The sequence below is a fragment of the Leptodactylus fuscus genome, chromosome 4 (assembly GCF_031893055.1).
Source record: "Leptodactylus fuscus isolate aLepFus1 chromosome 4, aLepFus1.hap2, whole genome shotgun sequence".
Taxonomy (NCBI): domain Eukaryota; kingdom Metazoa; phylum Chordata; class Amphibia; order Anura; family Leptodactylidae; genus Leptodactylus; species Leptodactylus fuscus.
Window position 1 is genome coordinate 203651734 of NC_134268.1, and position 72089 is coordinate 203723822.

At 44.9% G+C, this 72089-nt stretch overlaps 2 protein-coding genes across 2 annotated transcripts in view; both read left to right on the forward strand.

Annotated features, from left to right (window-relative positions):
- ENKUR (enkurin, TRPC channel interacting protein) overlaps positions 1-10042 on the forward strand; it is an 11895-nt gene extending 1853 nt beyond the window's left edge. The window contains exons 2-5 of the mRNA XM_075271756.1: positions 5791-5936; positions 7294-7544; positions 9313-9459; positions 9817-10042. Of these exons, the coding sequence (XP_075127857.1) occupies positions 5791-5936; positions 7294-7544; positions 9313-9459; positions 9817-9990 (718 nt within the window). The 3' untranslated portion in view covers positions 9991-10042. The remainder of the gene's footprint in view (positions 1-5790; positions 5937-7293; positions 7545-9312; positions 9460-9816) is intronic.
- Positions 10043-13021: 2979 nt separating this feature from the next.
- On the forward strand, positions 13022-41646 carry PRTFDC1 (phosphoribosyl transferase domain containing 1). The gene is made up of 10 exons (XM_075269861.1): positions 13022-13118; positions 16125-16191; positions 19866-19972; positions 30586-30769; positions 32812-32877; positions 33738-33755; positions 35634-35716; positions 36299-36342; positions 38378-38454; positions 41575-41646. Exons 2-10 carry the CDS (start codon positions 16141-16143, stop codon positions 41620-41622), a joined length of 678 nt encoding a protein of 225 aa, XP_075125962.1. The 5' UTR covers positions 13022-13118; positions 16125-16140; the 3' UTR covers positions 41623-41646.
- The last annotated feature ends 30443 nt before the right edge of the window (positions 41647-72089 follow it).

The following is a 72089-nucleotide window of genomic DNA, read 5'->3' on the forward strand; positions in this document are numbered from 1 at the left end:
ACAGACATGGAGGAGATAAGAACCATGATCAGCACCCTGTGCAACACACTGCTCCAGACTGGGATCCACAACATAGCCACCAATCAGGAACCCAGCCCGTCCTCTGCAGGACAGCTCATTACAAGGTATACCCACCAAAGATGACACCACTGACTATCAGTAGCTGGAATATCCAAGGGCTGAACGCCTCAGCCTTTGGATCCAAACCAAACGATCCAGAATTTATAGACAGACTAAAAAACATAGACATCCAAATCCTCCTAGAGACATGGACCCGGGCAGAAGATGAATCCCTAACACCCATGGGCTACAAGGAATTCTCTGTCGCTGCCCGGAAAAGCAAGACTACCAAACTAGGCCGCCACTCAGGAGGCATACTAATATGGTTCAAGGAGGAACTTAAAGAACATGTGAAAGCCATCAAACGCGGTGACAACCACATGTGGATAAAAATAAGCAACTCCATCCTCAACGGCCAACACGACATTTATCTCTGTGCAGTATACATCCCCCCATCAGAGTCCACCTACCACAACCCAGACATCTATGAGGTCCTACAAAGGGAATCTGCCCAGTTCCAGTCCCAAGGCAGAGTGCTGATCTGCGGCGACCTAAATGCCAGGACTGGCACAGAGAAAGACTTCCTGTCCTCTGATGGAAACCTGCACATCCCGGTAGGCGAGGTCCACCACCTGGAGTCTGCACAGAGAAGAAGAAATAGCTATGACATAGTCGTCAACAAGAGCGGGAGACAGCTGCTGAACCTGTGCCGGAGTCTGGGACTGTACATAATAAACGGGCGTACCAGAGGGGACACTCAGGGACGCTTCACACTAAACTCCCATGTGGGCAACTGCGTGGTGGACTATGTCATCACAGACGCATGACCCAGCAGACATAGATGCTCTCATAGTCACCCCTGAGACACACCTGTCAGACCACAATCAGATCCTGCTGTACATGAGATCCACTGACAAGCCCCTCACACAGCAGCCCACCAGATTGGTCTCTACAACCTGCCACCATTCTTCAAATGGGCCAGTCACCGGGCCACCGAATACACCAATGCAGCTAACCGACCCGAAATCAAGGAACTGCTCACAAACTTCTATATGAGTTCCTACCAGCCAGACCAACAAGGGGTCACCCGAGCAGTGAAGGACTTCAGTAACATCCTGTACACCACAGCAGTACTAGCAGGCCTGAAACAGACAAAGCCCAAGAGACCGACTAACAAACAGTCTCACAAATGGTTTGACAGCGACTGCAAGGCTCTACGCCGTTCTCTAAGGGCAGCCTCCAACCAGAAACACAGGGACCCCAACAACAGAGAGTCGAGGGAAGCCTACAACAATCTATGCAAGCAATACAAGGGCACCCTCAGAGAGAAGAAACAGAGGTACCTCTCCCACAAAATAGAGCAACTAGAGGACTCCCTCCAGGATAGCTCATTCTGGGAGACCTGGCACCACATGGGCACAAAGCCCAAGAAAAACTCTCTCCACATCCAAAATGGCAATATCTGGCTCAACTACTTCAGAGGTCTCTACAAAAACATCCCAGAAGAAGAACTAACTCCAGAACAGCAACAGATAATCACCAAACTGAGGGACATGGAGAAAGCCATCAAAGACTTCCAGAACCCTCTGGACTCACCAATCACCATAAAAGATATACAGGAAAGAATTGCCCTGCTGAAAGGCAAAAAGGCCAGTGGCCCTGACGGCATCCTACCAGAGATGATCAAATACAGCCCTCTGGCAATACACGCGGCACTGGCAAAGCTATTCACCCTCGTGCTCAATGCTGGACACTTCCCCGAAGACTGGAACAAAGGCCTCATAACCCCCATCTACAAGAATAGGGACCAATATGACCCCAACAACTACAGAGGGATCTGCGTCAGCAGCACGCTGGGGAAACTGTTCAACAGCATCATCAATAACAGAATCCTCACCTTCCTCACACAACACGGGGTCCTCAGCAAGAGCCAAGCAGGGTTCATGCCAAACCACCGCACCACAGACCATATCTACACCCTGCACAGCCTCATCAAGACGCACGTCCACAACACCAGAAGAGGCAAGATATTCGCCTGCTTCGTAGACTTTAAGAAGACGTTTGATTCAGTATGGCACCCAGGCCTGCTCCTAAAACTCCTAGAGAGTGGAATAGGAGGAAGAACGTACGACGTCATCAAGAGCTCCTACACCGGAAACCAGTGCAGTGTGAAGGTGAATGGGAAAAGGACAGCATACTTCCAACAGGCCCGAGGGGTCAGACAAGGCTGTAGCCTGAGTCCAACGCTCTTCAACATCTATATCAATGAACTGGCTACAGCACTGGAGGCCTCCCCAACCCCAGGCCTCACCCTGAACGACTGGGAGGTGAAGTTCCTGCTATACGCCGACGACCTCCTACTCCTGGCCCCCACCGAGAAAGACCTCCAAGAAAGCCTGTCAGTGCTGGAAAAATTCAGCACCACATGGGCCCTACCCATCAACCAGAAGAAGACCAAAGTCATGGTATTTCAGAAGAAGGGCCACAATAAAGCCTCCACCACCCCACAATTCACACTGAACGGCTCCACACTGGAGAAAACCAACAGCTACACCTACCTGGGGCTGGAGCTCAGCCAATCAGGAAGCTTCAAAGCAGCAATAGAAACCGTGAAAGCAAAAGCCTGCAGAACCTTCTACGCCATCAGAAGACAACTGTACCACTTCAAACCACCGGTGAGGGTCTGGATGAAGATATTTGACGCTGTCATCTCCCCGATCCTTCTCTATGGCAGTGAGGTATGGGGCCCAGCCACCTACCCAGACCAGTCAAGGTGGGATTCCAGCCCAACAGAGAACTTCCACCTGGAGTTCTGCAAACACCTGCTCCATGTCCATCGCAACACCACCAACATGGCCTGCAGGGCAGACCTAGGCAGACTCCCCCTATGGCTCACCATACAGAAGAGGGCGCTAGCTTTCCAGGCACACATCCAGGGGAGCAAGCCCGACTCCTACCACCACCAAGCATGGCTAAGCCACCTGAGCAAACCAGACACTCACCAACCAAACAACAGCCAACCACCAAACCAAAAACACCGACAGATGATAACCAAGGCCGAAATAAAGGCGACCACAGAGGCAAACAGAGAGCGGTACATTGAAGAATGGAGAAACGAAATAACTCCAAGAAACTCACCGTGTACCAATCCCTACAAAAGGACTACACCATGGCCACCTACCTGGAGAGAATACGCCACCCCAAACACAGGCAGACCCTGAGCCGGTACAGACTGAGCGCCCACAACCTAGAGATAGAGACGGGGCGATACAGGCAGACGTACAAGCCACAGGAGAACAGACTGTGCCAGCACTGTGACCAGGGGGTCCTAGAAGACGAGACCCACTTCCTGCTACACTGCACCAAATACTCAGCTGTGAGGGCCGTCTACTACCAAAGACTCTCTGCCCACATCCCAGACTTCATATCTGCAGACGAGAAGAGGAAACTCTACATCCTACTGGGAGAAGAAGAGGCCACTGTGGAGATCGCTGCCCAATACGTGTCCAGCTGTCACCAAATAAGAGGAAGATGAGACTCCACGGACTGTTATATTTATCTCAAAACACCCGCCCCACCCCACCTCCCCATATAGCGGTCACCAAACAAGAGGAAGATGAGACTCCACGGACTGTTATATTTATCCCAATACACCCACCCCACCCACCCCCACCTCCCCATATAGCAGTCACCAACGAAGAGGAAGATGAAACTCCATGGACTGTTATACCCCAAACCACCCACCCCACCCCCACTACTCACCCACCCGAGTCCAACTCCCCCCCACACACACACTTTACTAGCTTTGGCATTGCCAAATATCTATTCGGACGTGCCAATAAAGCTTTTTTTGATTTGATTTGATAGATAGATAGGAGATAGATAGATAGATAGATAGATAGATAGATAGATAGATAGATAGATAGATAGATAGGAGATAGATAGATAGATAGATGATAGGAGATAGATAGATAGATAGATAGATAGATAGATAGATAGATGATAGATGGATAGATAGATAGATAGATAGATAGATAGATAGATAGATAGATAGATCATGTATTCTTTGTCTGATTATGCTGTAATCTTTCTTATGTTCTATTCTGCCATCAGAAATGTTGGGCTCCTATACCAGCATCATTTGTATGCACTCCCTCCCCGACATAGTATATATAATGTTCCCCAGTGCTCCCCACACAGTATAAAATGCTCCACACTGTATATTACACCACAGTGGCCCCTCACCATATATTGCACCACAGTGGTTCCCACACAGTATAATTCACTACAGTGGTCTCCACACAGTATATAGTGCTCCACAGTGGCCCCACATAGTATAACGCTGCCCAGTGGCCAGTCTCCAGAGCAGCGCCCCTACTATCTGTCATCTATATAATATATCTATCTATCTATGAGGAAAGATACAATGAAACCTCTCCAAGAGACCAACACCCTACCCATACCACATTATCCGTGATGGATTTTTGGTTTTCCGTATTAACCAACTTCTCAGTTGAGAAGACCCTCCCCCCAGAAAAATACTTTTTCATGCTATTTTGGGTAGTTGTCTCAAAAAGGTTTTGCTGTACAGTGTTACAAAAATTAGATTAGACAAGAATTTGATTAGATTTTCTGAGACGCAAATATCCACAGACCATGTGACATTGCCTTTATCCTCTATTTGACCAACTGAAGGGTCTGAGCTGCAATACCAAGCACAACCACTATACAATGAATACACTTATGGACTACTGTTAGTTGTTGAGCTGCACCTATACCTGCATGTACAAGTGCAGCCCATTCAGTTACCCCAGCTTGACCGCACCATGTATGGACACTCTATGGCCGTGATGGTGAACCTATGGCACGGGTGCCAAAGGTGGCACTCAGAGCCCTCTCTTTGGGCACCCATCCGTGGAACAGATTATACTGTGTGGGGACCACTGTGCTGCAGATTATACTGGGGGGGGGGCTGCTGTGGAACAGATTATACTGTGTGGGGGCCACCGTGGAACAAATTATACTATGTGGGGATCACTGTGCAGCAGATTATACTGTGTGGGGGCTGCTGTGGAGCAGATTATACTGTGTGGGGATCACTGTGTAGCAGATTATACTGTGTGGGGGTCACTGTGGAGCTGATTGTACTGTGTGGGGGTCACTGTGGAGCTGATAGTACTGTGTGGGGACTACTGTGCAGCAGATTATACTGTGTGGGGGTCACTGTGCAGCAGATTATACTGTGTGGGGGCCACTGTGCAGCAGATTATACTGTGTGGGGGCCACTGTGCAGCAGATTGGACTGTGTGGGGGTCACAGTGCAGCAGAAAGCTCTATAAAGCCCCATTTGTATGACTATATTTTGCAGGTCTGTAATTGTAGATCCACACATTATTAAGGTTAAATTGCCGTGTTGGCACTTTGTAATAAATTACTAGGTTTTGGGTTGCAGTTTGGGCACTCGCTCTCTAAAAGGTTCGCCATCACTGCTCTAAGGCTCAGGCCTGACGTGACATCCTGCAGCAAAAAAGCACTGCAGGAAAAAGCGCAGCAGCATCACTTTTTGCCAGAAACTTCAGAGTTTTCCACAGCGTTTACGCCACATGGGGTCCTGGCTAAACCAGTAATGATTATTTCCTTCTCTTTCTCTGTTTCCTCTTTTTTTGTCCTATCTCCTAGAAATCAATGCAATGGTTTTATCTTATCCTACGTATTTGTCTTTGTGTTCAGATATATTTCAACATTCAGCGATTCTGTGAAGCTTGAAGAGAAGAAAAATAAAACAGAGCGCAAAACCATGGGTCCGGCCAAAGTAGAAGTGCCCTCCCCTAAAGACTATCTACACAAGCACACCAAGGAAGCCACTCTGGCACAAAGTAAGTGGTGTTATCTGTCAGCAGTCAGAGGGCTCCTTGCCTTGGGTTCCATAATAGTCCACTGTCCCCTTACTGAGAGGTTACAGTGAAGATTTAGGGGTTGTCTAGGATAAGAAAGTATGGTTCATGGGCTGATAATGCAACTCAGCAATTGAAATGATTGGGGCTCTGCTGCCATACTAGACACTGTGGTGTGGGCTTATAGGAGAGAAAAAGAGTGCCTCGTTCACACGGGGCAAGAGGGGGCGGATTATGATGCCGAATCCACCTCAGAATCCGCCACACACAATACGCGACAATAGAGATCTATGTAGACCTTCTAGCTTCCTTTTTACCGTGAGCGGTATGTTCCAGCACACGGAAAAAAGAAGCGAGCTGTCCTTTCTTCAGGCGGATTCCGCGTCTGAGTCAGCCACGGCATCCGCCTCGCGGCAGCACCCTTTATACTAGGCCCATTCATTTGGGCCTTCTCCGAAGTGGGAAGCCGCGACTGTCAGAAGCCACGACTGGCGCATTTTAGTCCTATTCTGACACGGCTTCCCATAACAGAATCAGGTCCAAAATACACAGTCCCGTGCCCCGTGTGAACGAGTCCTTATAACGTTTGAGATAAATACTTATCAGTGACCCACAAAATCGCTGTGTATAGGTACTCACCTATTGTAAGATAAAATAAGGCGAAATGAATCACATAGATTCCCATGTCCATGGGATGCTGCCTTGTCTCAGTTCCTCCAGGTGCGATGCCCTTCACACTGGATGGTGTAATTCCAGATTTCTACTAGCAGTAAATGACATTTTCAGGGTTCACAGACCCCTTTCTCAAATAAACAAAACAGATATACCGTACCTCATACTCGGATTTACTTATACCCCCAAAAAAAGGAATATTTGCCTCTTAATAAAAAGGGGTATTTGGGTAACAAAAATGTAAAGGGAGTTTGCACCAGAGCCTTCCTGGAAAGATTCTTCCATTACTCCATCTATACTAGACACTGCCCATGGACATGTAAATTAAAATTTTTTATCAAAGACTCTTTAGACTTGGCTGGGACTACATGGTACCATTGGCTGCAGCTCTCGTTGTGTGACCAAAGATCGTCCTGTGACTCCTTTACTATTGTAGGTGAATGGAGTCACATTGTCACTACAACTTCTAGACACAAAAAGATTGAACACTGCTGGATTTTTTGCGACTAGAAGTTACAGTCACAGCATCCATTAGGGTTTCAGTGTGACTCCACTCACTTAGGCTAGTGAAGAAGGCGTAGGTCAGGCCATGGTCGCTGTGTAGCCCTAGACTAGAACAAAAGAAGCCATCATAACCCGTACGCTGTACTCTCTTGTTAACAACAAGAGAGTGCTTTCTATGATTCCACAAGTAGGGCCCCCCGATGCTTGGCAGAAGAAAAGCGCCCCCCGGTGCCACACAGAACAGAGCAGCCGATCATGGGAGTGCAAACTAACAAAAGCTTCATCACAACCAACGTAGCCGAAGCTGTTATGGCCGTGCCTAAGAAACCACAACCCATCTATGTGGACACCAAAAAGGGGGATAAGCATCTTCTGGAAACCTCTGGACTTGTTCCTAAATACATCAAAAAGAAGGTAAGATTGCTGTGTACACCATTCCGGCTCTTAACATCTCAGGAAACACTACATAATTTATAGACCACATAATAACAGGCTGGTATCAATCATCCCAAGTGACAGCTACCTGACAGCTACTGAGCACTCCCACTGATATATACCTTATACAAGCGCCACATGAAGTCAGGATTAATGCATAGGGTATAGTATGCTCTAAACATGTCCATTACCTATCCTCAGTAGATGTAACCTTAGTAAATGTGTTGTCTTCTGGTTGGTCTATTAGATGGTCTGTGAACAAGTCATTCAGAATGAGCCAAAGATCCAAGTCATTATCATAGACACTGCTAGTTGCATGAAGAATATATTAAAGGGGTATTTTCATGATACTGGTAGTATATTCCAATAATATACCACCTATGTATGACCTACAGCACTCCCACAAGGGACGGATTGAGAGCAGTGCTATGTAGGACTAAATGTATAGCACAGGCAATCGTAAGAAGCTTATCAGAAAGAACCTCATCTTTGTTATCAGAGCTCCCCTCCCTCTGCTAAACTAACTTTCATTTTGAAAATCCCTGCTATATGCATCCCGATATGGACTGTATGACATACATCATCTCTATAGAAGTCTATGGAGAGCAGAGGGGAGAGGAACGAGCAGGAAGTGCAGAAGATAAGAGAAGATAGATGCTGGTTCTCTACCACAACCAAAGCACATTACTCACAACCATCCCGGATTAAGCAGGATTTGGATGGATTTCGACATGTCTTCAGTTCTCAAGATCCAATCTTCGAAACATTGCCATTAGATCTCAGGCAGAGTACATATGAAAGGGTTTAACCACTTCCAGACTGCCCATAGACTATATACGTCCGGAAGTGGTTGCCTTGTTCTGCAAGGACGTACCAACACATCGTTGTAGTTTTCAGCAGTTGCACAAAATCATGCAGCTGCTGAAACAAGGAGCTCCCCTAGAAAAGGTAAGGATGGTTTATTACCATCCCTGCCTTCCCTGATCGGAAGGAATGACACTAATCTGTGAAGAACGTCCCCCAGTACTAGTCTATTGATGAGTACAGTCAGGGGGATGTTCCTCACAGGATAGCTTCATCGATGAGCGGTAAGAAATGCTCCCTCTGACAGTACAGGACTATGGACGATTACTGTCGGGGGTGATCCTCGCAGGTTAGCGTAATCACTGGGCGGTAAGGAACGCTTCCTCTGACAGTACAGAGCTATGGACAAGTACTGTCAGGGAAAAGGGGCGATGCTCACAGGATAGCATCATCACTGGGCGGTAAGGAACACTCCCTCAGCCAGTATAGGGCTATGAACGAGTACTGTCAGGGGGGTGATCCTCCCAGGATAGGGTCATCGCTGGGCGGTAAGGAACACTCCCTCTCAGACAGTACAGAGCTATGGACAAGTACTGTCAGGGGAGGGGCGATCCTCACAAGATAGTGTCATCGCTGGGCACTAAGAAACGCTCCCTCTGACAGTACAGAGTTATGGACGAGTACTGTCAGGGGGAACGATCCTCACAGCCCAGCTAGACTGTCAGGAAAGCCCTTCTGAAAGTGGGCAAACATTGGTAACGGCACCGCTATCAGCCCGGGGCACATAACAGGAAAGTCGACTTTCTAGCGGTATATAAAACCGCATGTGCCTGAGGACATGAAAGTTCCTCTTTAAGCACATAACAGAAGATAGAAACAAGTACAATAAAGCTGTACACTCACTACATTATTGTTATTCATGAGGTTATTTTTGACCCTGAAGGATTACGGTTCTACTCCTGAGTATTTAGCAAAGAGAAACGAGGAAGTGCGGCGAGCTCAAGAGGAATACGACGCCTATGTGAGGGAGCGACTTAGGATGGGAGCCATGAAGCAGCTCTCTGAAGAAGAGAGGCACAGTGTGCTGGAGGTAATGCTTACTATGTTGTGCTGTTCTGTAACCTCCGCGGACACTAAAACTAGCTGTATGTGACACTCTAGGTCACAGCATTAAAGGTCCCAGTAATTGATACTGCTGATCTATCCACAGGATTGGTTATCAGTATGTTACCATGGGGGCTGACACCGGGACCCCACACCGATCAGCTCCCTCCAGGTGCTGGAACCCACTGGGTTTATAGCTGACCCTCTATCATAATGTACAATTGCTCAGGTATATACGGTCATATGGTTATGGTTTGACCTGTTTTCTACATGGAGCACATCCTTAAAGTTTTTTGTGGTTATTTATGACTTATTGCGTAATTCAATTTTCTTCTTTTTTTAGGGAATGAAGAAAAATTGGGATCAGCTCCACCATGAGTACCAGGGCTTATCAGTGGTGATTGATACACCGCCCAAAAAAGCACATAAAGAGCGGCTGGAGGCAGAAATGAGACAGCTGGAGCGAGATATTGATATGATCGAAAGACACAAGATCATCTACATTGCTAATAACTAAATGCCCCCCTTATGTACAGTCTGCCCAGTAAACATAGCAGAGACAAGACCGTCTAGTGCAAAATAATAAATTATATCTATATATGTCATGTGGTGGTTGTTTTTATTTTTTCGCTTGTTATTGCGCTTACCTAAGGGGTATTCTCATCTAAGGGCTAGTTCACACGTAGTTTATTGGCCCGGATTTTGAAGTCGCGTCAGAATCCAGACAAAAATGCGCCTGCCGTGGCTAACCGCAACTGTCGCGGCTTACAACAGTCGTGGCGTCCCGCTCCGGATTAGGCCCAAACGAATGGGCCTAGTTCGGAGGAATTGTCTTGACGCAGGCGCTGCGGCGGGCTTCGCCATGGAATCCGTGTCAAGATAGGTCGTGTCGCTTCTTTTTTCCGCATCAAAATCCAGCCCAAATAACCCCATGTGAACTAGCCCTAAGGAGATGCCGTTCTTTATGATCAGTGGCAGACTAACTCCTGAGAATAAAGAGGCCCATATTTCTTATTAACAGACAGTGGCGTAACTACCGCCATAGCAGCAGAGGCAGCTGCCACAGGGCCCGGGACATTAGGGGCCTGGTGACAGCCGCTACCGCTGCTATCATTATACTCAGGGGTCTTTTTTGACCCCTGAGTATAATGATTGGCGGCCCGGGAGAGGTAAGAAACATAAAAAACACTGTTACTTACCTTTCCACGATCCTGCCAGGCCTCCTTCCTAGTTGTCTGACGTCACATGAACCCGGCCTGCGTCCCGGGTCATGTGACGTCCGACGTCATTGAACAAGGACGGCAGCGGAGGCCGACAGCGTAGGAGCCGGGGGACAGGTAAGAAACAGTAGTTTTTTATGTTTTTATTCCCCCGGGTCTGAAAAGACCCCAGAGTATAATAGTTGTTTATGGGTGTCCACAGTGGGGTATAATACTATGTGCAGGGGCCACTATGAGACATAATACTGTGTGCAGGGGCCACTAAGGGACATAATACTGTGTGCAGGGGCCACTATGGGGCATAATACTGTGTGCAGGGGCCACTATGGGGGATAATACTGTGTGCAGGGGCCACTATGGGGCATAATACTGTGTGCAGGGGCCACTATGGGGGATAATACTGTGTGCAGGGGCCACTATGGGGGATAACACTGTGTGCAGGGGCCACTATGGGGGATAATACTGTGTGAAGGGGCCACTATGGGGCATAATAGAATGCGTAGGAGGGGGTCGGTTGGGGGGGACCCATGTCAAAAGTTCGCCACGGGGCCCCGCCATTCCTAGTTACGCCACTGTTAACAGAGGTGCACCCATTTTTCGTAATGTCCAGTTAAATGCAACCAACTAGTGGTGTGATTCTTCTTCTTCACAGGGTCAGTGGGGATCCTAGAGGTAGGACTACCCCATCATATAGTGATGGCATCACTTAGAGATATGTCATAACTGTATTTGATGGGATAACCCCTTATAATAGTGTGATAACCTGCTTAGACTGAGTAGGACATTGGTCAGTTCTTGTTAACCTATAAAGAGGGTCTAGCCTTTCACAATGAAGCATTCCTTCTATACACAGTAGTTGCCATGGCTCTTACCATGGTATGCTAACCCTTGAAATCTTGTTAACCCTTAGGCCTCCTGGGAACAAGGAGCTGGATAATCCAGTCTGGACATCAACTGGTCTTCCTGGTTCAAACCCAGTAGACTGGGATCTATGATGCAAGGAGTCCCTGCATCCCACCTGTATATAGTATAGGACAGGGGAGCTGGTAGGGACTCCTAACATCATAGATGATTATAATGCAAGGAGTCCAATCCCTATAGTAAACCAGATGACCATTCATATTTTGTAAACCACTTGGCTCCAAAGATCTCTGATAAATCTACAGCAGTTCCACACTTACCTACATAGTATATTCTGACAGGAGGTGTAATGCTGTAGTCATCTCAGTAGAAAGGGGCCACCCCGAGGGACAGTAGCAGACTCAGGTCATTGCTGCAGTTTTACACACCAGGAGAACAAGTTTTAAGACCTTGAAACCTGACACGGTGATCACCTTCCTATCATTACGCTACGTAAAACCGGCCCTGCAATCCGGGGGCTTCACGAGATGCAAGACCGTCCTAAAGAAGGAACGAATTAAGCAAAAAGGATAATAAATATAGTCAAAATTTCAGAGGCAGGTGTGGGGTCAATGACCTTAATTTACTAAATAGGAGATTCAATATCGGGAAATGGGTCATATATCGTGGGGGTCGGTATTCTGAAGAAGGCAGCTTAGAAGGATAGGACCATTAGATATCTGCAGGAAGCCCATGTGACTGTCAGACATGGATGATTCCCATTAGTCACCATTCAATGCTATCATTGAGGCTGTCATGCATCACCAGTTATATCCTCCATCCCCCTTCGCCCTAAGTCTTGTCCTATGGCCATCATACACTCATACACGGTATATTTTGAGGACATCTCATTGAGCTTGTAACCTTATTTGCAAACCTAAAACCAATGTCATTGCCCTTTGCTATCTATAACTAACATCTTGCTCGTGAATAAATTCACATGTGGCAGATTGCACAGCAGTAATGTCCCGTTCATCGGCCATATGTGAATATACCCTTTGCATGAACATGACAATGATCTTGCAATAGTTGCGACGGATTTTAGAAACCATTGATTTCAATGGGTTTATTCACATGTCCTATTTGTATCTGTTTTTGATCAGTAGACTCAAGTCTATATGAAACCGGGCCGGCTATCCTACATAGGCATAATATCCATTGTATAAGTTTTTAGAAAATCCACACATGACATACAATATTACATTACAACTCTAATAACAAGTCTCCTATAACCAAATCTGATATTCCTGCAAGGATCACGTGAAGTTCTGATTTTCCTAGACTTCTCCACCAAATAGGATTCACGCTTCGCAGCCTCACATGGCTCAGATTACTCAGTAATACGTTCTGCATTCCTCTCTGGGAATGAAAGGGTTATCATTCACTCCTCGAGTCTCTGAATGCCAAAAAATTGCAGAGAAACAAGAAGTGTCTTTGAGCCGAGCCCTCCTTCCCCCAGCTCAGATCTCAGCCTTCCCCATATACTTCCTTTAGTGATCCTCTACAGCCAGGAAGGGAAGTTGAGGTGAGTTGAGGTTTGGGGGTCTGCACGTGGTTGGACATAGTACTATGTGGAGTCAGGGTAACTAGACTTTTTGGGTGGAGAGTTGTGTTTGTGAGAAGTTGTGCTGGTCCTATCAGTCTGAGCACATGGATCTGCGTGGCCATGATTTATAGTGTGATCTCCAGGATGACTGAGTGCTGTAGTAAGTCATATCAATAATGGATGTGCACTGGGACCGTGAGCGAGTGCTTGGAGAATACTGATGAAATATTCATGCCTGTTATTAGTGTTATTATAGGGTAAAAGTTCATAATAAGGCGACAGGCGGGTTACTAAAATACGGGGATATCAATAGTTATGTGGACAATGTGCGGTATTATATTTACTAGTATTCTCAGACTGTTGCTTTATGGCAATTCTATGTGTTGTGGTTATGATTAGGGTACACAACAGTGGCTATGATGTCATCACCATTAGGGTCATGTGCATACAACTCGGGATCTATATGCTTACAGTGCTACAAGATTCTGGAATATATATATATATATATATATATATATATATATATCCCCTAATCCTAGATTTTTTGTTTTCTTTTTACAGCAAAATACAGTTTATAATGCCTGTTATGGCCCCCACATAGTATAATGCCCCTTTAGTGGCCCAGCAGAATAATGCCCCCTTAGTGGCCCAGCACAGTATACTGGTTCTTTGCTGTCCCCCACTCAGTATAATGCTCAGTATAATTTAATGCCCCCTTGCTGGTGGTGACACAGTATAATGCCTCTTTACTGGCCTAGCAGTATACTGCCCCCTTAGTGTCCCAACACAGTATAATGCCCCTTTAGTTCCCCAGCAGTATACTTCCCTCTTAGTGTCCCAACACAGTATAATGCCCCTTTAGTGGCCCAGCAGTATACTTCCCCCTTAGTGTCCCAACACAGTATAATGCCCCTTTAGTGGCCTAGCAGTATACTTCCCACTTAGTGGCCCAACACAGTATAATGCCCCTTTAGTGGCCCAGCAGTATAATACCCCCTTAGTGGCCCAACACAGTATAATGCCTCCTTACTGGCCTAGCAGTATACTGCCCCCTTAGTGTCCCAACACAGTATAATGCCCCTTTAGTGGCCCAGCAGTATACTTCCTCCTTAGTGGCCAACACAGTATAATGCCCCTTTAGTGGCCTAGCAGTATTATACCCCCTTAGTGGCCCAACACAGTATAATGCCTCTTTAGTGGCCTAGCAGTATAATACCCCCTTAGTGGCCCAACACAGTATAATGCCCCTTTAGTGGCCCAGCAGTATAATACCCCCTTAGTGGCCCAACACAGTATAATGCCTCTTTGCTGTCCCCCACTCAATATAATTCTCTGTATAATATAATGTTCCCTTGCTGATACCGACACAGTATAATGCCCCTTTAGTGGCCCAGCATTATAATGCCATTTAGTGACCAAGCAGTATAATGCCCCCTTAGTGGCCAGTATAATGCCTCTTTGCTGTCTCCCCTCAATATAATGCTCAGTATAATGCTCAGTATAATATAATGTTCCCTTACTAGTATCGACACAGTATAATGCCCCTTTAGTGGCCCAGCAGTATACTGCCCCCTTAGTGGCCCAACACAGTATAATGCCCCTTTAGTGGCCCAGCAGTATAATACCCCCTTAGTGGCCCAACACAGTATAATGCCTCCTTACTGGCCTAGCAGTATACTGCCCCCTTAGTGTCCCAACACAGTATAATGCCCCTTTAGTGGCCCAGCAGTATACTTCCTCCTTAGTGGCCAACACAGTATAATGCCCCTTTAGTGGCCTAGCAGTATTATACCCCCTTAGTGGCCCAACACAGTATAATGCCTCCTTAGTGGCCTAGCAGTATAATACCCCCTTAGTGGCCCAACACAGTATAATGCCTCTTTGCTGTCCCCCACTCAATATAATTCTCTGTATAATATAATGTTCCCTTGCTGATACCGACACAGTATAATGCCCCTTTAGTGGCCCAGCAGTATAATGCCCCCTTAGTGGCCCAACACAGTATAATGCCCCTTTAGTGGCCCAGCAGTATAATTCCCCCTTAGTGGCCCAGCAGTATAATGCCTCTTTTCTGTCCCCCACTCAGTATAATGCTCAGTATAATTTAATGCCCCCTTGTTGTTGCTGACAGTATAAAAACCCTTTGAATTGTGGTGGCCTACACCCCCCCCCTGCAAATACAATAAAGACAATAGCCCAGATATACTAATAGTCAGAGAGCATAAACAGGCATCTGGTGAACTTTGTCATATGTAAGCCATGCATCTGTCCCCATAAAGCCATAATACTTTTTTGAGCATGATGGAAAAACTTTATCTCAAAGTGGGTTTGCCAAAATGCACCAAATTTGGCACACGTAAAACCATTCCAAATGCCCCCCTTACCCCCAGATCATCTATTTATTCAGACCAATTTACTTGACTGATTAGGCTTTAGGACCGATACAAATGGCTGAGTCAGGTCTCAGATCTTGGAACCAAACTTACTGCGGCCAGGGTCAGGCTAAGGCTCCTTGGGTCGTCCAACAATCCCTAGGAAGTAGAACATAGTACCCTTCAAATTTGGGTGTTTTTGCTGAACCATTATTGAGTTCAAGTCTGGGCCCACTCCAGTTTCCTTTGGTTTTCTGTTGGGCCAGTCCAACGCTGCTTTGGCTCCATGATACTGATCTCACAGCATAGTTTGAGTACGGGACAGTAAACCCCCAATGCCCCAAATGATGTTGCGAGTTAGGACAAGCCGCGGTTGGTCCGGAATGAGTTGTCGTCAAACTGACCACATTTCTTGGACCAAACAAAGCCACTGAATGGGTCTTAAGGTGTCCAAAATGTTGTGTTGCCTTCTGGAATGAAGAAATCTCTTTTTTGCCTGTCCCAACAGCCTGTATTGTAACAAAGCAAACAAGGAACTTACAGGTTCTATTTGTTCTAACCTGCCAAACATTTCCTGCAATAAAGCAAATCACTCTGTTCCTTCCACCTGCAGCGTTCACATTGTATAAATGGACAACAACTTTCCCCAGCTTTCACATCCCCCAGGCCGTGGTTTGGTGGTAAGTATAAGATGCTTCTTAGTATTATACCATAGGTATGGGGTCCAGTGTCATAAACTATTATATCATTATAGAAAATTATGCAAAAACAAACAAAAAGTTTGAGACTGTCTTATACAGAGTCCTTTTTACCTCCTCTTCTCTACATAGGGCCCCCTACCATTCTTCAATATTAGGCTCCCCCTACATTTTGTCTCCTTTCTGTGAAATCCTGTGCTTCTTTATTCTTCCCCTTGCTTATCCATTGAGACCTGAGATCTGTATACGGCTTCTCACTGGAATACGGGTGTATAGCATGTGTGTAATGCAGGGAAGCTGAGGTTGGAGGAGGGTCACTTCAGTTACATATTGAGCATTATAAAACGTAGAACAGTGGTTTGGGAGTCATATGAATGATGAGAAATAAGAAAACAATACAAAGGGACAGTAAGTGGATTTTAGTGCAGGATTTCAAGGAAAGGAGTCAAAATTATTTTATAGAGTATATGAAAATAGTTATTACAGTCACAAATGATACCAGAAAATCAAGTTGTTCAAAAGTTTAGGTAAATTTAAAATAAACGCTATACGATAGCGCTGCTAGTAGCCTAAAGTCCCTCTGTGGGGGTCTGTATGGGGAGTATTATATTGTGGGGGGGGCCTGCATTGGGAGTATTATATTGTGTGGGGGTCTGTATAGGGAGTATTATATTGTGTGGGGGTCTGTATGGGGAGTATTATAATGTGTGGGGGCCTGCATGGGGAGTATTATATTGTGTGGGGGTCTGTATAGGGAGTATTATATTGTGTGGGGGTCTGTATGGGGAGTATTATATTGTATGGGGGCCTGTATGGGGAGTATTATATTGTGTGGGGGCCTGTATGAAGAGTATTATATTGTGTGGGGGCCTGTATGGGGAGTATTATATTGTGTAGGGGCCTGTATGAGGGGTAATACATTGTGTGGGGGCCTGTATGGGGAGTATTATATTGTGTGGGGGCCTGTATGAGGAGTATTATATTATGTAGGGGCCTGTATGGGGAGTATTATATTGTGTGGGGCCTGTATGAGGAGTATTATATTATGTGGGGGCCTGTATGAGGAGTATTATATTGTGTAGGGGCCTGTATGGGGAGTATTATATTGTGTGGGGGCCTGTATGAGGAGTATTACATTGTGTGGGGGCCTGTACGGGGAGTATTATATTGTGTGGGGGCCTGTATGGGGAGTATTATATTGTGTGGGGGCCTGTATGGGGAGTATTATATTGTGTGAGGGCCTGTATGGGGAGTATTATATTGTGTGGGGGCCTGTATGGGGAGTATTATATTGTGTGGGGTCTGTATCAGGAGTATTATATTGTGTGGGGGTTTATATGGGGAGTATTATATTGTTTGGGGGCCTGTATGGGGAGTATTATATTGTGCGGGGGTCTGTATGGGGAGTATTATATTATGTGGGGTCCTGTATGAGGAGTATTATATTGTGTGGGGGCCTGTATGGGGAGTATTATATTGTGTGGGGGCCTGTATGGGGAGTATTATATTGTGTGGGGGCCTGTATGGGGAGTATTATATTGTGTGGGGGTCTGTATGGGGAGTATTATATTGTGTGGGGTCCTGTATGGGGAGTATTATATTGTGTGGGGGCCTGTATGGGGAGTATTATATTGTGTGGGGGTCTGTATGGGGAGTATTATATTGTGTGGGGTCCTGTATGAGGAGTATTATATTGTGTGGGGGTCTGTATAGGGAGTATTATATTGTGTGGGGGTCTGTATGGGGAGTATTATATTGTATGGGGGCCTGTATGGGGAGTATTATATTGTGTGGGGGCCTGTATGAAGAGTATTATATTGTGTGGGGGCCTGTATGGGGAGTATTATATTGTGTGGGGGCCTGTATGAGGGGTAATACATTGTGTGGGGGCCTGTATGGTGAGTATTATATTGTGTGGGGGACTGTATGAGGAGTATTATATTATGTAGGGGCCTGTATGGGGAGTATTATATTGTGTGGGGCCTGTATGAGGAGTATTATATTATGTGGGGGCCTGTATGAGGAGTATTATATTGTGTAGGGGCCTGTATGGGGAGTATTATATTGTGTGGGGGCCTGTATGAGGAGTATTACATTGTGTGGGGGCCTGTACGGGGAGTATTATATTGTGTGGGGGCCTGTATGGGAAGTATTATATTGTGTGGGGGCCTGTATGGGGAGTATTATATTGTGTGAGGGCCTGTATGGGGAGTATTATATTGTGTGGGGGCCTGTATGGGGAGTATTATATTGTGTGGGGTCTGTATCAGGAGTATTATATTGTGTGGGGGTTTATATGGGGAGTATTATATTGTTTGGGGGCCTGTATGGGGAGTATTATATTGTGCGGGGGTCTGTATGGGGAGTATTATATTGTGTGGGGTCCTGTATGAGGAGTATTATATTGTGTGGGGGCCTGTATGGGGAGTATTATATTGTGTGGGGGCCTGTATGGGGAGTATTATATTGTGTGGGGGCCTGTATGGGGAGTATTATATTGTGTGGGGGTCTGTATGGGGAGTATTATATTGTGTGGGGTCCTGTATGGGGAGTATTATATTGTGTGGGGGCCTGTATGGGGAGTATTATATTGTGTGGGGGTCTGTATGGGGAGTATTATATTGTGTGGGGTCCTGTATGAGGAGTATTATATTGTGTGGGGACCTGTATGGGGAGTATTATATTTTGTGGGGGCCTGTATGGGGAGTATTATATTGTGTGGGGGTCTGTATGAGGAGTATTATATTGTGTGGGGGTCTGTATGGGGAGTATTATATTGTTTGGGGGTCTGTATGGGGAGTATTATATTGTGTGGGGGCCTGTAACATGGGCACTTACTGTATGGAGTCCTGTAATGGGGATAGTATGCTGTATGAGGGCCTGTAATAGAGACGGTATACTGTAGGGGGCCTATAATGGGGCAGTATACTGTGTGTGGGTATTGTAATGCATTGTAATGTGCTGCATAATATATTTATTACTTTACATTTAATAATTCATAGCTGAAACCAAATCCTCCTACCTTGCAATTCCTTTAGGACATGCTTGGACCTGTAGTACCTAGTAGTTATAGAGTCTGTATAAACAGTGCGAGCTCTGGGATTTACAGACAAATCTCAGAGTTTTTCACCTTCAGTCTACCAGCCATGACCTCCCAATTACAGTTTTTTTCTTCTCAATAAGTAATGATATATTGCTAGGACTTCACCACCAATTCTGAGAATCAAGGGCCACAAGACTGTTGTAGTGCGGTGTCCCCTTCTAGAACGGGAAACAAAACTCTCCCATTTTCCTAATCAGTGAGGGTCTGCTATCCCATGGAAATTTCCTTTAAGGTCTGATGTATAGTCTTTGATATGATAACTAGATATTCGCTTTATGGCTACAGTATAGACTTTGTAGTGTCATCTACTGTATGTCCATAAGTATTTACTAAGGCCTCCATGTACATGACCAAGTGTGCAGGTCAAAGTTCTTCTAATGGGGATCTGATGCTCCATTCTGTTATACATCCTATCCTACTCCGTGACATCAGAACAGAAGCCCCCATTGAAATTAATGTGGGACGGAAGGCACTCAGGTGACATTAGGATATCGTCTATGTATCACTCATTTTATTATTTTTACGTTTATTTATTTTTACTTACATTTTACAGATTTCTGACAACTGGACTGGATATAACTTGAATGTCTTCTCCTTGCCCAGCCACTACTGTGAAGATCTAGAATGTGTCTTCATACCACATGGAGTCATAGTTGACAGGTATTTACACTACAGAGTTTCATTCAGACAAATAAGCAAACAACAGAATCTTACAGGAACTTTCTATGGTCTGGGACGTCAGAAACCCAACTATGATGTTCTTATTGTGTCCGGGTTATCTTCTCATACATGTAGTGTCCTCCTGATAACCAGCCATGATGTCCTTATTGTGTCCGGGTTAGCTTCTCATACATGTAGTGTCCTCCTGATAACCAGCCATGATGTCCTTAATGTGTCCGGGTTATCTGCTCATACATGTAGTGTCCTCCTGATAACCAGCCATGATGTCCTTATTGTGTCCGGGTTAGCTTCTCATATATGTAGTGTCCCCTCCTGATAACCAGCCATGATGTCCTTATTGTGTCCGGGTTATCTGCTCATACATGTAGTGTCCTCCTGATAACCAGCCATGATGTCCTTATTGTGTCCGGGTTAGCTTCTCATACGTGTAGTGTCCCCTCCTTATAACCTGTCCACAATAAGGACATCATGGCTGAGTTTCAGACAACTCCCAGACCATAGAAAGTTCCTGCATTCTTGGTCATATCTATTGGCAACTGACCAAGACAAAAGATGTCACCACTAAGATGGATAGAGAGAATCTTTAAAATGATACAAAATTTTTAAAAATGCCAGCGGCTTTCTTGTAGATATAGTTGTAACAGAAAGGGCTAGTTCACACGTGAACTGCCCGCGCGGGTTTTGACACCGAGAGAGAAGCGGCGAGCCGCGTCTCTCTCTGGTCAAAACCCGCCTGCTGCGACCATCGCGGTCGCGGCTTTCCCCTCTGCTGTCGGCTCAAATGAATGAGCCATCATAGGAGGGTGCTGCCGGGGGCGGAAGGGGACGTATACTAGTGATGTCCCAGTTTCTAGGTCAATAGTATCCAAACCAAAACCCGGGAGCAGCAGGACCGGACCGTGGTGGGTGACACCAGAGCACCGGGGACAGGTGAGTATGTTTTTAAATTTTCTTTTTTAACTTTCTCCAGCCCCCTAGCAAAAAAAAACAGTTAATCTTGGACAACCTCTTTAAGATACTTGCAAGATGAAGTAATATGCATTCATTGTAGTTCGCATTGCTATTTACTTATTCATGAGACCTGCTCAGTAGAAACAATTGCGCCATAAATACTAGTACTAATGGGGTCATTTAAGCCGAACCACATACCCATAGAGATAGCATGCCAGTAGTATTTTATGCTCCATCAGAAACCTGCCAAGACTATTGAAATCCATGAAAAAGATCTAAAGCCTGAGGTTTGTCTATAAAGAGATTCTATTGATCATATCCGTATCCATATCGGCGCCTCTGAATCCTATGCTAATGTAATAATACATGGCAGCCATTGTAATACAAGCACTGCTCAAGTCTACCAGATCTGGATCTGCTCATATAGAGTGGATCTCCATTCTAAGTCATACATGGAGGTCCAAAGCAGAAGAGCCGCCTATGCAGTCCATGCATCTGGGCAGACATTGCCTTGGAGACATCCTTTATTAAAGGGGACCTTTCATTACCTCCGTCAACTCTAACTGTTTGCATCCTTCCATAGGCTCTACTCCACTGATTCTGGCAAAGTTGGATTTTTTTCTTTAGCCCCAATCATTGCCAATTAACCAATTTTTTTAGTTTCAGCACATTTATGTTCTCTACTGTCAAGTGGGCGGTCCTAGGCTGGAGCAGAAAGGTAGGGACCGCCCATCTGACAACAGAAAGCACAACTGTGCTGATACTAACTGCGCTTATTGCTCCAAAATGGTCGGAGCTAGAGAAAAAAATTGCAACTGCACCGGAATCAGTGAACAGACATTAGAGCTGGCGGAGGTTATATAAGGTCCTCTTTAAAGGGGTTGTCCCATCACAAGGATCCTATCTATACTGCTAGTTAATGTGAATGTAAGACTTTTCCTAAATACACTGCTTCAGCAAAACTGCTTTGTTTGTCCACTATCTTACTTTATTCATTTTTTTTTTGACACATCCCTTGACTTATCTGGTCATAAGTCAAGTGATGTATCTGCTGCTCTGAGGGGGGAGGGAGGAGGGGCTAAGTGCTCGGGAGCGAGGGGGGGTAGTTTACCCTTTGGGGGGAAGGGGCCGCCAATACAGACCCGGCATCCGCTGTAATAGAGAGGTGGATGTCGGGGACGGTTAGACGCCGGCACAGATGCCTGCAACATCGCTGCTGGCTTCATGCAGGGCAGGAGCGTAGCAATGTTGCAGGCATCTGTGCCGGCGTCTAACCGTCCCCGGCATCCGCCTCTCTATTACAGCGGATGCCGGGTCTGTATTCACATATGCAAAGCCAGCGGCGAGATGCCGCTGGCCCTGCGTGCACGCTCATAGATGGTGAGACCAGTCTAGCCTTCACAATGCGAAACCTGGCATCCGCTGTAATAGAGAGAGGCGGATGCCGGGTGTGTATTGGCATTGTGAAGGCTAGACTGGTCTCACCATCTATGAGCGTGCACGCAGGGCCAGCAGCATCTCGCCGCTTGGCTTTGCATATATAACCCCGCCCACCAATGACGCAACAAAGCAGGAAGACAGAAGATTTTACAGCAACGAAGACTGGTGAGTATGCGACATGGGAATACCCCTTTAAGTCCTGTAGAGCCCCATAAAGATAACAATCCTATAATCTTATTGACCACAACTGTCTTATGAAGGGCACAAGTTGCCTCCCAGTGCCGGCCCAGCAATGAGGTGGCATCGATGAAGAAACTTGATAATAAGTGTTCGATCTCTGCAGTGCCACCACAGGTGAAACTAAGCATTACATAGTGTCCATTAAATTCAACACGTTGTCTGTGTACTGCAGAACAGGACAGGTCCTCCAGATGAACAAATACTCTCCATACTGGCCAAGAGATAAGGATCCTGAACAGAGCACCACCTTTATTAAAGGGGTTTCCCCAGCTACAAAATATTGATGCCTTACAGATCAACATCAGATTAGTGGGGGACTGACACCCATCACCCCCCTTGAACACTTGAATGTGACAAGACAGGGCTGTTCTCTGTGTAGTGGACAGACCAGCTACTGCAGATCAGCTCCTGTTTATCTAAATAGGAACTACGATGCAATTACTCATTTCCACCACTACACAGAGAACAGCGCTGTCTGCTTCCTGCTCCATTCTCTATGTGTCAATAGGTGTTAGACTGCTATAGATCTGATATTAGTGACTTATCTTTAGCATAGGTCATCAATATGTACAGCACAGAAAACCCATTTAATTCAGAATTCCATGGTTGGGTATAGGAATATTGGTTTTCAAAATGGACAATCCCTTTAAGGTTTTTTTTTTATAACTCAAATTTTTATTGAAAATTTTTTTAAACAATAAGAAAAGAAAAAACAATTACAAGTTACAAGGCGAACACCCGCCCTGCGAACAGAAAAAGCACACAGTGCAACACAAAATACAATCAGAAGAATAAAATTAAAAAAAAAAAAAAAAAAAAAAAATTAAAGACAAAGAAAGCAACATAGAAAAAAAAGAAAAAGGAAAAAAAGGGGGGGGGGGGAGGGAGGGGTTAGTGGGACAGATGAGTGGGGGAGAGGACTAAATGTGGGGGGTGAAAGGGTAGGTAGGGGTGAGTGTGAGCAGTCAGGAAACCAGTGAGAGCGCTCGCCAGGTCATCCATACCACAGCCAGTTGGGAAGGGCTCGGGAGCAACCACTGGTCAAATACCTGAGACGAACAACAAGAGTATCAATCAGAGGAGGGGTCAGAGCCCAGGAGCGTCCGGTACTCTGCAGACTGTTGAAACCTGAACCAGTAGAACCAGGTTTTGATGTACGCCTCAGTCGTGCCATGCAGGAAAGACGTGAGATTTTCCATGCGCATTATCTCGTTGACCTTCGAAATCCAGAGGGAGAGAGGAGGAGGATCCACTCGTTTCCAAAAAAGGGGGATACAAGCCCGGGCAGCGAGGATCAGGAATCTAAGTAGGGAACGCTTAAAGACCTTTACAGAAGACTCACAATGATTAAGGAGGAACAGGGCAGGGCCCAAATGGTGAGAAGTTTCAGTAAGCTGGAGGGTTATCCGCTTGACCCCCTCCCAGAAGGACGAAAGGGCAGGACAGGACCAAAAAATGTGTAGCAGCGTGCCTTCCTCGTCGCCACAGCGCCAACATAATGGGGAGACCTGAGGAAACATAGCATGGAGTCTCGTAGGAACCCTATACCATCGGGACAAGATTTTGTAGCTGGCCTCCTGGTGGCGAGAGCTGATGGAAGCAGTATGAGAAAGGCGAAAAATGCGCCTACGCTGTTCCTGAGAGAGGGAAAGGGATAAGTCAGATTCCCATTTCAACAAGAACGGCGGAACAAAGTCCTCCGGAGGTTCAACCAGGATCCGGTAAGTGAGCGAGAGGGAGTGGCGAAGGGGGCCAGCACCAACAAAAATCTTCTCCAAGGGGGTAGGTTCAACGCGGAACTCTGCAGGAGCAGGGAGAGAATGTAAAAAGTGACGAAGTTGCATCCCCCGCCAAGCGTCCAAAGGGGGCAGCTCAGGAGGGGCCTGGGAATTCAGAAGTGTAGTCCATCCCCCAGCGTCCTGGAAGTGACAGGCACGGAAAATCCCATGACGGCGCCAATTACGAAAAACTCGGTCAAACATTCCAGGTGGAAAGGCAGGATTGCCCAGCACTGGGAAAAGAGCGGAATCCTTAGGGAGGAGAGTGGAGCGAACAAGGCCCCTGGAGCAAATCCGAAGCGTGGGACCAAGGGTAGGGTGAGAAAAGAGAGATGACAATGAGGAGGAGTCCAACCATGGGGCAACCTGCAAAGGGATCGGAGAGAATGCCTGTTCGATGTAGACCCAAGGTTTAGAAACAGCATGCCTACACCAGTCCACGACACGAGTCAGGTGGGTAGCCAAGTAATAGGACTTCAGGTCCGGAAGCGATAAACCACCGCAACTCTTGGGACGAAAGAGAAAAGCCTTGCTCACTCGGGCGGGTCTGCCCGACCAGATGAACTTCAGTTGGACGGAAGTGAGGGATCTAAGAAAAGACAGAGGGATGTGAATGGGAAGCGCCTGCATCAAGTAGAGAAGACGAGGGAGAATGTTCATTTTAAAAATCGCGCATCTCCCGAACCAAGTAAAGGCTCCAGCGGACCATCGAGTACAATCAGCCCTGATAGACGCCAGAAGTGGGGGGAAGTTGCAACGAAAGAGATCTTTCGGGTCCGGAGTAAGATAAACCCCCAAATATTTGAGAGAAGTGGGGGCCCAATGAAAAGGGAAAGATTGACTCAAGGAGGTGGCCGCCGAGGAGGAAAGGGTCACATTAAGGGCTTCTGATTTCGAAAAGTTGATTTTAAAATTCGAAAGGGTCGAGTAAACCTGAAAGGCAGACATCAGAGCTGGAAGAGAAACATGAGGGGAGGAAAGAAAAAATAGCAAGTCGTCTGCATAAGCCGCCACTTTGTATAAACAGGAAGAATGAGCAGCGCCTGAGATGTTCGGGTCGGCTCGAACCTGGCGGAGGAAGGGTTCAAGAGTCAGGACGAAAATGAGAGGCGAGAGGGGGCATCCTTGCCTAGTGCCATTTCGGATAGGGAAGGACTGGGACAATAAACCGTTCACCCTAACCATCGCTGTAGGGAGAGAGTATAGAGCCATGATCCAACTCATCATGCGATTTCCAAGGCCAATATGTAACAGGGTCTCTTCCATGAACCGCCAGTTGACCCTGTCGAAGGCTTTCTCAGCGTCAGTTGAAAGAAGCATGAGAGGAGAGCCCGATTGTTTAGCCCCATACATGAGGTTGATAGCTTTGGTAGTATTATCTCGAGCCTCACGGCCGGGTAAAAATCCAGCTTGATCCGCGTGAACAATATTTCCTAACAAGGGCGATAAACGCGTCGCAAGGATCTTGGCTAAAATTTTTAGGTCAACATTGATTAGCGAAATGGGGCGGTAGTTAGAGCACAGAAGAGGGTCCTTTCCGGGTTTGGGGATAACCGCTATGTGAGCACACAGGGAGTCACGACAAAGGGCCGAGCCATCGGTGAGAGAATTGAAAACTTTCAACAGTCTGGGGCGGAGTTCAGGGCCAAGTTTCTTATAGTATACCAAGGTAAGGCCGTCTGGGCCTGGGGCCTTACCCGTTGCCATACTGGAGATAGCTAAAGAAATTTCCTCTTCAACAATAGGAGATTCCAAGGCCGTCAATTCCTCTAGAGACAACGACGGGAGACCAGAGGAGGAGAGATAAGAACGAATGCGATCTCGGAACTCCGCTTCAGGGAGAGGAGAAGGGCCAGAGTTTACAGAATACAAAGAGGCATAGTAGTCCCGAAAGGCAGCTGCAATATCAAGGGGCATGTGTAATCGAGTACCCTGGGTGGAATTGATGCATGGAACGTAGGTGGAGGACTGCTGAACCCGAAGGGCCCTAGCTAGTGAACGCCCGCTCTTATTTCCAAACTCATAAAAATGACGTCTGCATTTAGCTAGAGTACCCTTCACCCTATCAGTGACGAGCGTACGCAATTCCTCTCGGGCGCTGGCAAGCTGGGAATAAACATCAGGAGTGATTTGGCGTTTATGAAGAAGTTCCAATGAGCGGATCCGCTGCAGCAGAGATTCAATACAAGCCCGGCGTTCCTTGTTTAAGCGGGAACCATGTTGCAACAGGATACCCCGGATAAAACATTTGTGAGCCTCCCACACCATTGGAGGAGCAATCCCCGACAATTCCTCCCTCTCAAAGTATTCCCCCAAACGAGTCTTAATGTCATCCAGGATGGTTACGTCATCAAGAAGTGATGCGTTAAGTTTCCACTGACGCTGGAAGGGAATAGGAGAGGACAAGGAAACAGACAAAGTAACCAAAGCATGGTCGGAGAAAGTAATGTTATCGACTTCCGCAGCCAACAAAGAGTGGAGATGTTGGTGACGGATAAAGAGGTAGTCGATACGAGAATATCGGTGATGGACCGGAGAGTAATAGGAGTAATCCCTATCCAATGGGTGGAGTAACCTCCAGGAGTCCACAAGCTGGTGGGAATGAAGGTCCCTCTTAATCCTCCTGATGAGCGAGTAAGGGTGAGAAGAGACGCCAGCAGAAGAGTCCAATGAAGGGTCTAGGACCAGATTAAGATCACCCCCCGCCACCAGGAAGCCCTCCACAAAGCCGTCCAACAGCCCTAAGTAAGAACTAAGGGCACGACCCTGTCCCGAGTTAGGCAAATACAAAGAGGCAAAAGTAAAAAGCTGAGAGGAGATACGACCCTTGACCATAACAAGTCTCCCCTCAGAATCAGTGCGAGTCTCCAAATGTTCCCAAGGCAGGGAGCGAGAAATCAAGATACTAGTCCCTCTGGATTTCGGATCAGGAGAGGAGCTATGATATGCATGAGGAAACCAAGCATTAGTCAACTTGTATGGCTTGGTAGAGCAATGGTGAGTTTCCTGCAAAAACACAACATGAAGGCGCTTACCTTTGAGCAGATTGAAGAGTACGGAGCGCTTCTCTGGACTATGAAGGCCTCTCACATTGAGGGAGCCCACAGCGATGGAGGAAAGGCGATCAAGCGGAGGCATGGAGGGAGACGGGCTTTCCCAGCTCACACCCTAGGAGCAGAGGGGAAAAAAAAAAAAAAAAAAAAAAAGGGGGGAGAGGGGGGAGGGAGGGGAGAGGGCGAAGAATTGAAGAGGGTAAAGGGGAGGGAAAGAAAAAAAAAAGAGAGAAAAGTAACAGAGTAGAGGAAGGAGAGCAGTAAAGAATGAGGGGGGGGGGGAGAAAGGAAAGGGAAAAAGAACCAAGAGTAGAACAAATCTAACTACCCCTAGACAAATGGGCCAGGGGCACAACAACAGACAGGAAGGAGTGAGGGAGTAAGAAAAGATGGGGGGAGAAGTGGGCCCGCAAGCACCACGAGTGTACCTGGTAAGGAAGACCCTATGCCCCCACCCCCAACAAAGTGTAAAGGGATAGGAAGCACAGGGCTACAAACTGACTCTAAGGTCCAAATAACAACATTGTATAAAAACACAGCAATACCAACAACAAGGGCCATCTATAAAGCCCAGCAGGAACAGGATCAAGAGGAACAGAGTAGTCACAGAACAAAATAAAATAAACATAGTGAAAATGTCCACCAACCGCGAAACAAGTCCAAGACCACTCAACATAAAAGGATATTAACACTGTCCTGTGGGCAGATCAAAGACCGGCGGTATGAGGGCTCATGCTTCAATGGGAAGCTGAGCTGAGAGATCTGGTTGGCGGAGTGGAGACCCAGGCGGATCCGGTATTGGAAGACGTCGTGGAGATGAGTTTCGCCGAGGTCTCTCTCTGGAAGCAGCCGAAGAAGAACGCCTGGAACCGCGGCCGCGCCTGGGTATAGTAGGGCGGGAGGAATCCAGAGCAAGCCAGTTCGGGACTGAGACAGGGCGCACATCCAGGGAGGCAAACAAATCAGGCAAGTCCGCCGGGGAACGGACAACAATCGAAGACGAGCCAACACGAACAATCAAATGGAAGGGATGACCCCACCTATAGGAACCTCCACAGTCCTTAATCAGAGTCAACACCGGCTGAAGGGCACGGCGCATAGCCAATGTGCGGGATGAGACGTCAGGATAGAGCTTGACAGAGGTATTCTCAAAAGGCACCGATCCCATATCCCAGGCACACCTCAGGATGTGTTCCTTGTCCGTGAAGTAATGTAGTCTACACAGAACGTCTCTAGGATTAGCAGGGTCAAGCGGGCCAGAACGTTGGACTCTATGCACACGGTCCATCATGAAGGTAGCATCCAGCGGGCGTTGAGTCGCCATATTGAAAATGGTATTAATACGGCTGATCAGATCATCCTGAGGGCCTTTTTCTGGCACTCCTCGTAATCGAATATTATTTCTGCGACCCCGGTTCTCCTGGTCATCCAGGAGCAAGGCAATTTGTTGAAGGCGGGCCTCAGAGTGGGTTTGATTGCTCTCCACTGCAGACAGGCGTTGTTCCAAAGAGGACAGTGTTTGATCAGTAGCGTCAGCCCTAGTAGTAAGTTGAGACACATCAGACTGGATCGCACCGAGGGCCTGTGCCTGGGATTGTTCCATTCGGGAAACTACAGCATCCAGGTCCTGTTTAGTGGGCAGAGCTTGAATAAGGTCCCGAAGTAGCTGAAAGTCCGCAGAGGCAATATGGGCTGCCGAGCAGGGCAGGGAGGCCGAATCCATGGATTGCACGTCATGTCCAGGGAGGGTGGCAGACAGTGAAGGAGGTGGCTGCGATTGGCGAAGCGGAGGAGATGGAGGAGCCATGTCATCAGTGCCAGACCCAGTAGCCGAGGTTCCAGATCGGGACAGGAAGGTAGAGATTGACGGTGAGTGAGTAAGAGAGCGACTCGGCGTGCGGGAAGGAGCAGTAGAGGTGTTAGGACGTCTTCTGGACATATCACAATGAGAAGCGACCATAGAAGGTAAGGAAGGTACACTCGCAGTATCACCAGGCCTTACATGAGGCGGTCACACAGTTTCATAATCAAACCTGGTACCCATGAGGTGCAAAAGGAGCAATGGGAGAAGTGCTAGTTCCATGGGGATATACTGCAGAACGTGGAACACACAGCAAGTGGAGGAAGGTGAGGAGCCCCCCCTGATGGTGGAGTAGGGGCTCAGCACTCCCTTCACACCACTGCAGTGCACGACAACAACAAAAAAAAAAAAAAAAATCCCTGCTAGAAAAGTCTCTGAAGAGGGTAAGAAAGTCCAAAAAACAGCAGGGAGTACTCACAGAGTTAGCAGAATGTCCCAGCAGAAAGTGTCAGGATGGGAGCCAAAACAGCAGGGGGGGGTGAGGTGTCTCCACTTCAGGCAATGCAGGGAGGCCAGGCAGCAGGTAGAGCAAGGGGTTCAGAGAGCAGAAGAGTTCCCTTACACACTGCATTAACCCCTTCACCAGTGGAAGTGTTGTCAGTTAGTCCCAAGGGACACTGTCTATGTGTGCCAGATGTAAAGGGAGGGGGAGGGAGGCTCACATCAATAGTGCAGACAGAGCAAGGGTTCTCAGACCTTCAGCTATGGCCCTCTAGTATAGCAAGTTTACTGTTGTCCTGAGTGGAGAAGTATCAGTCCGTACATCCAGGTTCCCCTCCCCCCTTAGGCTGTAGCTGCAGTGGCTCCTGGTGTCTGCTGCAGGTGACGTTTATGTAGCAGAGCCTTGTTAGTATACTATGCAGCCTGGGAGGATGGTGGTGCGTCTGTGTCTCTCCCTGTGTGTTACCGACCTGAGCGCTTCAGCAGGCTGGGATCAGATGCAGGTCAGAGCCTTCAGGCTGACACTTCCCAATCCCTTTAAGGTTGACCACATTATATTTACTCACACTGAGCTCTGTTCTTTTCGGAGTCATTTCTTTATTTCCATAGCTTTTGTAAACACAGCCTGGATCTTGAAAGAAAGAGGTCGCTCTGATGTTGGTTCCCGAGGTCTCTTTCATTTCTTACCTTTGATGAGGACAATGTCCTCATGTCCAGCAACCTCTATTATATGTACAGTAATATCCTTAATGCCAGCGGCCCCAGCAGCCTCAGATATTGGCTCCTTCTAGGACGGGCAGATTGTTGTAAACTTGTTATGTTTTCCAGAATCGAACGCTTGGCCAATGATATCATGAAGGACATTGGAGACAATCACATCACCGTCCTGTGTGTGCTGAAAGGGGGCTACAAATTTTGTGCCGATCTCGTAGAACAAATCAAAAACCTGAGCCGGAATTCAGAAAGGTTTATCTCTATGAGAGTCGACTTCATCAGGCTGAGAAGTTACTGCGTAAGTCATGGACTATGTTATGTTATTAAAGGGGGTTGTCCCGTTATGGACAATGGGAGACCGAAAGTCCCGCTAAGGCCTCCTTGGAATGGAGCACCAGTTGCTTACGTGACCCGTTCTCCATTCACTTCTATAGAACTGTAGGCGCTGCCAAAAATAACTATTTCATGTTTTATGTTAATCTATCCCAATTTTTATAAGGCAAAGTGGGCACCAAAATAGTCATTTGGACATTTTTTGTTTTTTTGTTACCACACTAACCACATGGCATAAATCCTGCCCAGTTTGGGTGGTGTTAAGAAACACCTTTGTGTTTGGTGCCTCTTTCAGAATGGAAGATAACACCTCTATAGATAAAACCACTGAACCTTTATTGCATCTTCTACTGTCACAGCTTATCTACTCCTCTTCTCCTGTATGGAACATGTCTAGAAAACTCTCCCATAGAACTCAATGAGTTGGCTCCAGTCTGTTGCTGCCTGTGGCCATGGCTGTTCTGTAAAGCATATCATTGGGGATGAGCAAACTGGTTTGTATTGACCCAACCAGTGGCGTAACTAGCACTATAGCAGCGGAGGCAGCTGCCACAGGACCCGAGACATTAGGGGCTCGGTGACAGCCGCTACCGCTGCTATCATTATACTCGGGGGTCTTTTCGGACCCCTGAGTATAATGATTGGCGGACCGTAAGAGGTAAGAAACATAAAAAACATGTTACTTACCTCTCCACGATCCTGCCAGGCCTCCCTCCTGACGTCTCTAACGTCACATGAACCCGGCCTTCGTCCCGGGTCATGTTACGTCCGACGTCATTGAACAAGGACAGCAGCGCAGAAGGCAGCGGAGAAGACAGCGTAGGAGCCGGGGACAGGTAAGTAACAGTAGTTTTTTATGTTTTTATTCCCCCGGGTCTCTGAAAAGACCCCAGAGTATAATAATTGTTTATGGGTGTCCACTATGAGCTATAATACTGTGTGCAGGGGCCACTATGGGGGATAATACTGTGTGCAGGGGCCACTATGGCGGATAATACTGTGTGCAGGGGCCACTATGGGGGATAATAGGAGGGGGTCGGTCGAGGACTTCAGTATCGGTGTCGGTCGGGGAGGGGGGCCCCATGTCAAAAGTTCGCCACGGGGCCCCGCCATTCCTAGTTACACCACTGGACCCAACTTTAGATGAGTCTGAAATTTTGGGGGTTTGCCATTTACAAACCGCTATTATACTCTGGGGTCTCTTCAGACGCCAGAGTATAATGATCAGAAGTCCATAAACTTAAAAGTGCATAAACATAACAGTTATACTCACCTCTCCTGGGTTCTGTGGTGGCATCCGGTGCTGGCCTCTGTTCTCTTCTTATGTCCTAAATGACATCATTGGCTTCGGAAGACAGCTGATGCCCCAAGGTACAGTTGAAGTCTGCCAAGTCATCATAAAGTCAGTGATCCCCTGGGGCATTCAAGAGGCTGGAAGGGGCCCAAAGAGAGCTCAGGAGAGGTGAGTATAACTGTTATGTCTACCCACCTTCCTTAGAGGAATTTTTTGAAAACACTTTTGCCCTGCAGATTTTTTTCTGCAATGTGTGGATGGGATAATCCCATTCACTTGGCAGGGGCCATAAAATGTTGCGTTTTCGCAATGGGGGACTTCAGTTTTAAGCTGTAGGCTCAATGTATTATATCAGCCATTCACTCCTTCTATATCCAACATATCAGATCACAATGGTAAATCAACAGTTTTGGGATCTATCAAGAAGACTTTCAAGTGGTGAAACCTCTTCCAGGTTTCCAAAAAAATTCTCCTGTTCATTGGAACGGTTTATTTTAGTATCCCATCCCCTGTATATTTACTCCAGTGCCATCATGTTCTATTCATCTCTCTGAGCTTGCCAATATCGTTTTGCTTCTGCGAGTTGCAGATTTTCCGTTTTTCCATTTGTAGGTGTAATGCTTTGGAAACCTTAGTGACTAATAGATGTAATGTGAGTCACGGAGGAGTGCGCCTGCACTTACCGGCTAATTCCCCCATCTTGTTTTATTCAGAATGACAAGTCTACCGAAGACCTGCAGATAATCGGAGGGGAGGACCTGTCGAAACTGACGGGAAAGGTATTTAGTGCCGCATTTCACCTTAATATAAAGTGACTCCACTGAAACAGCTGCACCTTCCCTGTATACTACTAAAGCCTATTCATCCGCTGTATCCTACCGACCCTGACCGGATGGGATGTAAATGCACATCAAAAAGTAAGCCCTTAAAGGGAACCTGTCACGTGGAAAATTCTGCTTAACCTATAGGCGGCATGTTATAGAGCAGGAGGAGCTGAGCAGATTGATATATAGGTTTGTAGGAAAAGATTCAGTAGAACCTGTCAATTATCTCTGTTCTTTTTATGTTGTGAACTTCTCAAAATAGAGCAGAGAATTCAAGGGCTAAATGACAGGTTATACCGAATCTTTTCCTACAAACCTATATATCAATCCGCTCAGCTCCTCCTGCTCTATAACATGCTGCCCACAGATTGGACTACATTTTTCACGTGACAGGTTCCCTTTAAGTCCCGTTTCAAGTTGTTATAAACTGTATTCAGCCACTGCAAACCTGTTTTTCTGACAGCATCAGTGCAACTCCTATCAAACATGTGACTCTTCCTTAAAGGGGTGGTCCTCTGTTGATGCCCACTAAGGAACATAGGAACATCCCTCCGACAAGGGGAATGGTAACATCCACTTATTGATTTAATCAAAAATATTCAAGAGGAATAACAGAGGAACGGCACAATACAGAGATAGAAGGAACGATACTCCAGAAATATATAGTATTGCACCGCCTATAGACAAAATGGGCGCTGTTAATGGAAATAGACAGATCATTTTTTTAATGTAATTCCAGAAAACCCCTTTCTAACAATGCCTGTGTACTAGAATACCCTAAACATGCAAATCTTTCTTCCTTCTTTTTTTTCTAGAATGTTCTGATTGTAGAGGTAAGTAAATTTACTTACTTTTATTATTGTTTCTAGATCTTTGCTTTTATTGCAGAATCAATGTACCTGGCTGATGAAGTGGTATACTAAGGGTCCGTTCCCACAATGTAGCGTGGCGTTCATTCTGACACGTAAACTCATGTCAGAGTCAGCGCTGCAAAACAGAATCCCATTGACTTCAATGGGTTCCATTTAGCATGCGTAACACATTGAAAACAATGGGATTCTGATTTGCAGCGCTGACTCTGACACGAGTTTACGTGTCAGAATCAACGCAGTGTTACATCATGGGAACGGATCCTAAGGCTGGGCTCACACCTGCACTGGAGTCTCCATTCGAGATTCTACCGCAGATTCCTCTTCAAATCAACGAAGATAGGTCCTGAGCTCTGCAATCCCTTCAAACAGCTGATCTTTGGGGGTGCTGGGTGTTTAATCCCCATTGCTCTGATATTGATGACCTATATTAAGGATAAGTTACCAGTATCCGTGAAAACGCCTTTAAATGTTTGTAATAAGCTCCTGTGCTCCCCCTGGTGGTGGCTGCAGGTAGGTAGAATTTTATCATTTTGCTCTGCATCTATGCTAGGAACTCTGGATCAGAAAAATTGACCCCAGACCCATTCAAGGATATAGGAAGAAGTTATTCAGCTCTGAATTTTGGTCCCATTTCGATTATGTCTAAAAATAGAATAGTGGACGTCCGGTCTAGGGCTGACTATGTGTTCATGGATGAATATATAGGAATCTCCTCGTACGCTTCTATGTTATTTTACGGCTTTTAGGACTATTCACACTGAGCATAAACACCACATTAGGCCAATTCCCACATCACAAGGATTTCTCTCATTACTTGCTCCAGTCATATTTATTGGCCTATAAAGAATAATTGGATCTGACATCATTACGGAGATCTCTGCACTCGCTGGCTGACATGTGAAGCCGCTCCAAGTCCACGTTAAATTACGATGTTGAAATTCTTTGTCGACACTCAAGTCAAGTCTAATATGTGTTCGAGGAAGAGGCCGGTTATTGGATTTTAATGTTTTATGAAATTTGCCAAAATTATGTAAGAATCTGAAATTGCTTGGATGTCCTCGTCGTTGTCTTTACTGTTCAGGCTCATACGGATTATGGGAAGGCAAAAGAGGCCACGATAACCTGGGGGCATCCACCTCCGAATTCCCAACACGTTCAAGGACTAGGAGTCTGAATATGGTCCCTATGGTGAGACCAAACAAAACCAAGTCTGATATTGTCTATAAAGCTATACCCACACGGCCAAGATTACTCTCGAGCTGAATATCGTGTGTTTCACTGATGCTCAATGTGGTACACACAAGGACATAGGACAGAGGTTGAGTCAACTTTAATCCATTTCAACTGGCTGCAAGTGTGATTTAGTTATTGCCACCACCTGTTAGGTGCCTCAGGTAAGTAATAGGTGCTGTTAATTACACAAATTGGAGAAGCATCACATGATTTTTCAAAGAGTGCCAATACTTTTGTCCACCCCCTTTTTTATGTTTGGTGTGGAATTATATCCAATTTGGCTTTTTGACAATTTTTTTGTGGTTTTCCATTGAAGACAAATTAAATGAAGATAATAATACCAAAGAATTTGTGATTGCAATCATTTTCTGGAAGAAAAAGAGTATTATCTGACAGAATTGCAGGGGTGCCAATACTTTTGGCCAACACTGTAACTAGTGACATTGTTACCAGAGATGGTCGATGGGTTGGTGGTATTGGCTAACACAGCTTGATATGTCCTTTTGGCCGCCCATTGGTCTTTCCCCGGTGTTTCTCCAGATATAGACATGAAGCAGTGTTCACTCTTATATCTATACATTTACCAAATGTCTTTATGATTTGCAGGACGTTATAGGAACTGGAAGAACAATGGAGGCTCTGCTAAGTCACTTGGAGAAGTACAATCCAAACATGGTGAAAGTCGCAAGGTCAGTGCTTGTATCACGTTCCTGACTGGATCATATACCATACATCATATATACAGTCAAGACCAGTTCTTTGAAGATACCAATCTCTATATGTAGAACAGATTTGTAGTTCCAGGTATAATTTAAAAAAAAAAAAAGACAATCCTTCAGTCTAGAGCAGGGGTCCTCAAACTGCGGCCCGCGGGCCACATGCAGCCCGCCAAGCACTTCTGTCTGGCCCCGCCGACAACGCCAGTAGGCGTGCATTTATAATGAAGCTCCTGGGGAGCTCGGGCCAGGCCATGGAGCGCACTTCACTTTACCTATTGGAGGGCTCCGCTCCCGATGTCTGTGCGACCTGCTCTGCCTCCGGCCCACTGTTTAAAAAGTTTGAGGACCCCTGGTCTAGAGTGTAAATCTGTCCCGTCCAGGTCACTATTGAGGGTGTATTGACTTATGTAGATGCCAAGGTGGGGTTACCAGAAGCCAGATATAATTATGGCTGCCAACCGTTGACCCTATGGATACTGTACGTCATATGAAAGGATATGTTTGGCTTGGTACGACAAGTCTTCAATGATTCTTATTTTTGTCTTATTACAGCTTGTTGGTGAAACGATCGGCAAATAATAAGTACAGACCGGACTGTAAGATATTTTTACTATTTCCTTTTTTGCAGTACTCTATGGGGCACAGTATGGCTGCATTGTAGTACCCAGGGCTGTAAGCTACTGTACTGACTAGTAGCGTAACTAAAGTCTTGTGGGCCCCAATGCAATCTTTTGTCCGGGGCCTCTTACCTCATCAAAATGGCGAGCCAACAATGGGGCACCAAAGATGCCACAAATACACCCAACTATGTGACTTAGGTCATTCTGACTAGAGGCCCGATATCATGGCTTATAAAAGTACTAAAATTCTCTGTGTCTCATAGTCCCAACAATACGTAAATTCTCCCCCAGGCCCCAGTCGCACACATTAGCCACGGTCCCGGCCTAGTATGCAAACACAGGGACCAACTTACTCCATTCCTTCAATGTGCCCTCAGGGCAGAGCTGTGTATTGCTGATATCAGCATTTCATACAATCTATGAGCGGCTCAGGAAGAAAATAAAAAAATATTTGTACAGGAAGAGTATGAGACAGAGTATATTCATATTCCCCATTATAATGAAGCTTTGAAGTCTACGTTAGGACATTACATATTCAGAGATGTTTAGGGGTCTGCCCACCATATAGAAGATAGTGCTGAAAAAGTTCAGTAATTTAGTAATTACAGCACCGTGCAAAAATTTTAGACGGATGTGAAAGAAAAGATGTCGCAAAGTAAGAATGCTTTCAGAAATAGAAGGGTTAATAGTTTGTTATTGAGAATTGACAAAATGAAGTGAATGGAGAAAAGAGAAATCTAAATCCCATTGCTGCAATCGGAGGATGAGAATAGTAGTTATCAATGGGAGGCCAGAAACTCAACCGATGATATGGCCCCCCAGATATAGCCCTGATCTCATCATCATCCAGTCTGTCTGGGGTGACATGAAGAGACAGCCGGATTGGAGCAAGCCTACATCCACAGAAGATCTGTGCTTAGATCCAAGATGGCGGCGGGGACAACCTCCCTGCCGAGCTCTGCCAAGTTCTGTCTGCGAGTACCGAGAAGAACTGATGGAAGGCAAAGGTCACACCAAATACTGATGGGATTTACATTTCTATTTTCGCTATTCACTTTATTTTTGTAACTGACGCTAGGATCACGCTAGTATTTGCGTTTCTACTTAGGGACCCCAAAGAACAGAAACCCTATCCGCTTAAAAGCGATTACCCACAGAAACCCACAGACCCCACAAACTATAATGGGGTTTATCAGTTTTCCGCCGAAAATCGTCAGAGAGAAAAGTCCTGCTTGTAGATGACCAATATGGCCGCCACACCTCACAAATGTCGTCGCCAAGCTTTCTACAGTTTTTAATTATAAATTTGCATAGACACAGAAATATCAAGTCTACTTCTTCCTAAATGGGTAGCTATGATACTGGAAAAGCCAGATATTACATATAAAGCGGCTACCTATCAATTTTGATCCTAGAAATGTCTACGGGTTTGGTAACACATTCACGGCTTTGACAAAACAAAAATGATAATAATAATTAATAATAAATAATAATAATAATAATAATAATATTAAATTATTACTTCTGGAAAAATGAGATGAACTGAACTGAAAATTCCTTCTAAAGTCAAAAATGTCCCTGACATTAAGTGGTTAATTCCATGCAAACTGACTGCATGGTATAAGATGACCACTAGGGGGCACTGTTCTATGAAAGTCAATGGACAGTTTTCTGCGCTCTAACTTATTCAGCAAAGAAATTACTGTTAAAAATATTAATACAGTCCCCGGTAACTAGGATGCGAGGAGAGCGCCACCTTTTGGGCAATTTTCCAGTATAGAGAATATAGGGTGACAGTGTATTCTTTGAATGGAGATGAATGATGTGCCAAATTTACTGAATTCAGATGCTGTAAAGTGTTCCTCTATTTGACCAGGAGGGGGGCGTTGTAAAAAATTGGGCATTAGATGCACTACGGTGGTGCCTTTGAACTCCTCACCCAACACACTTAAGAAATTTACTTTGTTAACTTGACAAACTCCAGAATTTTTCTTTTTTTTTTTTTCTCTAGACATTGGATTTGAGATTCCCAATATATTTGTGGTTGGTTATGCCCTGGACTACAATGAACACTTCCGAGACCTTCATGTAAGTAAGCGTCACAGTCGTTGATTTCAGGAAGAAATCCTCAAAGTGGATAAAATATTATAATCTAAAGATGAAGCATTTAGCATCGAAATGTTCAGTAAGGAATGGGGCCCGAGACCGGGGGTAGGTTTCACACACCTCACTGCCCCAAGTTTCCTATAAGTCCTGAATGGTTTCTTTAATGGTAGTAAATGGGCTAATAGCAAAAAAAAAAAAAAAAAAACTGGTGGTCTAGGGTAATAAAGAGGTTAATGGAAATAACCCTGGCAGTCTAGTAAGGGACTAATAGCCATAGCCCTGATCTAGGCCATAATGAGAGCCATAATGCTGGTGGTCTACACTCTGGTGTTGAAGTGTTGGACTGAGGATCCTTGGGCCTTCACTAAAGCCTTGGAAATAGACTATAGCACTCTTCCAAATGTAGTGTCTTCTGCTGGACCAATATTGTGTTATAGCCTGCACCCCCTGGAGGATACTATATTGGTATTCTGATGGGCCAGTTTGACACTAGTTAATGGTATACCCTGGGTGGTCTAGGTCTAGGTCAGTAAGGGGTTAATGGCAATAATTCTAGTAGTCCTGGGGAGTGAAAGGATAAATGGTATCGGCACACGGTGATCTAGGGTGATGAAGGGGTTCACTAAGGCAGTGTTTTTCAACCTTTTCAAGCCAAGTTTCCCCTTGTGAAAAAAGTTTCAACCAAGTGTCCCCAACGGCCATTGTGGTGTCCGTCATATGACCTGCTCTCGATCTCAAGAGGGAACGAAAAACTAGCGCTAAGTAAATGCTTTTGGAGGGCAGCTATGTCAGACGCACACTACAAGTCCTGAGGGTCTTTTCACTACCAACCAGCTTTTCACTAAGCCTTGGTTCACATCTGGACCCAAGTTTCTGCTGGAGACTCCGTCACAAAAATTGGCGGAGAGAAATGTCCTGCACGGAGGAATTTTTTCTCCACCACTTTCAGTTTTGAAACGGCGGACATCCAACGGACCCCACTATAGTCAATGGGGTCCACCAGTCTCTGTGTGTAAGCTGGCGGACCCGAACAACGGAGACCACCCTGCTAGTGTGTACCTAGTGTAATCAGGTCATAGATCAGGAGCTATTTGTCTATCCAGCACAGACCACCTGCTCTTGTAGAGGAGATCCACCTTAGCCCTGAGCCGACATCTTGGTAGCCACTGTTCCTCAAGATTAGAAGACGGTGGATAGTTTGGGTGGCATTAGCTTCTCAGTAGCCGGAACCTGAGCCCTCACCAAATCTGCCACTACCAGAGCAGCGATTTCCAGACAAGACAGTGTGGCATACCCCGTGTTGAGAACCACCGGTCCAGAGTAATGAAGGGGTACCCTGAGATAATAACAGTAGTGGTCCAGGGTGGTGAAAGGGTTCATTGATGACTTGGATCCTAAGGACAGTACAATGGACTGAACGCGGTCTAATCCTGCTCAGCAGCATCACAATAATTGGGCTGAACTCCCAGTAGGAAGGTCAGGGGTTCAGGGCCAGTTCAGGGGGGCACTAGACACTAGCGCAGTGCATGTCTTATGGATATCCTAATGAACCGAGGTCGTTTGGTAAGAGATGATGATTCTGCTAATTAAGACTGAGTGAAGACGGATTACCTTGGAAACCGAGCACAAGTGGGAGGATTAGGACTGTAAGAAGGTGATTTAGAATCTCCACGAGGTGTTGTGTTTAATTTTGCTGTGTACAGAACACATTTATTTCTGTATAAGCCAATTATTACACGGGGATTGTAGGCTATAAATACACAGCAAGAGCATCTGGGAGTCCGTGACATTTCTGCACTGCTCTGCGGTAGGGTCCGGGATGTGCAAAGGTTCTTCTATTATCTAGATATTTACTAAATGGCAGCCATTTACCATATACTAGAAAACACATATAGCGTCTTCCCTATGTGATATTGTTCTTATTCATTTCAATCCACTCGCATTCTATTCTTCCTCTACTACAATCTCCATTATCTTGCATAATTTTGCAATTCTAGGTTCTTTCTACTTCTAAACCAAAGTCTCCTAAATGATTGAACTCAATAAAATACCAAATCATCCCATAAAAAAATCTAAAAAACTTCCCCACCCCCATAAATGCAGATATCTAAAACTCAAACCCAAGACATCTAATTATGACTCTGCAAATTGCAGAGTATTTTTGGGGATTATAAGGCTGAGGCCACACACTCCAGCTATTGTATGCTTCTGGAGCTCCACTCACCCACAATGGCTAATGGACAGTGTTGGACTGAGGTTCCTTCGGCCCACCGTATAAAATAATTCATCAACTCCTAGGAAATAGACCATAGTACCCTTAAAATGTTGGTGTTTTCTGCTGCACCATTATTGTATTAGAGGATACTCTGGTATTCTAGTGAGCAAGACCGACACCACCAATGGAAACCAGGTGAAAGTGATGGTCCTCCTTATAGGTGGGGTCTTCTGAAGTGCTGAAGCTTTAGTACTCACACTTGGCAAACACCTTCTCAATTCATAGACGCAATGAACAATATTGAGGTGTCTAGAATCAGGCCCACCAATCTAATATTGATGGCCGATCCTCCTTACCTGGCTCAAAAACTCCTTTAGGACCATCAGATTGACCTCCAGAATCATGCTATCATTGGCCATCGTGGAGAGAAGTTCTCACTTGCGGCAACCAAAGTGTTTGGACATCCTCATGGTGGCCATAAACTAGAGATGTTGGACAGTCAAAAAGCCTGATCTGGACCATTATCTGGCAACGATGGATGCCTTTTTGTGACCTGAACATGCATGATATAGCCAACCAATGGCACATATCTGCCATGCAGTTTCTTTTGGGTCATTGTAGTTGAAATACTGTTCATACCAAATGATCTGAATCCATCAATGGAAGTCTAGCATACACTACCAGATGACGGTCAAGATCAATCGTCATGTTGTCCAAGATGACAGCCTTCATAGACCAACCATGAATGACAAGTAGTTCGGAAAGAGGCCTTTTGAGTCCTGTCGTTGGGCGTCAGTGTTCACATGACATCATAGGACCCCGGCTCAATGCATTGCTGTGTAATAAATAAAGCCATCTAGAATGATTTTGTATTGTGTGTTTTGCAGCATATATGTGTCATCAACGAGAAAGGCAAAGAAAAATACAAGGTGTGACAACCGGCCGTCTCCAATAGTCAAGATTTTCGAAGGATGAAAAAACAAACTCCCTGAACGGCCGGGAAAGACGTTGTCATAACTGGTGGCGGGGCACTTTTTATACAGCTCCATGTTCACGTTTCACAGTATTTCAACGAAATATGATTATTAAAGAAAAGTGTCATTTTTAACAACCTGTTATTGTGCGTTACATCACATTGTATAGGATTAGTGCATATCTATCCATTAGACCAATTTGGGGTCAACAGTTTACAGATAACTGGCAAAGACTGGCGCCCTCTAGTGACTTTTGGCTGTCAGTTGCCCCAGACACCTCCGGAGTTTGTACAATTACTGGACAACCCCTTTAAGAATAATGTCCTACAATAGCCCGTCCACACAGTGGACTTATGGTTTTCATAACAAATTTTCCAAAAATTATGGGTTTATTAATAATAATAATAATAATAATGAAGTTTATTTATATAGCGCCAACATATTCCGCAGCGCTGTACAATTTGTAGGGTTCAAATACAGATAGAAAGATACATTACAAAGAAAGTAAGTTCACACAATGGGACTGAGGGTCCTGCTCGCAAGAGCTTACAATCTATGAGGTAGAGGGGCGGCATTGCTTATACAGTGTTCAGACACTTCTGTAATAGAGGTGACTGTCATTACACAAACATAAAACTTTATGAGCCGTCAACAGTCGTGTCCTGTAACATGTGGATAGTGCTAGGACATATAAAGTTATCCTGAAATGGCATCATATCATGTGGGGAAATGTGGGAGAGGGGACAGAGGAAGGTTAGATTTTGGGGATTCTGATGACGGTACGGAAGGGTTTACGTTAGACATTGTGATCGGCCTGTCTGATAAGATCCGTCTTTAGTTTGCGCTTGAAGCTGTAGAAATTGGGAGTTAATCTGATTGTCCGGGGTAGAGCATTCCAGAGAAGTGGTGCAGCTCGGGAGAAGTCTTGTATATGAGCGTGGGAGGTTCTGATAATAGAGGATGTAAGTGTTAGGTCATTGAGTGAGCGGAGAACACGGGTTGGGCGGTAGACAGAGATGAGGGAAGAAATGTAGGGAGGTGCGGCATTATGGAGAGCCTTGTGGAGGAGGGGGATAACTTTATATTGTATTCTATAATGAATAGGCAGCCAATGTAGCGACTGGCACAGACCAGAGGCATCGCTGTAGCGTCTAGCCTGGTAGATGAGCCTGGCCGCTGCATTCAGAATAGATTGTAGAGGGGAGAGTTTAGTGAGGGGAAGACCGATTAGTAAGGAGTTACAGTAGTCAAGGCGAGAATGAATCAGAGAGACAATAAGCGTCTTTAGTGTATCTCTGGTGAGGAAAGGGCGTATTCTGGAGATGTTTTTGAGGTGGAGGTGACATGAACGTGCGAGTGATTCAATATGAGGGGTGAAGGAAAGGTCTGCGTCAAACATGACCCCGAGGTAGCGGGCCTGCTGCCTAGGAGTTATAGTAAGGCCTGAGACTGCAATGGATATATCAGGGACAGATCTATTAGATGGTGGAAACAGTAGTAGTTCAGTCTTAGAGAGATTTAGTTTCAGATAGAGTGAGGACATGATATTTGAGACAGCAGAGAGACAGTCGCTGTTGTTCTGTATGAGTGCAGGGGTGATGTCATGGGAAGATGTGACATCACCCCTGATGTGACATATAATTGGGTGTCATCAGCATAAAGATGGTACCGGAAGCCAAATCTAGTAATGGCTTGTCCAATGGGGAGAGAGAAAAGAGCAGGGGGCCTAGGACCGAGCCCTGAGGAACCCCAACAGCAAGGGAAAGAGGGGAGGAAACAGAGCCTGCAAATGATACACTGAAGGTGCGGTCTGAGAGATAAGAGGAGAACCAGGAGAGCGCAGTGTCATTGAGGCCGACTGAGCGGAGCATAGTGAGGGGGAGATGATGGTCAACAGTGTCAAAAGCTGCAGAGAGGTCCAGAAGAATAAGAAGAGAGAAGTCACCATTAGATTTAGCCATCATTTGGCCCCTACTCTATCATACTCCTAATTCTGTGCTAAATCCCCCCATTCATTGTTTTAACCTTAGCAACACAGCCCATTCTCACTTTTTTCTACTTGTGTATTGGGTTGCAAAATTCAATAGTACGAGTGAATATAAGAAACTTTGTAATATTAGAGAAAAATGGTTATCCACTTATCCGACTCCATTCCTCCTCCATTTCCACCTAAACCCTTCACCCTTTCTAAAAATCCCTGCCAGCTCCATCATAGGACCAAGACAGACTGACAAATCACTAAAGTTTCAAATTACGGCTGCCCACAGAAGTCTATAGAGGGGGAGGAGGGATGTGGAGCTAAGTCAGAGAGAAGCAGACATACTGCTGCAGCTTAGGGTAAGTTTCCTATCTCACCCCATGTTTTATTCATATCAGTCAGTACTGCTCAATCCTTCTCTATAAGGTCGTCCATGCTGCTACTGAGTGAAAGGGTTAGGAAGTAGAATCTCCTGGTGTCATCAACGGATGTGACATCATTGCAGCTCAGGGAAAACTGACAATTAGAGATGGAGACTACGGGGTGGGGGGGGAATCTACTGAAATACAAGTCATACAGTTGCCAGAATAGTGTTGCTGCTCATGTACACATATGGAAATTTTTCCTGTAAAATGACTCAAAATGCTTTAAAAACTTTGTAAATTCACATCTTATAGGTCATTATTCTAGCAGGGACTGAAGTGAATTGAGGATTCTTGCGGGTCACCTCAGGTACCAGGAATCACAAACCCTCTATAAGGAAACTGCAAACCCCAGGATGACTTATTATAGGGATGTTCTCCTGAACGGCTTCGCGTGCCGGTCTCAGCTACCAGATGATAGTCTATGTCATTAGATCTGGAGTTGAAGCTGGGTGATCATCTGTGAAAGTGAACTATCAGCAGCTCAGCTAATGACCCTCCAATTTGTGCCTGGTAGTCAGTGGGGAGAAGATGAGACGATCAAAGGGAAAATTCTTTGAAGTCTCTGTGTATGTCACAGTCTGGGAATGCATAAAATGAAGCCGATTCTCCAACCACAATTTGCATGACCGTGGTGCAGAAATCACCAGAACCCCAGTTATACTGTGTGATATACTGCTCAAACTATTGTACTCATTATTAAATATGTAATCTTGTTATTAAGTCATTGTATATATTATAATCAGTATTATACCCCAAATGGCCTGGAAACATGGCCGACACCGTGTTGCACTGAGGGTTTATATTGAACTGGTTATTATAGAAAACAACCAGATATGCTCGTTTATTGTCAATATGCAAATAAGCTCTTCGGAGCAATGAGGGCATTGCCGTTGTTCCACTCTGTGCCCTCCCTCCTTCCCCGATTGACAAGGAAAAGCAATGCATACCTAGTCGTGCATGGCCCTGAGTTTTATCATATTCACTTCTGCTCATATTCTAAGCACATGTGTCTCGGATCAGCATTACGGCAATACCGCGCATGCGCAGAGAATAATGTGACCATACATGTCCCTCAGCCTCCTCCACTGCGCATGTACTATTTTCCAGTGCACAGTATGGAGGAAGAGCCTGAGTGACCTATATGGTCACATGACCATCCATCTGCCACCAGACAAGACAAGATGAGGCCTATATAAACAAGGGTTGGAATTCCAGTCCATGCAACAGTCAGATTTTCCACCCCAAACCCAGTCAGGAGACAGGAATCTTTGCAAAATAGTGATCCATGATGGAGCGAGTCCTTGCTTTCCCATGGGGTCCCTGTCCATACACATGCACAGCCTGGTACCCTGTATAACCGCATAGGTTGTACATAGCTAAGTCCGGGCCATGCTTCCAATGTGAGACATGACAACGTGCGCCCCATTATGGTCAGGGACTAATGTGAACCTTCGTACAGCGCTACAGAATATATCAATATTTTATATGAAAAGGAATACTCAACCTAAGTAATATTTAAGGCCACTGGGCCCAGGAACACTGCGGTACGCTTCTATTTGCTGTGGATTAAAGGGGATGTCCGTGATTTTTTTCAGGATAGGCCATAAATATCTGATTGGTATGAGTCGAATAGCCAGCCCCCATATAGATCAGCTGTTTGGAGCCCCCTCACTATACAGTGCACAGAGCTGGAAGTAGTGGTCTCTGTGTCCTGTATAGTGGTCATCCGCTGAGCTATGTACAACACTACTGAATATGTATGCGCTATATAACAGAACAATAAATAAGCAAGCTGGAAAACCTATTTCCTAAGTATCTGGCGCTAGGGGGCTTGTTTAACAGGCAGAAAGTGATGAAATTATTCTAAGATTGGATTCTGCGGAACCTCATTCATTTCTATCACTGTATAAATGTAGCAATAAAGACTTCATTAAGAACAGAACCTGCCACCGAAATCTCATTATTACCTCTGGACGTGACCACGGCCTGTACATGACTCATGGGGAAGTCGCCGCTCCCGCTCCTCGGCCCACTTAATGGATCAGCAGCTTTACTTTTAGTTTCCTTTTGCTGTAATGCGATTTCTAGGAAGATAAATGTCATTATTTTATAAGCCAAAAGATTTTACATTATAAACTGATATCAAGCAAATGTAATTACAATGTAATGCGGAGAGAAGCCGACTGCAGAGTCTCAGATACAATCCAAGATCTAGACCAAAATGAGCCCAAGGGGGAAGAGACTAAATATTTCATGTGCGTTATATATTACTGGTGTACAAAGCTGTTTAGTAAATCCTTTTGTAAAAATAACATCTCTGCAAGATTAGAACTGCAGCAGCCCCCTCCCCTCCCCATTGTATTATTAAAATCTGCAGAGGAGGTTCCTGCCACATGGAATAGGGATAAGAACTGAAGAGATGTCACAATACTGGCACAATAAACAATGATGTCATAGTACAGGGATAATACACACAGTGATGTCACAGTACAGGATAATACACACAGTGATGTCACAGTACAGAGATAATACACACAGTGATGTCACAGTACAGGGATAATACACACAGTGATGTCACAGTACAGAGATAATACACACAGTGATGTCACAGTACAGAGATAATACACACAGTGATGTCACAGTACAGGGATAATACACACAGTGATGCCACAGTACAGAGATAATACACACAGTGATGTCACAGTACAGAGGTAATACACACAGTGATGTCACAGTACAGAGATAATACACACAGTGATGTCACACTACAGGGATAATACACACAGTGATGTCACAGTACAGGGATAATACACACCGTGAAGTCACAGTACAGGGATAATACACACAGTGATGTCACAGTACAGGGATAATACACACAGTGATGTCACAGTACAGGGATAATACACACAGTGATGTCACAGTACAGGGATAATACACACAGTGATGTCACAGTACAGGGATAATACACACAGTGATGTCACAGTACAGGGATAATACACACAGTGATGTCACAGTATAGAGATAATACACACAGTGATGTCACAGTACAGGGATAATACACACAGTGATGTCACAGTATAGAGATAATACACACAGTGATGTCACAGTACAGGTGTAATAAACACAGCATACCTCCCAACTTTTGAAGAACCGAAAGAGGGACAAAATGTGCGGCAAATTTTGCCCCGCCCTCTTTTGTGTTGACTCCGCCCACTCATTAATTTTTCATGTGCCCGCACACAGTATAATCCTCCTACAGTCACCTGTAAATTATATGTCCCCCCTCTATCTCTCCCCCAGTTTCATGTCCCCCAATCTCTGCCCCCAGTTTCATGTCCCCCATCTCTACCTCCAGTTTTTTTGTCCCTCCCATCTCTGCCCCCAGATTCATGTCCCCTCCATCTTTGCCACCAGATTCATGTCCCTTCCATCTCTGCCCCCAGTGTTACGATACTGGTGATACAGCTGGAATCCGATAGCCAGGAAGGACGGCAGACACAGCGGAGTAGGAGACTTGATCGATGGATAGCCAGAAGTCGGTGCACAGAGCGGGTAGTCGGGTGAAGCCAGGAGTCGATACACGGAGCGGGTAATCAGATGAAGCCAGGAGTCGATACACGGAGCGGGTAAGCAGGAGAAGCCAAGGTATACTGAGCAAGAATACCTCAGAGCTAGAGGACTGGGAACAAACACAATACTCAAGCATTGGTTATAATATGCTCTGGGTATATATAGGCCTAAACAGGAAACAAGATGGCCGCAAACAGGAAACAAGATGGCCATGGTCATGAAGCAATACTCGCCACATTAACTGTGGGCAAGAGTCAGGGAACAGCAGCCTCCAGTGGTAGGAGTAATAATGACACCTGAATAGCGGCCACTAGTGGAGATCCTTGGAACAGTATCTTCACATGATGAAACAGAGGTTCTAACACACAGATTCTGACACCCAGATTCATGTCCCCCCTCTCTGCCCCCAGATTCATGTCCCCCATCTCTGCCCCCAGATTCATGTCCCCATCTCTGCCCCCAGATTCATGTCCTCTCCATCTCTGCCCCCAGATTCATGTCCCCCATCTCTGCCCCAGATTCATGTCCCCCATCTCTGCCCCCAGATTCATGTCCCCCATCTCTGCCCCCAGATTCACGTCCTCTCCATCTCTGCCCCCAGATTCATGTCCCCTCCATCTCTGCCCCCAGATTCATGTCCCTCCATCTCTGCCCCCAGATTCATGTCCTCTTCATCTCTGCCCCCAGATTCATGTCCCCCCTCCATCTCTGCCCCCAGATTCATGTCCCCCCATCTCTGCCCCCAGATTCATGTCCCCCCATCTGTGCCCCCAGATTCATGTCCCTCCAACTCTGCCCCCAGATTCATGTCCCCTCCATCTCTGCCCCCAGATTCATGTCCCTCCATCTCTGCCCCCAGATTAATGTCCCCCATCTCTTCCCCCAGTGTCATGCCGTCCTCTCCATCTCTGCCCTCAGTGTCATGCCATCCTCTCCTTCATCTGCCCCCAGTTTCACGTTCCACCTCAGTGTACACATTAAACTTACCTTCTCTTTGCTCCCCCGCCGCTCTCTCCGCGCCTCTCTCTCTCTCGTACACAGTTGTAGGCGCGATGTGACGTCATCACATCGCGTCTACACATCCCGGCCACTAGCCGGTGTGCAGCAGCGAAGCAAGGAGCTGAGCTGTGATAGCTCCTTGCTTTAGCCACGTATGTTTTCAACTCAGATCTGTGTCCTCAGATACCCCTCACAGTTTAATGTCCCCTTCAATCTGCCACCAGATTTCAGAAGTCTTCCTGCATTTGCCCCAATATTATGTCCCTGTCCTGGTACCACGCTCTGGACATGACACACCGGCCGGCTCCTTTACTAGATCACCTCTGATGAAGGTCATGTGACCGAAACGTTAATCATTTTTTGATCTAGTGTTTTCTACATATGCCTGCTTTTCTCTATGTCCATGGCAAAACAATTGTAAACAACTTTTTTTTGTTACCTCAATAAATCACTGCACTTTTTGCAAATTTGTGTGTGCAGCAGCATTTTCCTTGCATATGCCATGGGGTTGAAGGACCCTCTTTCTGCTAGCACCACGCCTGTACCATTTTGAGTGTGCGGTACCCCTGTTTTTTCACACCCTGGTACCAACCCAACATATAAAAATGCAAGCGAAGAGATTGGAGTAGCAGCACACAGCTCCGGGTACAAAAACTCCTTTTATTAAATACAGTGCAGACGGGTATCAGCTGTGAACATACAGACAGCAATGGGCCGTTTCCTGCTTACTGCGATTCTATGGGCTTGACATGCAGATCAACCTGCATTTAGGGGTGACCCAAATTGTCAGATTTACCTACAGACAGCAAGTAGGGTTGAGCGATCGAGATTGGAAAAAATCGGATCCTGAGCAAATTTCATGATCGCGATCGGCTGGAAAATTATCAGAAATTGGATTTTGAAATCTCAAGATCAGCTCAACCCTAAAAGTGACTTTTCCCATAGAGAAGCATTGACTAGGGTCGTGCGATCGGGATTGGGAAAGATCGGATCCCGATCGGTGATCAAGCAAATTTCATGATTACGATCGGGATCGGCTGGAAAATTATCGGATTTTAAAATCGATCCGGAAATCTCAAGATCAGTTTAACCCTAAGGCCGGGTTCACACGGAGTATTTTGGCTCGTAATGTGGTACGTAGACGCCGTGGGAGCTTTTGCGGGCCGTATATGCTCCCATTGTTTTCAATGGGAGTCGGTACCGTATACGCAGCTCTATTTTGCGGCCGTGATTTTGCAAAACAATGGGAGCGTATACGGCCCGCAAAAGCTCCCGCGGCGTCTACGTACCACATTACGAGCCAAAATACTCCGTGTGAACCCGGCCTTAACAGTTAGTACTTCATTCCTCCAATTGTCTTACCAAGATCAATACTCAGTAGTGGAGACAAAACACACAGGCGAAAGCTCCTCCGAGGGTCAATATCATTTCTAATTTGTGTTTTCTAAAACACGTTTTTTTGACATTTCTTGTTGCTGTTTTCCAAACATGAAGCCTTGCTATTCCGTCTCATATGTTCCTAGAAGGGCGGTCCGGTAAATAATTCCATTTATTCACTAGGAAAGTCACCTCAGGTTATGATGTGGAAGAAGCCAAGATGGACGCCGAATGGCTCTCTGATCAGCGATTGCTTTTCCTTGGAATGTTTGAGACTTTATCTAGTATCTCTCCTCAGTTACAGGATACACGGTTACACCCTATGACTCACAATCGGCTCCGGCGTTTGCTCCATTTGCACAGCAACATCTGGAAGTTTCTCCATCAGAAAATGATTGAAATTGGGGTTTCTCATTTCAGGTTTATTCTGTCGGAACAAATTTTCAGTCGCCAAGGTAGCAGATCCAAACATGTAGAATTTTCCTGAAAATTCCGTCTCTAATTTGGCAGAACGGTTACAATGCAAAATGATGGAAATATGAGGTCAGACCTTACACAACTTCAAGTGTGCTTTACTTGTCTTTTAAAGTGGACACGTCAGTTTCCATGTCTTTAGGCGACATTAAAGGGATGTGTAGAATTAGAAAAACATGGCTGCTTCTTTTCAAAATCAATCTTGAGGAATACCTTCGATGGGTGACATTGGTGATCATTGATGGCCATATACTGTGTCCCTACCCTAGACATGGTAGCGTCGTCTGGGTCGACGTATATTGGTTATTATACTTGTTTGACTGATGGATGAATGATCGCTGTATCGATGTGGTTGCACCGAGGTGATGGATCATGGGGTGGGAAGTTATAGCACATCCTATGGTAAGACCCTGTACTGGTTGCAATGGAACGTTAAGAGGACTTTCTATATATGGGAGAGTTGTTGCCAGTTTTTGGAGTTTGGTGGTCTACTGCGTGGTGATCCTGTCCAGTCTATGTCATCCTGTCTTGAGTCCCAGAGAGCTGAGCTTGAGAGTTAATGGACTCTGTATATAAGGAGGGATCTTCACGCCTTTTAGGAGTTCAGTAGTTCTGTGATCCAACCATGTGATGTTCATTTCCAGTCCATGTCATCCTAAGCTTGTGAGATTGGGTTACCCTGGGGCAAGGACTCTCTACAGTATATAAGAGGGAGTCTCTGTGCCTTTTTGGAATTCGGTGGTTGGGTGGTCCAGTTGCATGGTGTTCCTGTCCGTGTCATTCTATAAAGTAGACTGCTGTGTAACAAAGTCCCAGAGACCTGAGCCTGTGAGAACAGGAGTGACGTCCATCATGTTCACATTACATTCAGTTACTGTATGATTATATGCAGTTTTGCAGTTTCCCATAAGTTTTTTCCCGGTTTAGCAGCTTTCCACTGTGGATAAGTATACCCTTCCTTTTAGGGGATCTTGATCCAGCCCATCCAACCATTAGCTGGGGTGAGGGGAGAGTAGACTCTGAGTCTCCAGAGCAGTTCAGTCTTTAAGAGAGGTGAAGTCGAGGACAAACCCATTGCTACCAATGTGGTAAGCAGTATGGTAGGTTCTTTTTAGAGCCTTAGCCCGGTATCATCGTTACTATAGTCCTGAGACAGGGAAGAATTCGCTGTCATCTTCCTGAGAATGAAAAAGTCCTGAGTTGGAGGAAAAGTTGGGGTTACGAGAACCTCACAGTCTGGACCCTGCAGTGCACAGATTGACAGGGTACCAACTGGGACTTACTACTCTCAGGACCTATAAATATAGTGGTAACTGGGTGTGCCCCAGGGGAACTACCACCACCATGAGGTATATTGAAGGCCCCCTCATCATTGCCCCATCTTGGGAGTTGGGTTGGAGGAGTCACTTGATGTCCTTGGCCTAATGGTTCAGAATTTGATAAAAATTAAAGGATAAAATACTCACCTCACATATTCCCACCTTTTCTGCTGCTGGCTAGGTCTGCAATGGATGGATGCCACATGGGGGATGCCAGGAAACAATCACTGGTCTCAGCGCTGACCCAACTCAACAAGTGGTTAGTTGAGTGGCCAGTCCAAGGCATTTCATGTGTTTCAAGTTTGTTTGAAGAATAGAGACCAGCAGGCAACATGAGAACGGGATAAGTGAGGTGAGTATTGGTTCATTGCGGCAGATTTCCTTAGTTTATAAAGACTCCCGGGAGAACTCCTTCAACTACATCACTGCCTCAGACCTCCAGTTATACTTACATTAAAGGGGTAATGGTAATCCACCTTTGTAATACTGATAGCCTTACGATAGGCTATCATCATTAGATCTGCAGAGCTCTTACAGCAAGGACCCTTGCAGATCAGCTGTTCCAGGACAGCGCAGGTTTCTGTAATGCTTAGTGGCGGCTTTAGGTACTGCAGTGCTGTCCCATAGACTTTAAAGGGGCTCTATCACTGGGAAAAGTCATTTTTAGCTAATCACATCCTTGCATAGCCTTTATAAATGCTATTCCACACCTACCTGTAGTATGTAAATTGCCTCAGTGGTTTCTGAATAAGTCCATTTTTATTCATATGCTAATGAGCTTCCAGCCAGCACAGGAAGTTCCCAGCAGCACTCGTCTTTTCTATTATCTCCTATGTGTGTGTGCAAACAGGAAGCTGAGTCATCAGCAGCAGCCTGTGCTGTGTACACTCATAGGAAACAATAGCAAAGAGGGTGCACCATGCATCCTGCAACAGTCTAATTAGCATATGAATAAAAACGGGCTTATTCAGAAACCACTGAGGCAATTTACATACAAAAGGTAGGTGTGGAATAGACTTTCTAACCCCTTTACTGCCCTAGAACCTCAGATATGTTGACATTAACCCCTTCATTTCTCCTGAGCACCAAATTGTTCTCTGCACTAGACCAGTAGGAATGTGGACAATAACCTAGGCTGTTTGCTGTGTAATACTGTGTTCCTGCAGGCTATACTGCCCTGTATATTTGGGTGCTTGCTTGCAATTATTATATCCTCATATCTGGCAGATGGATCTTTTGCACCCCTTCAGGTCCCAGCGCCAGCATGCAACCACAACGTCTGTTTCCAATAGAGCTATACACCTGGAGCCATAGGTTATAATATGAAAGCAATAATTTATTACGATCAGAGCAATGTATTTGGGAATTGCTATTCAGGCAATTCAATACGATATTGCTTTTCCTTGCCCTGAGGTTGTGTTTTGCTCCTGTGCACATGGACACTGCATCTTAATGTAAGATTTACCACATTGGCATTCAGTTCCTTGCATTGTACACACACAAGGCTCGGCTTCCTCGTGCCGCGGTGATGAATCAGTTTATCACTCTGTGTGGGAAGCTTTGAGAATATCTATATTTAACCTTACAGTTTGTATTTGCTAAAGTAACGTGAATAACAGAACAGATTGCATTGAATTTCCATTACAATTCTCATAGATACGTTTCTACATCTGTAATGCAAAAATTGCAGCAAACACTTCTAGTAATTATAGGTAAGTAACTGCGAGAGATCCATCTGACTTATTGTCTATGGTCACTTACTGCCATTCTATATCCCCCAGACAGGGGTGACCCTCGCCTCTCTGCTGCCTGGGGCGAACTATAGAAAAACACAAAAAAATAAGATACCCAACCACCTGGTTATCTTTGGTTGCATGATGTGGCCCCCTAATTAAAATTGTAGGACTCGCCCTTCAATTTGCAAATAAAAAAATCCCATTATTTGGCACCTATACAGATAGTATAGCACCAATTTTTTGGACCTCCACAGAATACGACCCCTGTTTTTGGCCCTCCACAGACCACAGTATATGACCCCCTTTTCTTTGCCCCCGACAGTATATAACCATGGTCTGCCATCAGGCGAAGTCTCAGCTGACAGTAGCTGAATGTGTCCAGTATTAACATTTGGCCAGTCCTACCCATCCAATGGGTTTGCAGAGGTGACCGCCCGTGTGCGTCTTCTGCCTGTCCGCGTGGAAAGTGTTTTTTTTAGTCGGACATGCAGGACTTTGTGTCCGGTTAAAAACACAGCTTCCCCACGGACAGGCCGAAGACGCACGGGTGGTCACCTCTGCAAACCCATTCAAGTGAATGGGTTTGAAAGCTGACCGCCGGGTTTCCGTCTCCTGTCTAGTTTCGCAGGGCAGAAGACGGAAACCGGACGGATTGGCTAAACTGGAGACCGGGCACAGATGTGAACCCGCCCTTACTGACAAATGGAAAGTTGGCAGCGACTATACTATGGAAGCATGTATATGAGGAAGGGTAAGTAGTGCATATGACGGATGAGTCTAATATTAACATCACATAGATTATCGCTGGTGACTTCATGCTGGATACATTCTGTCCGATTAGCTGCTAATTTACTCCTCCGTGAAGCCTGTAATGTTATTTACAACCCAATTACACGGTCACTAAGAAGAACGCGGACTAAGAATAAACATATCATGAGGGGGATCTAATGTGCTGGAAGGAATTTACTAAATTGGAAAATGTCATTTCTGATTTCCAGTAAACCAAGAATTGCAGAAATAAAAAACAATATTTCCTTGTCGGAGAGAGATATGATCTGCTGCGGCCCGGGAGCTCCTGTATCTAGTGCTGGTACATGACAAGGTGTGTGCAAGAGCAGTGCAGCAAATGACATCAACCATGACATACAGCCCAAATCTTACACTGTTATGGGGCAGGCGAGTATTAGGCTGAAGCCACACGTTGCAGAAAAGTGACATTTTTTGTTGCAATTTTTCCCAAAAAACTGTGATTTGGGGGAAAGTCCTTAATAATGACTCAGACATCCGAGTCTAATAACTCCAAAGAACAATTAGGAAGAACGTTCCATTTATGGCAAAGTATAAGACAAATAGCTATGACTGGAATGAAGTTCCCTGCAAGGAAAATCACCTAAAATTACAAGTCCTTTACTTGACCTATTTTGTGAATTTGTTATAAATTCTATTTTGCCACTTTACATCTATTTCTGGGAAAGCTGGTTAGGCAACAATCCAATTATTTCTGGGGTTATGACCTAGTACTCCTGAAGCGGTTATTTTATGACATCCTTTTTGCAGTACGCCACCTTGAATTTTGCCAAATCTTTCATGGCCTTCAGCCATTACATTGCTACTGGTATAACCTTCAGCAATAACTGATATGCTGGGGGTTAAAAACTTGCAGCACAGGTCTCTTAGTCCTTACAGTGCAGGTCTCTTAGTCCTTACAGTGCAGGTCTCTTAGGGCCGGTTCACACATGCTGATGTGTTTCGTCCGGAAGGAGTCCGCATGAAGACCCCTATGGACGGAACACAAGCGCAACTGCAAGCACTATGCAGTTCAAGCCCACGGGCCCCATAGACTATAATGGGGTCCGTGGGTTTGCCGTGCACTGCCCGCATCAATCGTTCATGTGGACCCTTACGGATGGAACACATCAGCATGTGTGCATTAGTCTTTGCAATGTAGGTCTCTCCAGCTACCCCAGTTTAATATCCCCCTCTAGTTGCCCCCAGTTTAATGTCTTGCTCCAGCTGCAATTAATTTATTGTCCCCCTCCAACTACCCCCACAATGTTAGGGTGCCAGTAGGTGTGTTACAGTGAGTGGGGGCCAGCGCCGCACCTCTAATGAGGCAACCGCCTCAGGTGGCGCTATGCCGGGGCCCCTCAGGTGGCGCTATGCCGGGTGACGCTATGCCGGGGTGGCACTTTTACTGATCTAAGCCAGTCCAGGACAAGCTGTCCTGGACTAGCTTAGCATCACCATCATGGAAGCCCGGCAGGGGAAGCGAGCGGTTGTTTGGGACAGCCCTGTGAACGCGGCCCTGCTGATTAGCAGCGCTGCTCCAGCGGCCGCCCCTCATGCTTAGCAGAGAGCAGGTTGCCTCCCTGCCTGCTCTCTGCATGCTAACGCCTCCCCCTCCTCCCCACACGTTGGGTGATGTAGCCACGTAATCAGGCCTGCACCCGACATGTGCCTGCGCTCCTACGCGGTCTCCAGTCACAAGACCGCTGTGCAGGCTGAAGAGCAGAAGCAGGTAAGCCTTTGCTGAAAAAATAGTGATTTTTCAAGTATTTATCCCCTATCCTACGGATAGGGGATAAATACTAGATTTATGATGATGATGATGATGATGATGGGGGGTTGGGGTGCTGGGGAAGGGTTGGAGTGCTGGGGGGGAGGGGGTGCTGGGGAAGAGGAAGGGGGCTTTTGAATGTTTGTCTGGCCCTTCCTTGGGCTTGAGGACTGTTTTTTTTTTCCACTCACTTGTAATTCTTGCACTTGGGGTTACTGTCGGAAGCCACGACAGTCATGGCAGGCGCATTTTGGCCCGAGAGTGACGCAGCTTCCCGCATCACTCTCGGGGCCAAAATCCACCCATCCGCACCCCGTGTCAAAGGGGCCTAAAGCAAAGTACTGTCAATGTGTGACAAGGTGATAAAGCAGGCACAGTCTTCAGCTTTGCCTGTGCCAACCTCAGCAGGTGTCAGCTGACACTCTGCTGCAACTACCAGGAACAAAGGTAATTCCAATCCCAAATGGTAATACAGGGTATTGCCTTTTAATCCCATTTACACAAAGTGAGTTCAAGGCATAAAAATCCTTGGATTCCAAAAAATCATAAAAAAAAATAACATACACATAGCTTTTCATTAAGTACGGTGAAAAGTCAAAGAATACAATGTCTTCTGTGTTAGACAGTTGAGAGGACTGTAGGGATATGGACCATGTGGTTTATCTACAGAGAAGCCTTGAGGTCTCCAGCTGCAGATTCTTACATGGGAGCCAGTAAATGTGCAGCCCTTTCCGCTTAGATGAGTATAGTCAGACAATAGTTGGAGGACCACTCCCTTCATCTTTACAATTACCAAGGGATATTCAACAACCAACAATAACAGTTGAACAGGAACTTGCTTTAATGTGTTTTCTGGCCTGTTGTGAAAAGTCACAGCCCACTACTTTCTGGATCAGATGCAAAATTAATCCAATAAAAGGGAACATCTGGCTTCTATCAGAAACTATTAAAATCTTGAGCACAGTAGATGTAAAGTGCATGTCGCAGTCTATGGAGACTTCTTTTTACAGTTAGCCTAACAATTAGTAAGCCTAAGAACTGGAAGAGACACTACTGTAAGTTATGAAACAATTTTCAGTAAATGAATAAGTGCCGGTGAGTATAAGAAGTTCTATATTAAAGTAAAATGCTCCTTTCTCCACTTATCAGCCTGTCTTGCTTCCCTTTTACTTCACTCAGTCTTTCACTTATAGAACCCATATATAGGGTAGAGATGGACTGTAAGCCACACATGCAGATGACAATACTTCTAACATAGACGTCTATGGAATGAAGAGGGGTAAGGAAGAATCTGCCGAAAAATGCTTATTTCTCTATGTAACAGGTTGTCTTACTTTTCCTTTCACACAGTCTATCACTAATAGAACCCGCATCCAGAGAGGAGATGGACTATCATCTTCACACATAGATAAAGGTGCTTCTAACATAGAAGTCTATGGAGTGAGCAGGAGGAAGGAAAAGGCTACTTCTAGAAATCATAAGAAGTTGCGAAAATATTTTTCATAAATGAATAATGCTTCTTTATCCACTTATCAGCTTGTTTTGCTTACCTTTGCCTTCGTTCAGTCACACAAAGATAAAGCTATTTCTAACAAAGAAGTCTATGGAATGAGAATAGGGAAGGAAGTGGCTGCTGATAGAAAGTCTAAGAATGGGAAAACAGACTACTATAAATTGTAAAACAGTTTACAATTGAATGAATAGTGCAATTTAAAATAAGAAACTCAGTAATATAGCTTACTAAGGAAAAATGCTTCTTTCTCCATTTATCAGCCCGTTTTGCCTACTTTTAGTCACACAGATAAAGTTATTTCTAACATGGAAGTCTATAGATTGAGCAGAAAGAAGGAGAAGGCTACTGCTAGAAAGGCTAAGATCAGGAAGAGAAAATGCTATAGATTGTAAAAAAAAATTCATAAATTAATAGTGCAAGTGAAAATAAAAAAACAGTCATTTATCTTACTAAAGAAAAATGCTTATTTCTCCATTTCTCAGCCTGCTTTGCTTACCTTTCCTTTCACTCAATCACATGCAGATAAAGTTACTTCTAAAAAGATGTCTATGGAGTAATGAAGGAGAAGAAAGAGGCTGCTACTAGAAAGTCTAAAAATGGGAAAAGCTATATTGTAAAAACTCAAATTTTTTTGGTCTAGTTCTTTGTTGATTTGGGGCTTAGGAGTCCAGGGGGTGGTCTATTCAATGACCAACAGCTTTCTTTGAATGAATGCGTGTAAAGAAATAGTTGTCAGTAAAATAGGACCGCCCACTGGACTCCTAAGCCCAAAAAAGATGGAAATTTAGACCAATAAATGACCAGTTACAATGTATCTTTTATAGAAATGGGCAAACCTCCCAAAATTTGTTTAGTTTTGAGTTTGGGTGGCTCAGGTCCCTGATTCATTTTCGGGTTGAACAAATTTAGATAGAACCAGAAGTGAAGAATAGAACAGAACCAGAGTAACAGGTGGAGGCCCAGGAGTGGGGAAAAAATAACATTATATTTGCCTTCTCTTACCTTTTCTGGGGCCTCCTTGGGGTGTCTGACACTCTCTCTCAGTTTCCTCAGTGATGTCATGTGCCCACCGGGGTCTTCACTGAAGCCTGTGATTGGGTCTTAGGGGTCACCTGGGCATTCCAAGCGTCATGATGTCATAACACTTGGAGTTCCTTAGGGGTCACCTGGGCATTCCGAGCGTCATGATGTCGTGACACTTGTTGTTCCTTAGGGGTCACCTGGGCATTCTGAGCGTCATGATGTCGTGACACTTGTTGTTCCTTAGGGGTCACCTGGGCATTCTGAGCGTCATGATGTCATGACACTTGTTGTTCCTTAGGGGTCACCTGGGTATTCCGAGCGTCATGATGTGATAACTCTTGGAGTTCCAATGTGCCAGTTTTGGCCCCCTCATAGACCTAAGTGGTGAACTCCAAACACATGACATCACCAGGTCATAGCTGAGAAGAGTTTTGTCACCTCCCCCTGGGCCTTCACCTATTATTCCCCTCTGAAGAAACCCCAGAGTATAACAGTCTACCACAAAGGATGTGGCGATGGTGACGGCCATTTTATTTAGTCTAAGATGAATCCCCCAATGGTTTCATTAAAAACCGAACAATTTGGAATATTCAGGTCGAGCCTGGAACGTAACAGATCTCTCTATTATTGGGGGGCAACACGGTGGCTCAGTGGTTAGCACTGCTGGAGTCCTGCGTATCGCACCGTATATTCCATGTAACAGGGTCTTACACACCAATCAGTAAACTCCAGCCTATGTAATAAGTATTTATTACACTAGTGACCTGTATGAATGGATATGAAGGGTTTCCGTAAGGCTCCATGTCCGCACCGCACCCAGCTGGCCGCCTGGCTAATGAACGGACCTATCTGTGGAAAGTGTTAACAGATAACTCAACAGATCTCTCCTTATTCATAAAAGTTCAGCCTGCGACTCATAAAATGTTCCATTGACTGGGCAGGAATGCAGACGTCAGCAGAGCCATGATCTCCTGGCACCTGTATTGTGCGCGCTCCATAGAGGAGCACTTCTTTTTTTCCACTGTCTCGTCAGCACAATGTGCGTATTGAAAACAACCGTACAGTTCCTGAATCTCCCGGCACATAATACCTGCCGAAGGCAAACAATGGAGGTATTTCTTAGGAAACATCAGAGCCTTTTGCATCGCAACCTTTGAGCTTATTTGTTAGCTGTTGATGCTCTGCAGACAAGACCTGTATGCTATATAGAGACCTATAGAATGACATAGGTGACTCCAACTGGTTATATATCATGAAGCTCCTGGGATAGCTGCTTAAAGAGAACCCTTCACATCCTCTGGCACTGGCGGTATTATTTATATACTGCTGACAGGGTGCTGAATTCTGGGTTTCGGAGATATTGGTGCTGTTAGTTTCGGTAACTATACCCCTTCACGGTTAGAAGGGCTGGCCTTGGAGTTCAGCGTCTTCCCTGGGCGATAAGGAACACACTCCCCGAAAGTAAAAGGTTGGCAATGAGAGTTAAAGCCCACCCATCTGACAGTAGAGAGATATCAGTGCCAAAACTAGCAGCACGGATATTTTTGGCACCGGGGAACATACCAACAAAGCTAAATTCACTGCAATGTCAGCTTTCAAGCGGTATATAATACCGCCAGAGTCAGAGGATGTGAAGGATCCTCTTTGAGGCCGGGGGTCCCACGTAGTGTTAAGGCCACATTATGGCTGCGATGGAAATCCAAAACACAGTGTTTTACAACCCCTGGAAAGTCTAGCAAATAGTGTAGGGGGGGCGGTTGTCAAAAGTTGACCAAAGGGCCCTGCCATTCCTAGTTACGCCACTGACTACCACCATACCATCACTACCGCCCTACAGTGAACATCTTATGTGGCTATATGGGGCTTTGTTTGCAATTTATTATACTGCCTGAACACTAATATTCCTGTTTAGGCTCTTTCTTATAGCTTGGTGTTGTCTAGGTACTGGATAATTTAAAGGAATTTTCCATGTTGAATTTATTGATGACCTATCCTAAGAATAAGTCATCAATGTCAGAAGGCCCAGCACCCTATGAATCAGCTGTTCTCAGATACGGATACACAGGAAATGGAGCAGGAAGTAGACAGCGCCGTTCTCTGTGTAGTGGCCAGACCAGGTATTGCAGATCTGTTCCCATTCACAGCTAAGCTGCAGTACCACTGTTCAGCCTCTGCACAAAAAAACAGCGCTGTCTGCTTCCTGCTGAGAACAGTTGATTGGTGGGGGTACCCTATTACCAATCCTTAGGACAGGTCATCAATAATTTCACCCTTTTTATTTTATTTTGAACCTTTTTCAGTTCTTTCACATTCCACAGGGTTAAAACTTGCAAGAACACAAAACCAGACCCAATATGTTATCAACTGGTTCCTTGAGAGTTAACATTCCTAAAATACTGATTTGGCACAGTGGTACTCCCAGTGATTTGCTGCATCACAATTCATTTTCTGCTATTTCTACAGTAGTTTTTCCTCCATGATTTTTCACCAATTTTCTATTTGTTCCTACCAAGGCCATAAACTTGTCATTTGCTTTATATTTTCCTACCTTTTATGGGTATAAAATTCACTGTTAGAGAGAAAAATTCCAAGGCAACATAAAGAGCTTTGTTCTCGGCTGGCATCGCTTACCATACTGTTAGCACAGCTCATTCCTTTGCTGGGTCTCCAAGACCTTATAAATATGGATATAGCCTTGGCGTTATGTAAGTGCCCTTTAAGTCAGGTAACCAGAAACATGTTAGGGCTATAGGGAAAACGTATTCTGGGAAATTGCAAAAGCGCACCTGTACCTGTAACAAAGGAAACTTGGCTGTGCTATTGAATGTGTATAAGGCTATGTTCACATAATGCTTGGAGTCTATATTTAGCATAGACTCCAAGAAAGGCTACAGTATATACTGTATATACCCCATGTGTATCCTAAAGAGTGTCCGGGCCTACATCAGACCAGTATGCATTGGCATAACTTTACTTTATCCTATAGTGTAGCCTTCTAGGCAATATGGGCACGTTGAGCGTCATGACATCACCATCGTCATGAAGCTGATAGTGCAGGGGTACTCGGAAATCTTTACCATTACCCATAGGGGGCGCCAATTCACAGATCCACCTGATGTGGCCGAACAAAGATAATAAATAAGGTTGAGCGATCGGGATCAGTGATCGAGCAAATTTCACGATTGAGATTGGCTGGAAAATGATCGGATTTTAAAAATGATCCTGAAATCTCAAGATCGGCTCAACCCTAAAAGTAACTTTTCCCATAGAGAAGCATTGACTATGGTTGAGTGATTGGGATCGGGAAAGATCGGATCCCGATCGGCGATCAAGCAAATTTCATGATCGGGATCAGCTGGAAAATGATCGAAAATTGGATTTTAAAAACGATCCTGAAATCTCAACCCTAAAAATAAAGTTGAAAAAATTGATAGGAAGAAACTGCACAAAATCTTTCAATGAGAGCGAGTCCGTATAACAGGGCACAGAGAGCACCAATTCTCCGGACAGCTGCTTTTTCATTACTGTGAAGCAAATTATATGTCTCACTTGTCTGAACTGAAATGATATATCCAAAAGTGACCTCAAGGGAAACAAGCCAGTAGCTGCCAAGTGTGAATAAGGCCTGGTACTGAACTGGTGCGGACAATTATAGTAAAATGATATCATCAAATTGTCTTCCAGATTTGGGACTGGACTATTAATAAGAAAAAAAATAATCGCATCGTCTTGGGAGAGCTCGCCCATTACTTGGCTTATTACATTTCTTCTTATTAGAGCCAACCACTGAAGATTACAGGGAAGAGACGCATTCTTATGTATAGGGATCTCCCATCTTAGATGATGGTATACAGATAGGGTATGGCGTAACATTATGATCCATGGAGTCTGATAGAATTACATATGAGATGATAGACAGACAGACAGATAGGATAGATAGAGAGAGATAGATAGAGAGACAGACAGACAGACAGATAGATAGGAGATAGATAGATAGATAGATAGATAGATAGATAGATAGATAGATAGGAGATAGATAGATAGATAGATAGAGAGACAGATAGATAGGAGATAGATAGATAGATAGATAGATAGATAGATAGGCAGGCAGACAGATAGATAGGAGATAGATAGATAGATAGATAGATAGATAGATAGATAGGAGATAGATAGATAGATAGATAGATAGATAGATGATTTTAGGATAAGTCATCATTAACCCCCGCATCTGAACTGAAACATACAGTACTACAGAGCAAGGGCAGCAGCCCATTGGTAAGAAGGCCAGGAGGTTCGGAGTAGTAGTTGCTGTGGCCACTGAGGTAAGGATCTCTAACAGATGCTCCAAAGCTCCTCCTAGGTTGGTGCAGAGCTGAGGGGGCCTCTCTGTAGTAGCATTTCTCCTAATGATGGGCCTTCCTGAGTATGATGGTGGGGTGCCAGTGATGGTAGATGCAGGAATGTGACAGTCTTGGAACCCTAGAACCTCACTCTTTACTATTGGAGAACATAATATAACACAACAATTTCTTCCAGATTCTGGAGGTATAAGAGTACTTGGGTTGCGGCTGATTGTTAACATGGCACTTTCCAGGTGGCATCTTCCTCTTAAACAGTGTGCTGAATCCACTAAATGTCTGCAATAACTTGGCTGCGGGGTGAAAATCTAAAAAGGGTTACCCTGTTTGACCAATTAAGGGTTTCAAGGAGTGTCAAGAAATGTATTTCTAGCGGAGACATTCACCATTAGAAAACAAATCCCATCCCAACCTCAGAATCAACCTAATCTAATTGATCTCCATATTACCTGGTACTCAAGCATTGGAGACAACCTAAACTGAGTCAAGAAGAGAGGGGGTGAAAAGGGTACACAACCCAAACGGAGACCTTACGTCTGTGCAGGTGGCACCGCCCAATCTCAAGAACAATGATCCCATGTTTGAGGGTTATTACTCCACTCATCTCTTCAGGGCCACCCATAAAATTGCATGGCTGATGTTTTTGGTAGACTAGAACTTGCCATTGGGAGCCTCGTGGCACCTACAACTCCATACATCAAAATAGACAAGTCATTTGACCTATAAAAATGTAATGTGTATGGCTGGGTCATGGCTGGACGCAATGTAATGACCTCTTATCTTCTTCGGTGACCAATGTCTAATCATAAAAATATATTAGAAAATGGGAATCCTACCTGGTTATTGTACATGGTTGGATGAAGACACAAGTCCAAGCTATAAGTCTACCACGTTGATGCAGAGGAAGAATAAAAAACTCAGACACCAATTGCCCCATCAGGGGTAAAAAAAAAAAATCCTTCCCAATTGGACTAACATCCTGTGCCAAATATTTTTCATTCCTATAACTTGGGATATTCCTACTTTCAATAAAGTCATCTTGGAACCTCTTGATTCCAACAAACCTTTCATATGTTGCGGGTGACTTGAGGAACATGGGATCATCTAAGTTGTTTCGTCAGGTTCTCTGTATTATTGAGTTTTCCATTGACTTGGGAAATGGTAATACTCAATTGGTTTATACATTCTCAAGATGAGTAACAATGGCACAGAATACTAAGAAAAAATCTTATTTCATGGGGAATACAATCATTTGTTAAAGCATGGATTACTGATGGAGTGGATAAAGGAGCGAGATCTCCTGCAGGCCCGGATCCGTTACTATTACCATTCCATTGTAAATGCAAATGTTATTGCGCTCCTGTGCGGATCGTACTTAGTAAACATCACCGGGGTCAGATCAGTTTTCTCTGTCGTTCACCTTGAAATGTATCCAACAGGACATGAAGACAAGTTCCTTGTTCCAGCTGCTAACAAACAACACTCAAATGAATTTCTTATTTCGGCCCGCACACATATCACCTTTTCAAAGCAAGTAAACAATTTTACGTAACCAATGGAACGCGTGTACATTGCGGAGATCATTTCACGCTTGGACGGATCTACCAGACATTGCCGTGCGTACAGATATAGACGCAATATAATCAACAGGTTATAATGGAGACGCTCAATGTTCTTTATCATATCCAAGAATTTGTTTCCAAAAACAGGAAGATAAAAAAAATCCAAAAAATACACAATTTGTCAAATCAAGAATATTTAGCTCCAGAAATATTTATAGTCCTTCAATGCCCCTAAATGTTACTACCAAAATAACTTTTGTGTTCTTTTTCTGCGGCATTTTTTTAACCTTTTTAGGCCTCACACTTTTTTGGTCTTGGAGTTTTTGTACATAAAAATAAATACAATAAATGATAAATAAATTTATAGAAATGCTTGAAAAAAAAACTAAAAAAAACCACCAAACCCAAAAAATTTAAGGCAAAAATTTTGAAGTTTGTATTTCACTTCATTGTTACTTTGTTACTATGAAGTAGCCCTGTTCATGTAGGTGATCGGCCAGCTATGGGTATGGCTTATGTTTTTTATGTGTTCCTTGCTGTTTTTATGGTTGGTAATATATAACCTTTTCCATATTATGTCTGCCAAGACGTCATAAAAAGCCCTCAGGCTAAGGCCCCACGGGCCGAAAATGCCACGCTAAAGTGCTTCGGGAACAACCGTGGCAGGAACGCATCGCGGTTCTTCCCGCAGCACTTTGAACAGAAAGTTCACTGAGTTTTGCCCTTGACATGATAAAGGAGTTGTATAAGATTACAAAAAATTCACTTTTTTCTTCTACAAACATCACCATCCTTGTCCACAGGCTGTGAGATATTGCATCTCATCCTCTTCACTTAAACAGGTATGAACTGCAATACTAGATACTGACCACAGGCGAGGGTGGCGCTATTTCTGAAAAAAAAAACTCATTTGAACCTTTCTGTATATTTTGGAGTCTGGAGAAAGCTGAGAACCTGAGGCTGTAACTTTATAGTGGAGCGAGAAGGCCGATAATGTTATTTTAGAAGATACAATTATCCCTTGACCGCGGCCAGGTGATGATGTGGAGTCACATTGTAGCAGCTGGTGGGCTCGGCCAATGTTATTTTCTGGATAAAGTATTTTCTGTTCCATGTGTGGGTATTACGGAGCCGATGACAGGCGTGCTGAGATGTTAATCTCTAACATATTTAGTGCAGCCAGATGTCTGCTCTGTCCGTAACACGTTGTGAAAATTTCATTTCAGAAATCATTATTTTTCACAAAAAAAATAATAAAAAATGACGTCTCTTCACAGGAATAGTTTCACTGCAAAAATTACATTTCAGCCAGTGCATTTTGGAAACCCGATCTCTCAATGTCCCGAGAGGGGCCGCTCACATCACTGAGGCCTGACACCAAAATAATAATCACTTTCCTGCTGACAAATTGGGCTAAATTTCTATCTTTTCGCAGCTTATGTTTTAAATGAACCAAAAAAATTCCAAAAAATAAAAGTTATAAGTTTTATAAACAAGTCACACGAAGTCACCCTTGAAGCCGAGTTGCGTACAGCTGTTGCAGCTTTGTTAGCTCTAATCTGAGGGCACAGAAATAGGAGTCACATAAGGGCCCTTGTGCCAACTAAAAAGAAACCCGTTTAGGCCGGGGCCCCAGGGCCGGAAACGCCTGCGGCCGAAACGCCACGGGAAAAAAATCGCGGCATTTTATAGTAGTTGCACCTACTGATCATTTGTTAATGGTCATCACTTGGATACAAAGTAATTCTGATGGACGTTAAAAACAGATACTTTGTATTGTATTGGGTCTGTCAGGTATAGAAGACTGAATTAGTGATATCATTATTATATATAGTCTATAGTGCCGACATATTCTGCAGGACTTTACAAATCAGGAAATTTAGTTCCGTATTCAGATCATTTTCTTATAAAATATCTCTGGTTGTTCTTACTAGTGAGCTTGACGCCATAATTACACTATCATACGAGCCGACCTTGATAAATCTTTCATTGTAGTGGAATAAAATCCATATCTTGTGAATTATTTAGGCCGTCTCCATTACAGCCATTCTTTGTGGATATTATTCACAGCAATCATTTAATTGGTGGAATAATATTAGATTACATTATTACTAGTGCTGATTTATGTGGAGCATCTGGCTCATGGCTTACGGGGTCCTGAAATACACGAGGGTTCTCATCATGTATGAGGCTCAGATGGATGGATGCTTAAGGTTCCGTTCCCACGGAGTAACGCGCCGCGCATTCAGACATGTATACACTAGGGTTGAGCGATCGTGTTCGGAAAAGATCGGATTCCGATCGGTGATCAAGAAAATTTCACGATCGCGATCGGAATTCTGAACACGATCTTTTTAGGTGGGATCAAGATCGGTACTATTTCCCACAATGCTTTGCTTAGCCTTCACACTGAGTATACGCTCTTCTCATTCTGAGTGGAGTGTATACTCAGTGTGAAGGCTCTGTTTTGGTTCCATAGGAATGAATGGAAGCATCCAGCACACAGCCTTAATCCCCTGTGCGCCAGCTGCCTCCATTCATTCTAATGGGAGACTAAACTTACATCTCTAGTAGCTACTTACCTCCAGAGATGGCTGCTCTGGTGCCCGGTGTTCTTCTTCTTTGCTTTGCTGCCGCCGCCTCCCAGGTTAGTGTTTAAAGCGCTAGGAAGGCGGGGCTTGTGGCTTAGGAGAGTGTGGGCGGGTACAGGGCGGGGAGACGTGACGTCTCCCCTCCCAGTACCCGCCCACACGCTTCTAATCTGGGAGGCAGGGCGCAGCGAGGCGAGAAGAGCAGCATGGAGCGGCGGTGAGGCGAAGAAGAACACCAGGCACCGGAGCAGCCATCTCTGCAGGTAAGTGGACACCAGGGGGGACTAAGTAGCCAGAGGATTAAAAAAAAATCCTCTGGCTACTTAGTGATTCACTACACAGCCTGGATTCTAACAATTAAAGCGTCCAATTGTTAGATTCCATGCTGTATAGTGAATAGGATTGCTTTTAAAATCCGATCTCCGATTAATTATAAAAATCCCATTGACTTGCATTGGGATCGGAATTGGGATCGAGATCGGGTTCGAATGAAAAATGATCGGAAATCGAATTTTAAAATCGATCCTGAAAAGTCAAGATCGGCTCAACCCTAGTATACACGTGTCATAGTGTGAGCAGTCCAAACAGATCCCATTCACTTCAATGTGTGCCGGTTCACGTGCGCTACACATTCAAATCAATGGGTTAAAAAGCCTCCCATTGATTTCAATGTATAGCCCCCGTAAGCCGGCACACATTGAAGTGAATGGGATCTATTTTGCGCACTCACACTCTTACATGTGTATACGTGTCTGAATGCGCGGCGCGTTACTCCGTGGGAACGGAGCCTGTCTGGATAGTACGCAGTCAATGTCACCTGAAAGAGGAATCTCTCCCCCACACCAAAAAGGGGAGCCAGTGCCATAGTTATTGGCAGTCAGAGATATAGCCAGATGAAGGTGACTGTCCAGTCCAGTAGCAGAAAGGCAAAAGCAGCTAGGAGTACTGCAATACCCCAAGAAGCAGAGAGGGAACCCAAAACGTAGGCAACATTTTTATCCCAGAGCATTGGAGGCAGAAGAGCCCGCATGGATGTACCAGCAAAAGGAAGAGGATACGGGTCTGAAATGTAGATAGCCAGAGAGAGCCTACGTGTGAGAGGAGAGGGAGGCTCCTTCCCTACAGAGGTGCCGCTGAAGACAGGGTTTCTTTGTAGAACAAGACATTTCCTTTTTGCGTTGGTTGTGTTCTTTCCTGTTTTCTATTGGAGAAATTTCAGTAAAGCAGTTGGCTATCATCATAGCCCGCCTACATTTATAATAATGTGTATCTATGTCCTTTGCGGCAGCTACCAGGCACGAGTTGACACGATTCAGTTCAATGAAATGCATCTTCTTTTTTTAATCCCATATCCCTTCTTTCATCAACACTAGGTGGGTAAAACTCCATTGCCTTGGGGAGTCAAAGATGTAAGCATAGGGGGCGTTGTCTTCAATTGCCAAGCACAGCCCCGTCATCAGTAGACACAAGCTAGACACATAATATACTTTATTAACAAATGTTGTCTCCTTTCTGTGAAATCCTGCAATTCTTTACTCTTTCCCTTCTCTACTGAGAGCTGTCCCTGACTCTCACTGTGTACAGTGTATGGGCTTTGTGTAATAGAGACAAAATGATGGTGGTGGGGGAGGATTAATACAAACAGTTATATCACGGGTATTATAAAATGTAGAAAAAATTGAATTAATTGAATTTAAACCATCCCCCTAAAGTCGGAGATATATCGGAAAGACAATATTTGAAAATTAGTTTCCGAGCCATAAAAAGAGATTGTACTGTATTGTTCTGTCAGTTTAGCAGCTTGAGACTATTAGGATCTCCCAAAAGACAGCGCCTAGGGTCAACAATATTCTTAATATTAAAATAAACCTGCAAAGAATTGCACACGTTTTCTCATTTTCCAAAAAGCTTGGGGCAATTCCAAGTCAAATAATACCAATAGGGCAACGATCCGATAGCTTCAGATAGTTTCCCGATGTTATCCAAAAATATAGGGGTATAATACAGTCTATATAAAAACATAAATTAAGTCACCCTGTGAGTATAAGGATAGCGAGATAATCTGCCTAGAAATTGTTTCCCATTGGTGACATTGCCCAAAACTTTCACCCATGATGGTGACATTACCCAATCCCGTTCTCAAAAACATCTTGGGAAGAATATGCAAATCTGTCTTCCATGATGTAATTACTGTAATGATGAGACATGTCAACACATAACTGCTGCAGCCAATCACTGGATCGGTGGTAATGTGGTGACATCACTGATGTCAGTGATTGGCTGTAGCACAATGACATCACTGGAGCCCTTCTATTAAAGAACCAGGGAAGCATCGGCCTAGGATCAGGGAAAGGCGAGTGTTATTTCTTGTGTTGCTTTATTTTATGTTATATTTTTAAAATAAGTTATAGGGTTGGATATGACAACACCTTTTTATGCTGTAGTCTGATCCGTGCCAATCAGATGATCACTGAAAATCAGGGCAATCATCTCTTCTCATCCATTTTCACTGCAGTGACCTCTGCTGGAGAAATAGAGTATGACATACAGGTTATTTAAACGATTTGTATATGGATTTGTATTTGTATATGGATTTGGGATTGGCCTATTAGACTAAGAGTTGGTTATAGGAAGGGATTCCAAGTAATGGACACTCCTTTATCATGTTCAGAAGAAGAGAAACACTCAAGACTGTATATTAGCATGTCATTGTATTATGGGATTATTCTCGTTATGCTTTTATGATTTGATGACATCATCATCATATCAGATAGGATAAAAGTGTGTGAGCTCCCGGCACATAGAAATATATCACAAAGTGATCTATTTATAAAATATTGACTCATCGTATTAACATTGACACGCCTGAAACCTCCTCGGGTTGCCCTACATTCAAGATGGTGCTCTTATATGACCTCGATCATACCTAGTAACTGGATTCGGTATATACAACTCTATGCACAAAAAGTATGGCACAGTTCCCGACACCCAACGCGACACGCAGCCATAGAGAGGCAGGGTGGCGGCTTTAAAGACATGAGGTCATCGGCACCTATTACATAACCGTTTCCTGTGTTTATGGGATTAACATGGAAGGTCACCGCACTTGTTACAGGCTAGAAAGGAGAAACCAAATGAACGATAAGAAAATTGCATTGGATATTATGATTCGGTCATACATCATAAAAAACAAATAACCTTGGCACGGCGTATTATGTCGGATTGGAGGACTACGCCCTAATGTTTATCAAGTGCATTCAGCTCTGACTCACACAAGGCGGAGAGGATTGAAGACTTTGCTGCTTCTCTGTCAGCCAACGTCTCGAAATGACAACTCTGGGAATAATTATTACACTTTGTCTATTTTCCGCCCGCTTACACTCCAGGCAGCCTTTCCAAAGATTTCCTTAATGCACTAATGTATACGGGCAAAAGGGATTTATTTTTGGCACAAAGGCCCCGAAGTGAGAAGAAAAAAAAAACAGCGATGTGAATAAATCTCTTGAAGTGGTTAAAAATAAAACAAATTTGGCAGGAAATGAAGAAACGTTCCGCGGGATTTTATACTTTTTCTGTAATTAATTTGGATGAAATGGAAAAATTTGGGCAAATAGCAAAAATGTGCCGCCAATCCCGACACGGCGTTAGCAGGTCTAGAAAAGTCCTGTCTTTCCCAGAAACGTCCCACGAATAGGGTGGAGCCATCGGGATGGGAAAAGATCGGATTCCGTTCGGCGATCGAGCAAATTTCACGATCGGGATCGGCTGGAAAATGATTGGAAATCGGATTTTGACATTTTAAGATCGGCTCAACCCTAAAAGTGACCTAGCATTGACTAGGGTTGAGCGATTGGGATCAGAAAAGATCGGATTCCAATCGGCGATCGAGCAAACTTCACAATCACAATCAGCTGGAAAATGATCGGAAATCGGATTTTAAAATCGATCCTGAAGTCTCAAGATCGGCTCAACCCTACCCACGAAACAGTCTATAGTAGAGATAAGCGAGTAGTATTCGATCGAGTAGGTATTCAATCGAATACTACGGTATTCGAAATACTCGTACTCGATCGAGTACCACTCACTATTCGAATGGAAAGATTCGATGCAGAACCAGCATTGATTGGCCGAATGCTATACAGTCGGCCAATCAACGCTGGTTCTTCTCCTACCTTTAGAAGTCTTCTCCGTGCAGCTTCCCCGCGGCGTCTTCCGGCTCTGAATTCACTCTGCCAGACATCGGGCCTGGGCAGAGCCGACTGCGCATGCCCGCGCTACAAAAAAATGGATTCAGAGCTGGAAGATGCCGCAGGGACGCTGCGCGGAGAAGACTTCTCGGAGAATCCAGCCCGACCCTCACTCGTGGACTTGGTAAGTGTAATTTGATCGAATGTTGCCTACCCCTGAAACGAGCATTCCCCCCCCCCCCATAGACTATAATAGGATTCGATATTCGATTCGAGTAGTAGAATATTGAGGGGCTACTCAAAATGAAAATCGAATATCGAATATTTCACTGTTCACTCATCTCTAGTCTATAGACAGATAAAGCTTTAAACTCTGTTCACATGAACGTCCAACTTGGACGGTTTTAGAAAAAATTGATTCTATTGGGGCACATTTATGAAGACTGGACAGTCTTTATAGCCCAATTTATGGCGCAGGTTTGCCCATAAATAAGGCACGCTATCTGCTGGACCATGTACCTGGAGGGAGGTGTATGGCAGCTCATAGCCCTGCCAATGCCCCATTTTTCTTAAAATAGTGAGGGCAGTGCAAAAATAAAAATAAAAAATTCTCAATTTTTTGTGCAAAGACCCCCAAAATTATAACTTTTTAATGCCTTACATGAAAGAAAATTGGCGTACAAGGCATACAATACAAAAAAAATCCTGATCCAATGTGTCTATTCACATGGCCGTCTTCTTGACACTCCATTTTAACGG

Coding starts and splice junctions, on each gene's coding strand:
- PRTFDC1 (XM_075269861.1), top strand. CDS start 16,141: ATGGACAACAACTTTCCCCAGCTTTCACATCCCCCAGGCCGTGGTTTG. Junction 16,192..19,865: donor CCCCAGGCCGTGGTTTGGTG/GTAAGTATAAGA, acceptor TACATTTTACAG/ATTTCTGACAACTGGACTGG. Junction 30,770..32,811: donor TCAGGCTGAGAAGTTACTGC/GTAAGTCATGGA, acceptor TGTTTTATTCAG/AATGACAAGTCTACCGAAGA.